The sequence below is a fragment of the Haliotis rubra genome, unplaced genomic scaffold, assembly GCF_003918875.1.
Source record: "Haliotis rubra isolate DU_JTF1 unplaced genomic scaffold, ASM391887v1 Scf8, whole genome shotgun sequence".
NCBI lineage: Eukaryota > Metazoa > Mollusca > Gastropoda > Lepetellida > Haliotidae > Haliotis > Haliotis rubra.
In genome coordinates, this window is record NW_025767523.1 from 2,781,670 (window position 1) to 2,853,758 (window position 72,089).

The 72,089-nt window shown below is 39.9% G+C and overlaps 3 protein-coding genes and 1 long non-coding RNA gene across 4 annotated transcripts; 2 read left to right on the top strand and 2 right to left on the bottom strand.

The window, feature by feature from the left end:
- The first annotated feature begins 1,105 nt into the window (after positions 1-1,105).
- On the top strand, positions 1,106-7,523 carry LOC124261446 (msx2-interacting protein-like). Its single transcript, XM_046695761.1, has 3 exons — positions 1,106-1,171; positions 1,589-1,655; positions 5,729-7,523. The coding sequence occupies exons 1-3, from the start codon at positions 1,137-1,139 to the stop codon at positions 7,502-7,504; spliced, it is 1,878 nt and encodes a 625-aa protein (XP_046551717.1). The 5' UTR covers positions 1,106-1,136; the 3' UTR covers positions 7,505-7,523.
- A 12-nt stretch (positions 7,524-7,535) lies between these two features.
- On the top strand, positions 7,536-32,668 carry LOC124261447 (DNA ligase 1-like). Its single transcript, XM_046695762.1, has 8 exons — positions 7,536-8,164; positions 8,972-9,137; positions 11,517-11,625; positions 12,012-12,090; positions 16,106-16,153; positions 17,453-17,514; positions 18,019-18,157; positions 32,550-32,668. The coding sequence occupies exons 1-8, from the start codon at positions 7,886-7,888 to the stop codon at positions 32,598-32,600; spliced, it is 933 nt and encodes a 310-aa protein (XP_046551718.1). The 5' UTR covers positions 7,536-7,885; the 3' UTR covers positions 32,601-32,668.
- LOC124261448 lies at positions 17,303-35,980 on the bottom strand. Its single transcript, XR_006894326.1, has 3 exons — positions 35,969-35,980; positions 25,875-25,880; positions 17,303-17,392 (listed from the first exon to the last, which is right to left on the bottom strand). It is a non-coding gene; the product is annotated as an uncharacterized LOC124261448 (long non-coding RNA).
- A 3,787-nt stretch (positions 35,981-39,767) lies between these two features.
- LOC124261426 lies at positions 39,768-53,243 on the bottom strand. The gene is made up of 2 exons (XM_046695747.1): positions 52,809-53,243; positions 39,768-41,811 (listed from the first exon to the last, which is right to left on the bottom strand). Exon 2 carries the CDS (start codon positions 41,757-41,759, stop codon positions 40,833-40,835), a length of 927 nt encoding a protein of 308 aa, XP_046551703.1. The 5' UTR covers positions 41,760-41,811; positions 52,809-53,243; the 3' UTR covers positions 39,768-40,832.
- Between the last annotated feature and the right edge of the window lie 18,846 nt (positions 53,244-72,089).

Sequence of the window (72,089 nt, forward strand, 5' to 3'; positions counted from 1 at the left end):
ATATTTTAATTCTGTTATAATAAATTCCATGAGGCCATTTTACTACCATGTCTTGATTTCAAGTCTGTTTAAAATAGAACAACACTGAAAATAGCTGTCCAATCAAATAACCCAGTATGGTTGGTTTCTTGGTGTTTAACGCTGCACTCAGCAATATTCCAGCTATATGGCAGCGGTCTGAATACATAAATAATCAAGTCTGGATCAGACAATACAGTGATTAACATGTCATGAGCATTGATCTAAGCAATTGGGATACGATGACATGTGTCAACCAAGTCAGTGAGCCTGACCACCTGATCCCATTAGTCGCCTTTTACAACAAGTATAGGTTACTGAAGACCAATTCTAACCCGGATCATCACTGTATGAGATATGTTCTGCCTGAGATGGTGATGGAGCTTCTGAACAAAGCAGTATTTAAGCTACAAAGTGGAGGTCTGTAAATAATCAAGTTTGGACCAGACAATCCAGTGGTGGACATCGTAAGCATCGATCTTTTACCAAGTCAGCAAGTCTGACCACCCGATCCCTCAAGTCGCCTCTTACGACACGCATGGGTTGCTGAAGACCAAGTTGAACAGCAATCTTCACAGGTATTTCAGTGTCGATCTCTTCCAGTTAAAACCAAACTGGAAACATAGATGGAGCAGCGAATGGGTCCAGTTGGATATAGGTGCTGCATTTGTCAGCAGCCCTAAACAACAAACAAAAACAAAAACAAAAACAAAGCCTCACCCCATAAAATGAAAGGCTGTTCAAGGTTTTAAAAATATCATTGCATTCTTTTCATCGAAAAATCATTCTTTAAAACTATTTAGGAAAGACTTCCGCCCGTATCCCCCCTTAAACTTCTAGTCACCTGAATATATATTCCTCATCTGATAAGGATGAGTTTTATCTGAATATATTGAAAGACATATCCAACTTCTAAAAATGCCACTGAAAGAAATTGTTCCTCATCGTTAAATTCTTACCACTATTTATTTATTGCCTTTCATGAGGAACATAAAAGACATTTGGAGACTTGAAAGCATCTTTTCGTAACTAACCCCACCCCCGAGTTCATTTGAGAGTTTGGAGTTATCTCCCTTCGACTACCGACGCGCGAAATCAAAATCCGGAAGTGGATAACGATGTCAGACAGATTTCAGTTTCCACGTCGATATGCGTACGTTATTTACATCATACACAGACACACTATTCGCCACTTATTGTTTCCAGTGTTAAATTAAAAGTCAAATCATAATACCACATATTCATAAGCAATACGTCTATCTCTGAGTGTTGTCGAGACAGAAATGTCGATACTGTAGACAGTTATGATTTGTATCGTCGGTTAATATAAAAAACAGCCCGACAAAACCCAAAATCGAAAATGACAAGTCTTGCACAATCAAAGGTTTCAGCTAATTTGGTCCTTTGCCGAAACATCTGCTGGTCAAAGGCGGACATCTCTCGGGGACCATGATAAACAACCAAACAAAATCAAATCTAGACCTATAGAACTGCAGTGTGGAAATAGTTTGATCAAGTTTACACCTTATGTATGTTTGTAATAACATCGTATTTATCATTTCTGTTTCAGAAAAAGAGAAACTGTTAAAAGACCTTTCCAGATAGTCAAGACATGGTTGACACCAAATGTGGGAGACGTACGTGTACATGTTATCTTTACAACAATGAATTTCTGTTTTAGAAACAGCAACAACCCGTCTGTACATGGATGGGATATTGTTCCTTTATGTGGATATTGATGGATACATTCATCGTACAAGTTATCTGCCTGATTTTATTGATAAAACTTTTGTTTTCATTCATTTGTTGTAGCATTGGACTTCACTTCATTTACGTTATCTTTGGGAATTTCTTCGATGGGAGACAGACAACACAAAATCGTTTTCTCAAGCCTTTTCATTGTAGGCATATACGTGTAAAATATGATTGACTTTGGCAATTTGTGAATTGCCAAGATATTACAGTCATTTTACAAATTCACACAAAAACCTGGATCAACTAAAAATTTATTATGAAGTTCCAAAGTGCATAAAACAGAAATTCATATATTATGGCTGGATTATAAACCAGATGTATAAAGATAACTTCACTCCATTTTCTTTCAGTCCTTACACTTTTAGTCACTGTTAGTGGTGGGAATTGGTTGAAATTTCATAATCGATTATCGGTTGCTATCAGATTGTCCCATCCGATCAATGATTGATTGTATAATCGGTTATACTGATTAAGAATTAAATATTTTTACAACTTCCAAGGTGCAATTCTGTTACAAAACATTTGAACTCTGTTACAATACTGCAAATGAAATACAGTCAAATCCCGATGAGTCGTGTATTTCGTATGCATAACTTCGAAGTACTTGTCGGTCCCGACCATTTTTTAATTATTCATTTGAATACCGGTTACACCTAATTGCCTCGAATACACAAAAGGAAATCCCATATCAGCAATCTTATACATAAGCCAAAGTCAGTCAATGAGTTGATTGGTGTAGCAAACTGATCCAATTAACAAAAACGTGACCTTTCCGCCATTGACGGTTGAGTTGAGGCAGATTAGTGCATCTAATCAAACTGAACCCTATTAAAACTCCTGAATAGGCAGAAGAATAACTGGATTCTTTTTTCTACCCTCATAAGTTTGAATAATTATTGTCATTTGAGGCAATCGGGATTTGATTGTACAAAATCACAAAAGAACCCAAAAACTCCTGAATATAATATTTTTCATAAGTTTTAATAATTATTGTCATTTGAGGCATTGATCAACAAAACCCAAGTGTGTACCCAAAAAAATAAAACTAAATACTGACAGGCTACCAAGATATATACTACCCATCAAAAGTTTAGACTCACATGTATATATATATATGGTTGCATCGAGGATGAATTTCTCCACTAAACTTGGGGAACCAACTGCAAATATTATGCAGATGAATTGCATGAGGATCATGCATCAAATTGCTGAAAAGCATGTGCAACTATCATGCATGTGAACAGCTGCGTTTTGGTGTAAAGTTTTGTTAAGAATTCACCAATTTTCACTGAGTTTCATCATTTATTGAACTCATGACAATAATCTTTTCAATGTTACGAATTTGTTTTACAATACATCAGTTCATGTGTAAACAGTACCTCTAAACAGTATGGAATATTTTACAAAATCTAGTTTAGAACAATTGACTGAAGTAAGTGGCTACATTTACACTAGTGAGTCTAAACCTTTGATGGGTAGTATAGAAAAGATGACTGTTCAATTCACTCTTTTATAGATTCTCCACAATCACAATAAATCCTCACAAATTTTTCAAAAATTTGACCACTTTTTACACTAATGTACTGTATATTACTGTAGATAAGCCAAATTTTGTGGACCAAAAATAGCAGTCTGTAGAAGGGGGTCGACTTATCTATGGTTTACACTTTTGTCAAACATTTGTTCAGGGGGTAAGAAAACAACATCGTATCGCTTTGCATGAACAAACAGACAAGAGAAGATGACTTTGCCAGAAAAGACGTAATTTGCAATTAAACATCACTAGACAAGATTATTTACCTTTTCAGTTCTAATTTGTTTTGCTAGGCATTGTATTGTATGCAGGGATTAAGATTACCATGTGTATTTGTCTCGTATGTAAAGCCGGAAATTAGCAATCAGCTGTGAACACGCTTCCTGGCGATCTAGTTAAAACATACCCAATAATACAGTGGAATGAATTCTGACGCAGTGAACATCTAAAACTGTTATTTTACCAAGAGAAATATATCCTAGCATTGTGTAATTTTACTTACAGGTTTTGCTCTATAAATGTAAAATATGTATAATCAATACTAAGGTTATATGGACCCTCACGAACATGGTAAAACTGAAGTTGTACGCGCATGGAATGAGGTGAAATACACATGCCAGTTTGTTGTGATCGCCAGCTGCAATAAATATGTAATTTTGCAAAACGAAATATATATGCGTATCCTTTTTCTGTCAACTACGCTTTATTTTGAGGCGTGAGTAGACACAATATAATTGTGATTTCTGTGAATAAAGCAGATAGAAGGTATGATTATTGGTAACTGCCAGTTGTCTTTTTGTCTGAGTTCGGTATTCTTGACTGTTTTCATAAGAATTATTAGCGACAATCTTTTATGAAATTTTGCAATAGATTATCGCATCGGAAAATGGTAACCGATCAATTATCGATTATGATCGATCATCGGAACACCGTTAGCCACAGTGTTATGAAAGTAAACTTCAAAATGTTTGGAGCTGTTACCATCATAAACTGGATGGACATATTTTGTAGCCAGTTTGTAAAATAACTGAAATTTCCCAATTAATCAAGACAAGCTGTGTTTGATCTTGTTGATCAATGGGAGGATATACTATCAATTGTGCTTACAGGTGACATAGTAGAGGTCGCAAACCAGTCAGGAATTATGGGATATCATCCAGGTACAAACAATAACAAAAGCAACATCGTGTCTCGGGGAATTGCTCTAGATAAGTGCCCCTTTAAGATCCCACTTATTCATTCTCTCACTCACACTTGGTTGGTATGCATATCAGTTTCTAAAAGTAGTTCAGTGTGTGCATTAACTATGTCAAGAAGTGCATTTTATGATGTAGAGAATATAAGCCCCATGACTGTCTGTATTATAGTTATTATTTACGAAGAGTACACATTATATTTTAGGCGGTGGGGTAAACTGGAGGTTAAAGCTTTCACTCGTCACACCGAAGACCCGGTTTCGATTCCCCTCCATGGGTACAATGTGTGAAGCCCATTTCTGGTGTCCCCTGTCGTGATATTGCTGGAATATTGCTAAAAGCAGCGTAAAACCAAACTCACTCACTCACTCAGTCAGTTTATGTAATAAGACAGCCTTGTCGAGTTGTCATTTGTTTCAGCCTGCCATGCCCAGGTCTAATTGCAAAGTCAATGAAGGTACTTATGCCACAGTTGAGAAATTATGCTTTTGATTTGCCTCTTGTTAAGACATTCAGGCAATTTTGGATCTTGACCTCTTTCCCCACCTCTAACCCATTTCATCAGACCCACCAATCACCTTATTTTCTGTTCTTCAAGATAATATCATACCCTTGGCATGTGCTTAACGCTACTCCATTAGTGGTTGTGAGTTACCTTATAAACCCATGAAGATCCGGGTTAGAATTGGTCTTCAGTAACCCATGCTTGTTGTAACAGGCGACTAACGGGATCGGGTGGTCAGGCTCGCTGACTTGGTTGACACATGTCATCGTATCCCAATTGTGTAGATTGATGCTCATGCTGTTGATCACTGGATTGTCTGTTCCAGACTCGATTATTTACAGACCCGGCGGCATCTTGTTATAATACTGCTGAGTGCAGCGTTAAGCCAACCAACCAACCAACCAACCAACCAACCAACCAACCAACCAAGTTAGCTTACATACCGACACAGTTTGGCTTGATGTGAAATTTTCTATGTGATATGATTTTGAATTCAGATTCAGCATCATGGTACTGTAGATCTAATCCTTAATGATAACTACAAGCAAATCATTAGTTCTCTTATTTTGTATGAATTTTTAAAGTGAGGAAACACCCACTGATACATTTGACTTATGACAATGACCTCTTGACTTTAGTCGTTAGTTTCAAACAATATCAATATCAATACCACAAAAATAGTGAATTTTCATGTCTATAGTCCCTATGCTTGTTTTGCAGTCCAACCCTGGCACATCAGATGCTGACAGTACAATACAGCATGAATTCCAGGAATCCTCCAGCCCAGATGGTGGGGACATTGAGTTCACAGCAGCTTCCAAACCAGCTGATGCCCCTGTCGACCCTACTCTTGCAGAGACAGCAGAGAGCCAGGAAGGTCAACAGAAAGACATTGAAGCTGAACCTGGACCAACTGTTGAAGAGGCAGAGCCACCCCTCATCCAGGAGCCACCACCTGGAGCCAGCCAAGTGGAGCCTCACCATGATGTTCCCCCAGAGGAAACAGAACCAGAACAAGAAGACCCTCTGCAAGTGTGCACCGAGGACCACCAGGACTCTGATCATGATGTTGAAATGCCTTGCATCCAAGATGCCCTCATGTTGGAACTCCAGTCACCTGAGGAGACTGTAGAAGCAACAAATCCCAAAAGCTGTACTGAACCAGGGTTGAAGGATGTGGAGCCTGATGATGCACTAGGCAATGTTGATCGATGGACTGTGAAGAATTGGACAGATGTTGGAAATCCTGAAACTCAGGATCAAGGCTCAGAAGAAGTACCAATATCGGAACAGGTGGTGGAAGCAACAAGGCCTCACACCATCAGTGATGTGCACCATGATGTTCCAGTCTCAGAACAGATGCCAGACATTACGGCATCGTCCTCTGAGGAAACTGCTGATCCAGCAAGCTCTAGTGTCAACGTTAGCGAGCAAGAAAAATCTGAATCTCTATCATCAGAAATTGTAAATGAAAACAGGGCTACAGAATTGTCTTCCAAAAACGGGAAGAGTACCCCAATCCAAAGTTCACCGACAAAGGAATTCTCAATTCGTCTTGACAGAATTGAAGTTGAAAAATACTTGTCGTCAAGTAATGGAAAGGGAAGTAGAGAGACCAAGACTGACAGAGGTTCAGCCTCACAAGAAACATCCAAGACATCAAAAAAGATTATTGGGTATAAAGAAGATAATGCATCAACATCTGATGATGAAGATGATGAAGACAGGATAACATCAAGTACACATGTGGAGAAAACACCGAGGGAGAAAAGCCACCTGCAGTCAAAAGCATCAGAGAAGAAAAGTGCAACAAAGTCGCGTCCAAAATCAACAACAGTATTGCCTGAGGAGGATGTTCCTGGTTCTGAAGATACCATGGATTCTGAAACAAGTTTCCAACCAGTGGATGATGTGACAACCTCACACAAAAATGTTGGAAAGGAACACACAGGAAAAGTAAGTAAATTAAGTCCATTGATAAAATCAGCATCTGTACGAAACAAGAAGAATCAAGCACGAACAGAAAGGGATACCAGTTCGCTTGAGTCAGATTCCTTCAACAAAGATGCATCCCCAGTGACGAAGAAAAGAGCTGCAGTTGAAGTCTCCAAACCTAAATCAGCCAAACAAAGGAAGAAAAGCCCCAAATCTGAATCTTCGCCACAATCAAAAGCAACAGTATTGTCTAATCAACAAAAGCTAAAGAGAAGTGCAAAAGGCCGTACTCTATCACCAGATGTTGAGTTTTCAACATCAGATTCAGGATCCGGTAAAGTGAAACCACACAGAAATACACCACTTCGTAAAACTTCGCCTAAGATGATCAAACCACATGAAGATTCAAGTTCTGAAATTAGTCAAGAGTCAGAAGTGGATGAATCATATAGACGCGCAAACTCTAGTAAAGCAAGATCAAGATTTACGGAAAGCATGCCCATATTGGAAGAGGCTGTATCAAACAGACGTTCACATAGTCAGCGTAATCAAGGATGCTAAGTTGGATACAGAAGAAGACAATGTGAAATCTAGAGGCAGGAAAAAGGTATAGCAGATCGAAATCTCTATCTCCCTCGGCTGATCTGCCAGGAAGAAGTGGAGGAAGAAACTAATGTGATATCAGGAAGTAGGGAAAAGTATGACAGATCCAAATCTCTGTCTCCATCAGTTGATCTTTCGGAAGATGAAGAGGAAGAAGACAATGTGAAATCTAAAGTTAAGCAAAAGTATGGCAGATCCAAATCTTTGTCACCATCTGGTGATCTGGAAGATGGAGAAGAAGAAGACACTGAGAAACCAATAGGGCGTGAAAGATATCACAGATCAGTCTCTAGGTCTCCTGCTGGTCAGGAGGAAGAAGAAGAGGAAGAACAACAGAGGATGAAGTCAACAGACATCGATGTCAGGACATTGCCTGGGGTTCCAGTAGCCACCTCAGGTGGTGAGGCTACAAATGATAGTGACTTTGATGCATCGTCGGTGAACACATCGCTGCAGCTGGAGATGGAGGATACGGAGGTCACGCCTCGAGGTGCCAGACATGCGTCAGTGATGACTGGGAGTCTGTGGAAAGGAAAGAAGATATCAGCACTGACAAAACGAGGAATGACGTCTCGTAAACTCGTAAAGACTACACGGTCAAGAGAAGAAGATACGCCAGTAAGATATTCAGACCTTTGATCCTTATAATATTTGTTTGAAATATTACCAATGTCCAATTTTTGGCTTTTCTAACTACTGTGTCTGTTTCCTAGTAAAATGCATCAGAAAGATTAATGCTGTCAATAGATCTCTTAGATACTCACAAGGTGCGGTGGGATAGTCCTGTGGTTAATGTGTTCTCCCATCACAGTGAAGACCAGGGTTTGATCCTCCACATGTGTGAAGCCTGTATTTAGTGTCCATTGACATGATATTGCTGGAATATTTGCTAAAAGCAGTGTAAACATTCATAATGAATGCGATTATAATATATACTGAGTGAAAAAAATAAGGGATCACATGAAAGCACAAGTGTTCCTTTATTTCTTTCCAGGTTTCTTCACAAGCTTTGTATCGCATAACTTGTGAAGAAAACCTGGAAACAAATAAAGGAATACTTGTGCTTTCATCTGATCCCATTTTGTTTTCACTCAGTATATATTGAACATTTTTGGGGGTGTCCCAGCCACTTGCCGTATATTTTAGTCAAAATACTTATAATGAACTACAGTTACATCAAACTAAAATTAGAGGTCACTTTGAGTTCATTATAACAGTAGATTACCGTACATTTCTTCGAATATAGTTATTTTTGGATGTTAAAAATATAATAGTTAATCATATTGGGATTATGGCACGGTTTCCTTGTTCATGGTGTGCCTGGTCCAGTGATCATTTATGTCCAGCCATGATTAAGCTGAGATATGGATTTTTATGATGTGTAATTACAAACTGTAAACTATGGGTTCTCTACTTCCCACCCAGGGCTTTGTTTCCACATCTCCATCACCTGCCAAGAAGAAGACTCAGACCAAAGACCAAAGAAAACCATCAACTTCACAAGCGTCTCGCAAGTCTCGCCCTGTGAAAAGGAAGAAGGCATCAAGACAGAACATGGACGATGATGACGAGGAGGAGGAAAGGTCACGAGGTCAGCAGAGAGACGTGTCCATGGTTATTGTTACCCTGATATTGTTACTCATTCTGGACTGAAGGTCAAGTGGGCTTGTTTTCTGGTGTGTTGTCTGTCCATCTGTTGTTGTGTTGTCTGTCCATCTGTTGTTGTGTTGTCTGTCCATCTGTTGTTGTGTTGTCTGTCCATCTGTATAGTGTTGTCTGTCCATTTGTTGTTGTCTGTCCATCTGTTGTTGTGTTGTCTGTCCATCTGTTGTGTTGTTGTCTGTCCATCTGTTGTTGTGTTGTCTGTCCATCTGTTGTGGTGTTGTCTGTCCATCTGTTGTTGTGTTGTCTGTCCATCTGTTGTCTGTCCATCTGTTGTTGTGTTGTCTGTCCATCTGTTGTTGTGTTGTCTGTCCATCTGTTGTGTGTTGTCTGTCCATCTGTTGTTGTGTTGTCTGTCCATCTGTTGTTGTGTTGTCTGTCCATCTGTTGTTGTGTTGTCCATCTCTGTTGTGTGTTGTCTGTCCATCTGTTGTTGTGTTGTCTTCCATCCATTGTTGTGTCCATCTGTTGTTGTGTTGTCTGTCCATCCCATGTTGTGTTGTGTTGTCTGTCCATTGTGTTGTCTGTCCATCTGTTGTTGTGTTTGTCTGTCCATCTGTTGTTGTTTGTCTGTCCATCTGTTGTTGTGTTGTCTGTCCATCTGTTGTGTCCATTTGTTGTGTTGTCTGTCCATCTGTTGTGTCTGTCCATGTTGTCTGTCCATCTGTTGTGTGTTGTCTGTCCATCTGTCCATCTGTTGTGTTGTCTGTCCATCTATCCATCTGTCCATCTGTTGTTGTCCATCTGTTGTTGTCTGTCCATCTGTTTGTGTGTTGTCTGTCCATCTGTTGTCTGTTGTCTGTCCATCTGTTGTGGTGTGTTGTCTGTCCATCTGTTGTCTGTCTGTCCATCTGTTGTGTGTTGTCTGTCCATCTGTTGTTGTGTTGTCTGTCCATCTGTTGTTGTGTTGTCTGTCCATCTGTTGTTGTGTTGTCTGTCCATCTGTTGTGTTGTCTGTCAATCTGTTGTCTGTCCATCTGTTGTTGTGTTGTCTGTCCATCTGTTGTTGTGTTGTCTGTCCATCTGTTGTTGTGTTGTCTGTCCATCTGTATCCATCTGTTGTTGTGTTGTCTGTCCATCTGTTGTTGTGTTGTCTGTCCATCTGTTGTTGTGTTGTCTGTCCATCTGTTGTCTGTCCATCTGTTGTTGTGTTGTCTGTCCATATCTGTGGTGTGTTGTCTGTCCATCTGTTGTGTGTTGTCTGTCCATCTGTTGTCTGTCCATCTGTTGTGTGTGTTGTCTGTCCATCTGTGGTGTGTTGTCTGTCCATCTCTTGTGGTGTGTTGTCTGTCCATCTGTAGTCTGTTGTCTGTCCATATCTTGTGGTCTCTTGTCTGTCCATCTGTTGTAGTCTGTCCATCTGTATAGTGTTGTCTGTCCATCTGTTGTGGTCTGTTGTCTGTCCATCTGTTGTAGTCTGTTGTCAGTCCATCTGTATTCTGTCCATCTGTATAGTGTTGTCTGTCCATCTGTTGTAGTCTGTTGTCTGTTCATCTGTTGTAGTCTGTTGTCTGTCCATCTGTTGTAGTCTGTTGTCTGTCCATCTGTTGTCTGTCCATCTGTATAGTGTTGTCTGTCCATCTGTTGTCTGTCTATCTGTTGTGGTTGTGTTGTCTGTCCATCTGTTGTCTGTCCATCTGTTGTGGTTGTGTTGTCTGTCCATCTGTTGTCTGTCCATCTGTTGTGGTTGTGTTCTGTCCATCTCTTGTTCAATCCCCAACGGTGTGATAACTAAAGACATTAAACAATGGTACTTAGTGTTGCTCAGCTTGATGCTCCAGGGTACTGATTAACTCAAAATAATGTCTGGGTATCCATCTTGTGAAAATAACTAATTACAATTATAACTTATAACTAACTTATTCCAAATATTCCAAATTGCTTCTATATGCCAATACAGTGCCAATACCACTCAACACGTGTACGACAAGGTAACAGTTTAACTGTTACACATACAGATTCCATTCACATATGTATTCCTGTATGGACCATGCATTTTTATTAAGTGTCTTCTCCGTTTAGTGCAACTTGTCATTACGCATTAAAAGTTCACAGTGATGTTAGTGCAGGGGTGGAAATAACCCATTGCCTGACGTCCCAGTCCAGTGTTTTTTTCTGTCGGGCAAGCAAATTTGTATATCACTCTGTACCGGTGTCCAGTTGACTTTCCAATGTTAATTATGTTGTTTATTTATAAAATCCGGTATAGTAGTGGAAAAATTATCAGGGCAAGTGATTTTACATGTGTCCCTGTACTAGAGTACACTAGAAATTGTAAAGTTATTTCCACTCATGAATTATGTGACAGGTCGGTCGGTGTCGGTGTGGAGCACGTATGACCTGCCACGGAAAGGGAAGGACGTCATGGATCTGGACATTGTCCTGGAGTGTGTGCGCACCACGGAGCGAGATATGTTGTGAGTTCATGCACTCAACAGACAACAGGACACATCTTTCTACCCAACACATTAGGAGACATCTTTCTGCCACACATCTACACTGTATGCCTGTTTCATCTATAACCCATAAAGGTCCAGGTTAGAGTAATCCATGCTTGTCGTAAGAGGGTTTTCAGGCTCGCTGACTTGGTTAACACATGTCATCGTATCCCAAATGCGCAGATTGATGCTCATGCTGTTGGTCACTAGATTGTCTTGCCAAGATTCAATCATTTACAGACCGCCGCCATGCTGAGTGCGGTGTAAAGCTAAACTCACTCACTCACTCACTCACTCACTGTTACATTTTTTAGCTATTTCCTTTGTTTGTCTTAGCCGTATGTGACCCCTTCGTATTTCTTCAGGGCTGATGCTGACTCCCGAACTTGTGACAAGGCCACACAGAAAGTGGCTGCTTACATCAGGAAAGAAGTCCATAAGTCAGTAAGTAGCTTCCTCAGTACCTCACTCTTTACCTCCCCTGACCTTCAAGGGGAACATACTGTCTCTCTGCGGAGTACTCGTAATGTATAACCAGTGAATTAAGCCATGGGCTGGTTCCACTGTGAGGAAATAGAGAGTGAGAGAGTTTGGTTTTGTGCTGGTTTTAGCAATATTCCAGCAATATCACAGAAGGGGACACCAGAAATAGTCTTGACACATTGTACCCATGTGGGGATACAAACCCAGGTCTCCATTGCGGGCTGAAGTAACATCATTCAAATGGCAATATTTCTCCTGCAAAATGTGCCACACCATCAGTGCAGTCTATAGTCCGTTTGGCTCAAAAGCGAACCGATGAATTGCAATCTAACTTCGAAAACTAATAAACATAAAATACTCAGTGAAACACTGATCATAATCAAAACCTCAGACCAACTCTGTGAGGTTTATGCAGAATTTATGTCTTAAAAATAAAAAAGTTGTTTAACAAACTTTCATTAAAATATCGACACAGTTCACTATTTGTTACGAGGGAGGAGTGCAGAGAAAGGGACAGCCAGGTGTGTGAGAAAGGATGGAGACGGGACAGCACAGGTTAATGAATCAATAGTGTTGTCGGCATTTGCTTCTCTAACACCTGGCAGGGGGCGATGGGGTAGCCTAATGGTTAAAGCTTTGGCTCGTCACGCCGAAGACCCAGGTTCGAATCCCCACATGGGTACAATGTGTGAAGCCCATTTCTGGTGTCCCCGCCGTGATGTTGCTGGAACATTGCTAAAAGCGGCTTAAAACCAAACTCAGTCAGTCAGTCTAACACCTGGCTGTCCCTTTCTCTGCACTCCTCCCTCGTAACAAATAGTGAACTGTGTCAAATTTTTAATGATAGTTTGTTAAACAACTTTTTTAATTTTAGAACATAAATTCTGCAAACAAATCACAGAGTTGGTCTAATGTTTTGATTATGATTAGCGTTTCATTGAGTATTTTATGTTTATTAGTTTTCGAGTTAGATTGCAATTCATCGGTCCGCTTTTGAGCCAAACGGACTATACTCTGTGTACTACGTCAATATCAGGCAGTTGTTCTCATTGTTCTCTTCTTTCGAATGTTAGCGGGTGAGCTTAGTTTTACGCCACTTTTAGCAATATTTCAGCAATATCACATCAGGGGATGCCAGAAAAGGGCTTCACACATAGTACCCATGTGGGGAATCGAACCCCAGTTTTCGGCATGACAAGCGAACGCTTAAACCACCAGGCTACTCCACCGACCCTGATAAGTGTTATGATACATTGAACTGTCCGTGTTATACAACTGCTTGCTCTATAATAGGGATAGAAATGAATAGGGCACAAGTCAGAAAAAGTTAGGTGTGCCTTTGTGAAAATAAGCGTATCCATACCTTTTGATGATCCAGTTAAACTTAAAATATCACAACAATTATGTCATTCAACTTATTGTTAATATATTTGTAAACAACATGTAACAGACCCGTGAAGCACCGGGTTAGAATTGATCTTTCAGTAACTCATGCTTGTCGTAAGAGGCGACTGACAAGATTGGGTCGTCAGGCTCTCTGACTTGTTTGACACACATCATCATATTCCAATTGGATAGATCGATGCTCATGCTGCTGATCACCGGTTTGTCTGGTCCAGACCCCATTATGTACAGATTGCCGTGATATAGCTGGAATATTGCTGAGTGCCGCATAAAACTAAACTCACACACTCACTGACTCACATGTAACACCTGTAAACTTGAGAGGTGGATTTCACGAACACTATCACAGGGCTCAATTTAGTGCTTTGTTACTTGCACTGGTGCAACCCAATATTACAAAATGCAGCCTAGTTATTTGTCTAAATTGCACCAGGTGCAAGTAAATTTTTGAGTGAGTAAACTTCTGAATAAAACATCTACATAATTCAATAGCATATTTTTGATATTGCATATTGCATTAAAAACAGTGCAACTGGAATTTGACTGGTGCAAGTGGGTTAACATCGAGCCCTGCTATCATGACTGCAAGAATAGTTAATCTTTATTTGTCCTGAACTCATTACCTAATACCAAAACTATGTTATCATCCAAAACAGGATTTCCTTGTCATGCACACAGTCATTCAATTTGTCCATAAGCTGTGAAACTGAAAGTGCCACAGATAAATAGTTTGATGGGGTGCATACATACGTTCTGAATCATTTGAATCGATCATATATATTACATTTTTCATTAAATGGATCACGGTGAGGAATATTATAAGTTGTTCACTGGTCACGAGGGGGACATGGCCTGATGTACCCTCAGGCAACATAAACAAACATAGAGGGTACATCAACCCATCGCCCCCGAGGGACCAGTGAACAATGTATTTATCTTACCAAACTCCTCAATGTTAATTTTGAACTGTTTGAAGCACGGGTATTGGATCATAATAAGGAGTACCAGAGTTAGGCAACAGCCCAAACACTACTAACACGAAGTACTAAACAAATTCCCACAGTTCGGCATTTCCAGCGGGTAACATAGAAAATATGACTTGCTTGTAAGCACGGTATATTGATTAACTTAGCCAATCATAAAATGACATTTATGTGTGAGGTAAGATAATTGTATATGGTATGTACCACTAGGGCTTCCACGGGTACTCGAGTACTCGAGGACGAGTCGGTGTAGCTGGACTCGAGTCCATTTTCAAGGACTTGAGGACTCGAAAAGGGGAGATAACTCGAATTATTGACGTTGACGGACTGTCTGCCATGTGCTAAGCATGAGCGGCCGTTAACGTCTAATATTAAGAAAAAGATATAACTTTATTATCCCGGAGGAAATTCTCATACATCCAAACTGTCTCAAAATAAATATATACACAGTTCACAAAAATATACACAATAATTACATGCTCAAAACGAATGCTATTTACAAATAAAACTGACATGATATAATACACTTAACCACATAGGTAAAGAGGCTGAATAATTCTAGTTCTAATCACATGATGGTGATTCAAAATATTTGTTGCATTCACGAATACTTGATGGTATGAAAGACTGTCGCACTCTGTTTTGAGGGAAGGTAATCTACAGCAGCGTCCAGAAGGAAGTAGTTCAAAATGGTGAGATCAAATATGTCAACTGTCAAATCTAATTTTAGCTGCTTTTTGACTATACTCGAAATACACTCCAGAAATTTTGCAAGCAGTATTAACAATTTTGAAAAGTCTGTTTTTGTTAAGATGAGACAGATCCCCATACCAACATAGAAAATTGTAGGTCAACACACTTTGAATAAAGGTTTGATAAAAAACTGTCATTACGGTTTTGTCAATACCTTGACGATAATAATGTTCAGAATCAGAAATTAGGCCATTAACAGTGGCGTCATCTGCAAATTTCACAGTAAACAAGTCATATATTGACAAGTAACAGTCATTGGTATACAAAACGAAGAGTACGGATGAAGGAACACAGCCATGTGGATCTCCAGTAGAGGTTGAGAGAAAAGAAGATTGATAGCCATTGACACTGACATACTGAGTTCTATGTACCCTGAATTCTTTAAGCCATCTGATAATGTTTTTATTAACACCTAGATTAAATAGTGTACTCCTCACACGGTGTGGCTGTATGGTATTAGTTGTTACAAGTCTGCAGATGAGAGTAAATATTATACATCGACTGAGATTTCACTTCTTAAAATGATTAGGTAACTATCTTGACAATTGATCGTTTGCTTGAAAGGTATGAATTTCGAGTACTTCGGGTCCGAGTCGAGTCTCACCCCTCGAGTACTCGAGTCCCAAAAAATGGACTCGTTGAAGCCCTATGTACCACTATACCGCCATTCAAACCAGTGAAGTTTTGACAGTGGTAGACCAGAAACTCAGAAGTAATTGGGCTATTGTCAATTATTTTGCATCCGCTAAAAATTGCATCCAGATTAGAAAGCCTTGAACCACTAAGACAAAAGTTGTGGTTCTGATGTTGAAGTTTTGTCTTTGTCTCTTCTTCAGATATCACTTGCTCAGCAGATAAAACAGAGGCAGAGGCAGAGTAAAAAGGTGAGATGTTTTGTGGGTTTATGCCACCCTCAACAATGTGAGATATGTCAAATAATCAAGTCAGGACCAGACAACACAAGGACAGGTGTCTACTAAATCAGCCAAATTATGGATCGTCACATCAACCAAGTTACCAAGTCCGGCGATGTTACCTATAACATCACCTCTTGTACAACAAGCTTGGTTACTTTGTTGTTAAACACCGCACTCAGCAATATTCCAGCTATGTGGTGGCGGTCTGTTAATGATCAAGCCTGGACCAGATAATCCAGGGATCAACATCATCAGCATTGTTCTACACAATTGGGATATGATGACATGTGTAAACCAAGTCAGCGAGCCTTACCACTTGATCCCATCAGTCGCCTCTTACAACACACATGGGTTACTGAAGGCCAGTTCTGACCCAGATCTTCATGGGTCCTAACAACAGAGCACTGGTTCCATCCATGGGTTGACAAGATTTATTAAAGAGCAATGCTTAAGGTGGAGTTATGTCCCTTAGATGTCTGAATGTCATGCAGTGGACTTGATTCCCTATGTTTATGATAATTATTGGCATGTATGCATCTCATGTCCTTGTCAAGTTCACTAAAGTGTAGGGGTGAAACGGTACGCTCTTACCATGGTATGGTACGTATAGCGGTACAAGGCCTTCGCTTCAGTCCATTTCGGTTCGGTATATGAGATATAATCATAATGCAGAAAATTGACAAGAGCCAACCCTTACATTGTTTGATAACATTGGAAACAATAACCATAATCTTTGTTATTTTGAATGAACAAATCTGTCATTTTATGACTTGATAGAAATTACGGTACATAAACCTAAAATACCGAATTTTTGGATTGCATTCGATATACCGAACCAAAGGCAAAATACCGCCGTTCTACTAATACCACGGTTTACCGTTTCACCTCTAGTAAAGTGTCAAGCATTTACATGGATCGCTCTTGGCTTTTCCCCTACATAAAGTAAAGGATAAAAGATAATGTCTTGGTTGGCTGAGAAACCCAAGGGTAACATGGATCCAGAAAGTAAACTTATGGCTTAGGCCTGAAGTTTCTAGAGCCCTGCTACAACTGAGTATGTATGTTTCATCGACTGACAAATAACAGTCAGGGTGCCGTTGTACAGAACAACCTTAGCACTAAGGTGATCATAAATCCCATACCTCGACATAGACTTACAACAGTCTTAGCGCCAAGGTTATTTTGTACAGCAGCACCCAGAAATGTCTGAATAAGCTGAGAGGTAATGTCAAGTATCATGCATATAACTCATTCTTTTTTCCGCAGGCTCAAACAAGAGTGAAGAACATGCGTGTCGACCTGCAAGAAAAACAAAAAGACAAACTCAAGTGAGTTTCTTATTGCTAATTACCATCATCATATCATTTTTAAGTGTTTCACTGAACAATTTGTACAAGTGACAGATTTTATGTTTCAAGAGTGAGACCAGTGCTTGTGTTGTTCCTTCAACAGTGTTAATACCAGGCACCAGGCAGGGTAACAACAAGTACCATCTTGTTTAGTGGCCGCAGACCAAACCAACCTTTGTTGTTCTAGGCAGATGCTCTATCTGCTAGATCATGGTGGCCCTCCTATATCGTGGTGGCGGTGAGGTAGCCTAGTGGCTAAAACGTTTGCTTGTCACGCCTAAGACCCGGCTTTGAATCCCTACATGGGTACTAAGTGTGAAACCCATTTCTGGTGTCCCACCATGATATTACAGGAATATTACTAAAAGTGGCGTAAAACCTCACGCACTCATTCACTCACTCATTTCTCTTTCTGTCTTTAAGTTTTTCTTTCCTAGGTACCTGTAGCACCAAAGGTATAAATCTTGTCACTTATCCCTGCAGACTGACCTCCAGGCTGAAGAAACTGCAAGCTGCCAGTGGAATAGATGAGGATCTGATCAACATCAACAGCTGGCTGGATGACTCGGAGAAACTCATGAGGGAATGGGACAAGTCCAAGGCTGGACAGGCTAAACCTCAGGTAGGTCGAGACTCGAGAGGGCAATAGGTCAGGGTGTTAGTTTCTTTGTTAAGAGTGAGTGAGTGAGTTTGGTTATACGCCACACAATATTCTAGCTATGTGGCGGCGGTATGCAAGTAATGGAATCCAGTGATTAACAGCATGAGCATCGATCTACAAATATGAGATGTGATGACACGTGTCAACCAAGTCAGTGAGCCTGACCATCCGATCCCATTACTCGCTTCTTGGGACAATCAAAAGGCATGGTAATGGTGTCATTCTTGGAATAATCCACAGGTTAGGCATTGGTGTCTACTACTCGATCCCGTTGGTCACCTATTACAACAAGCATGTGTTGCTGAAGACCAATTCTAACCCAGATGTTCACATGTATACACCCTATGTGTGAGAAGTCTACCAAATCCACACTATAAGCCAGTGTACACAGAGTATGTAACAGCTTTGAAACGTCCCAGGTGAAAACTGATTGATGCCTAATATGCAGTTGTAACTGAAGTCCACTTTCAGTACGTGTTTCAAATCCATTATTGCCAAAGCGTGAATAGCAGCTGTTCAGTCAAGTAGACTAATTCCCACATGATTGATTTATTGTGAATTGTCTGCTTTCATAGTTCCCTTAGGTTTAAGTGTTCAGGATATGTACCAAGAAGTGGTCATTTTTCATAGCCATTGTAGACCTGTGAAGGTCCGGGTTCGAATATTGGCCTTCAGTAACCCATGCTTGTCGTAAGAGGCGACTAACGGGATTGGGTGGTCAGGCTTGCTGACTTGGTTCACACATGCCATCGTTTCCCAATTACGCAGATCGATGCTCATGCTGTTGATCACTGGATTGTCTGGTCCATACTTGATTATTTACAGACCGCCGCCATATAACTGGAATATTGCTGAGTGTGGCATAAAACTAAACTCACTCACTCATAGCCATTGTAAGAATTTTAAGTTTTCATGAGAATGAGAAAACCACATGGCACATTCAGTTGTAGACCAAAAATGCATGTTATTTGAAATTTTAGAATTACCCTTACTAGTTATGACATAATTGGTGACAATTGGTCCCACAAAAGATATCCCAGGGTTTTACCTTGACTTACAGAAGTGAGGGTCCAGGGGACCTTCATCAATAAATTTTACGGGTCCTTCCCAGTGTAGCAGGCCATTTCTTCCCGGTCTAAACTTTCCCCAGGGAGAATCTGGCCTAGGCCAAACTTTCCCCGGGGAGGTTTTGTCCTAGGATATTCTTACCCCAGGGAAAGTTTGGGCTAGGCTAAAGTTTCCCCCCCTAGGCCAAACCTTTTCCCCTGTTGAAACTAGGATATTTTGTTCTGTTTGCTATGAAAAGTGGGGAGATTCTGGCGTAGCTAGGTCATTTCTTCTCCACCCTTGTTCTCATATCAAAAGGGCTACTTCTTCCCCACCCCACATGGAGATTCTGGCCTACCTAGGCTACTTCTTCCCCACCCTTGCTTTTATATCAAAAGGGGGAGGTTCTGGCCTACCTAGGCTACTTCTTCCCCACCATTGCTCTTATAAACCAACTGTAGGTTTGACTTTTATTTTGGTACACATTTTGCTAAATAGTCCATTTTTGCCTCTGACTTGGGTGTAGTGATTTGAATGCATACATGTTTGAATGGCATATATCTCTAAATCCATCCTGCTCCTGCCACCAATCCTATCCTATGAAGACACGTTGCATTAGTTCTTCATCTGTCCACCATAAGATGTAAACATTCAATCGCACATTTGATGGGTAAATAAGATGTAATATACACAGGTTGCTTGCTCTCTTATCATGCTGTTTATTATCTAATATTTGTTGTATTTATGTATAACTGTAATGGAACATTATTCACATAAACTTGTTTACTAATCCATGATCACTTTTGGTGAATGAAATATGATTCAGATATCCATGGGCCAAGTACACTGTATATCCCTTATGAAACCTTGTCTTTTGAATAGAGAATAAGGCAATATAGTTGAATGATAGATGATACAGCATTTCATACAGATATTGTGTTGGGTTGTTGTTGTTGTGTTGATGTTTACATCTGCTTCCAACTGTTAAGTTGATGTCGCCGACATGGATGCCATATTTAAAGCCATGAGTGAGGGAATAAAATTTCTAATGGATATGGACATCCAAGTTTAAAACTGGGTATTTAGTTAAAGTTTCAAATATAGTATTGATTTTGACATAAGCCAATTTTGAGTAAATGGGGATAAGTAAATTATTGAAATCTAAAAATAAGTAAATGATAATATAAAACAATAGTAATAATATAATATCTTTGCTTTTATGCTTGCTTTTCCTTTTAATCTCACCTTATAGAAGGGTATTGAAATAAAATGGGAACCATGTACATGTTATATATGAAAATGAAGATGACCTGTAAATTGTTAATAAAACTTGACATCAACAGGAATATTTTATCAATGTGTTCACATGAATAGCTGTCTTGTTTTCGTTTCTGACTTTTTCAAGACGAACATAAACATGAAAACAAGGTTGGGGAAGAAATAGCCCAGCTAGGCCAGAATATCCCCCTTTTAATATAAGAACAAGGATGGGAAACAAGTAGCCTTTAAAGTTGATTCAAGGGTGGGGAAAGTTTGGCCTGGGACAAACATTCCCAAAGGCTTGGGGGTGGGGTTTGGCCTAAGGTTTGGCCAGGGGGAAAGTTTGGCCTGTTACACCGGTAATATTAGGGTCCTGTATAGTATTGAAATGGTGTTGTGTAGTGTATGTTCAGATAATGACTTCAGAGCCTGGAATGAATCAGTGATCATGTGAACAGTGTACATGACTGATGGTGAAATAACACACACAGATCACCGCTGTTGATGTGCTGTAGGTATTTTTGTGCATCACTCGGGATGCGGTATTTGGAGTTTTCTCTAATTCTATAGTTTTGTGTACTGGATGCACATTTCTGCATCACGTTAAACCCTGTATCCATAGTGAAATTAATGGCATTAAAAATTATGTTAAAGATATGCAAAATCTGCATTATAATTGAAACTACAGGATATAGATTGATAGTGCATGCTTTCATTCATAACCCTTCACCTCAAGGAAAATACCCAATATGTGCAGCAATGCCTATAAGTGATGCCACTACAAGTGACTTTCTCAAAATAGTGTGTTTTTACTGACAGAGTACACAGGATTTTACTAGGGAACTGACAACTTATGAATAAATGTGTTGTGCAAGTAATCTGAAACATTCTGAAAGCCTGTATTTTGTTATTTGTTTTTGGTGTTAGCAAGAAATACTCATAAATAAGTAGTGAGTGTCTGAAAGAAGTTGATGAATGTTTCTCTAAAAATAGAAGGAAATGTGACGCATAAACAATCTGAATTTACCTTTAAAACGAGCATTTTTCTTAGCACAGCGTTTATTTTCACACCTTTTTAATTTCTCTGTATATCCCTCAGTCACTTTTCATTGGTGACAAAGACCCTTTGTCATTTGGTTGTAAAATGTGTGAGGATTTCAGGTATGTCAGGGATCCAAATAGTGCATAATTTGCATGCCATGGCACGGATGAAATATTTTCATGACAAAACTACCAAAAAAATACTCACTATGATTCATTTTAATGGCAAATGCCAATCCAAATGTTTATCGGTGACATTCTCAATCTCACAGCTTAACATGGCCATTTTGAATGCCAGTGTGGATAACAGGACATCCTGTTTTGGATGATAACATAGTTTGTGGGTTAGTTCATGGGCCCGGGACAAATCAAGATGAACTATTCTGGCAGTCTTGATAGTGTTTAGGAAATTCAGCCCTCAAGTTCACAGGTTTACATGATGTTTACTCATTAATTCAACAATAAACTGAAATGACAATTGTTGTGTTGTTAAGTTTAAATGGATCATCAAAAGGTATAGGCACACTTATTTTCACAAAGGTACACCTAAACTATCTGTCTGGTACCCTTTGGCACCCTTCAGAAACATTGCATTTCTATCCCTGGATTTATCTGTCACAACTGATTTTGAAATATATGCGATACATGTGATGTAATAGGTGTCTATAAAACATGATCTTGTAAACACAATCCAATATGGTGGAAAGTTCACTATGACGTTTGTGTTTGTATGTGTTTTCCAAGACATTTCAAACTATTCTTTGGTTATCAGCAGTGTTTCAGAATGATAACTTGTGATCTTTCAGTTCTTTTGTTTGAAATTCAATTCTGTTTCATACGTATGTTTCAAATTATACACTAAATAAAACCATGAACGGTAATTAAGTTGTGTTTGATGTACCTTATTTTCAGTAATTTTGCTTTGCCTACAATAACAGTGGATGAAATCACCCAACAGTAAATTGTGTCTGCAATGTATTTATAACTTTTATTCGACATCAAAGTGAGGGTTGTAGAGAACAGACACATATGGTACTGTGGCATCAAGAGAATTATAACAGTAGACGCATGAATCACACGTCTGAACTTGCACCACGTAAAACCCGTCTAGATGACTTCATTCCTTGATCAACTGACTGGCATGACATAGCGCAGGGGAGATGAGCCATAGTTTGTTATGGAACTAGAACTTTTTATGAATGTGAAAAATATGACTTAATTTAATGCCAAGATTTATGTTGGTTATTTGTGATATGTGTGTTGTTTTGGCAATGTTAGTATCATGAAATATTTTTTATGTTGATAAAGTTAAAGAAAGATAGTTTTATTTTCGTGTGTACTTGCCCCTAATGACACTGTTCCAATCCAATTCAACCCACCCACTCACTCACTGACTCTTATTGAGATTTGGGGCATTCGTACTGAATGGTTAATGTAAAATTATATCTGCTACATATTTATAATATTGTTCATCAAAACAAAACACTAAGCACATTTGATCAAGTTCACAGAGTGATTTCATGGTTCTTGGAATGTTGCACCACCAACCCCTTTTTTCCATTGTTACCAGCAATTCATGATTTGTTGTAATATTAATTCCTTTTCGTTGAATATGTTACTTATATGCAGTTTGGAGGATTTACCATTGAATCTATAACTAGTACCTTCACCAACTCTTAACTTACCGTACATGAATGTTGGTGTATAAGTCAACCATGAAGGTCCGGGTTAGAACTGGTCTTCAGTAACCCATGCTTGTCGTAAGAGGCGACTAATGGAATCGGGGTGGTCAGATTCGCTGACCTGGTTGACACATGTCATCGTATCCCAAATGTGTAGATCGATGCTCATGCCATTGATCACTGGATTGCCTTGTCCAGACTGGAATATTTACAGACTGCCGCCATATTGCTGGAATATTGCTGAGTGCGGTGTAAACTTAAACTCACTCACTCACTCACAAGTGTGTAAGAGCAGTCAATTTGAATGCAATGTTGTAGGGCTGGCTATCGATAGAGATCAATTATCATTAACTTAGTATCGATTGATTATCAAACATATGTTATGTGTGGGAGTACACTTTCTCAGTAAAGTACAGATTCTAGTACTTCTGTTGCATTGAGTCTAATATGGGATTCAAACCCAAACTTTCAGAGTCAAGCACCTAATCGCCAGCACACAAAGTCAGCAGCCTAACCCACTCAGCCACCGCAGATTCCACTTTCGGTTTCAGATTGACTATCGATAAATAGCAGAATGATAAATTTGAGGTAAAATACAAACAAGGCGGAAAGGAAGTGCGATATTTCATGTTACTGGCCAGTGGTGATATTTATACATGGATTACTAACAAAAACAGTATTCAGGCGCGTAGCAAGCCAATTTGTTCGTGTAAGCCCGATAGGTTGCGAAGCTTTACATTGGGATAGTACTGAGGGCTTGCCCAACCTTTTTAGCAATAATCATGTGTAAGCCCCGGGCTTTTTTTCATAATGGTAGCTAGGCCCCAGGTATTCTCAAAATAGTTTAGAAACATCTGAATTAAGATGTCAGTTTGTTTAATGTGTTTGTAAATTAAAACTATATTTTATCACCATAGTCCATGTCAGATAAAACCGATGACACAATTTTCATATCAATGATCATAGAATATTTCACACCATTAATGATATTTCTGATCATCAATCTGTTTAGCCAGCACTGCAGTGTTGAGCTCTTATTTCAGCTCATCTCATCATTTCCATGTAATACGTTTGATGTTCAAAAACTATATCACTCCCATGCCTTTATTCACTAGATTAAGTAGGAAAACCTTTGTTTTAAGTCTTAAGGGAATTTTAAGACATATCTAACATTTCCATATCCGGTGTACGCCTAGAATAATGGAACTATGTATTGATTGTTTTAACCTCCAAACAGTCCATCCATGGCTGCTTGGATCTACTTGGTGCTGCCCATGTTGTGGTGTTAATTCACTCAGCTGTCTTCGTCCTAGAAACCATTGTGACAATAGATCTGGTGTATTTTCCGAAACTCATGAAGATCCAGGTTAGAATTGATCTTCAGTTACCCATGCTTGTTGTAAGAGATGACTAACAGGATTGGGTGGTCAGGCTCGCTGACTTTGTTGACAGCTGTCATCGTATCCCAAATGCGTAAATCGATGCTCATGCTGTTGATCACTGGATTCTCTGGTCCAGACTTGATTATTTACAGACCATATAGCTGGAATATTACTGAGTGTGGCATAAAACTAAACTCACTCACTCATTGTATTTTCCGATGGATTATCTGTGCAGAGGGAATTATTGTTCCAGTTTCGGGTAAAAATAAATCCATGGCAACATGATGGTTAAACAGCTGTCCATACTTTTTTCGTGTTTCCCTTCTCCTGACTGCCTTGAATTTTCCTTCCAAGGAAAACTGATAAAAAGTTTACTTTGGTCAAGTTGGTCTGCCACTGTGGACATTTTTGCCCTTATGTCATAGAAAATACTCTTTCCCTTGCTCACTCAATAATAATCAGGTCAGCTTAGTCTTTTTTCATGTACATTTATTGAAAACATTTCAAGGTATATAGTTATACCGTCTGTCAGAAAACATTTCGTTCAACCAATAGCTTGTAAGCTATTGAAAATCTCCTTTGTCTAAACTAAAGCAGTGCTTCAGCCAGGCAAGCGCCACTGCGCCATTGACACTACAAAACATGCAGTGGCACTTTTTTTCAATGCTAGAGCGTACCCATTGGCGCAACCTTTAAGATAATCCACAGGTCTCCTATACCATGGTTACCATGAATGGCAAAAGTCTCAACTGCACACACTGGCACACATTTTAGTGGTTAAGGTGCCAAATGGCAACACTCAAAAACATCCTGGCTGAAGCACTGCTAGGGCTGCAGTGCCAATTTTGATTATGATATTTTCATAATGGTCAAGAATTACAGCAATTCAAAAATGTGAACTTAAAAAAATTTGTTCAATTTTGGATTGGTTAGATGGTTTGTCTGTAGGAGAGGTGCAGTACTGAGTTATGTTTTATCTTTTTAATCAGTTGAGAATTAATTACTTATCTTGAACATGGGAAGAAGTCCCAAATGAAATTTGTTCAACCAATAACTTAATGATCATTTAATGGATTGTTTTCAGATTTGATTGTGGCATTTTGTTTATGGGAAAGGTGCAGTGCGAAGTTGGATACAGATGTTGTATTTGTATCAAGAATCATTATTATCTGATGTACGGCTGAAGTTGGGAGTAACAGCCGTAGGTATTAGGGAGCCTTGTTCATATCTATTTGGCTTGTTTCAATTATACATTCATATGATGACACACCTCTATTGGCCACCTTGCATTAAATGAAATCATTGAAGCAAATGGTGTGAATTAGCCGGTCAGATCAGGAAAAGAATATATATATAGCTTATTAAGAATTTTTGAAACAAAGAATTGTACCAATATATTCTCTTGGGTAATATCTCCATGTAATTAAGTAATTAGCTAATTTGAAATTTCTCATCCAATTTGCTGGATCCCACTACGTGTAAGAGCTAAACCAAATGGGTATTTGGTGGTCTCATGGTATGTGAGTGAGATAAGTTAGATGATCTCAGAATCCAGGGAAGGTCACCAGGTCAGATAGAGTTGCGCTCAGATGTTTGTAGTAGTATAGGGCCTGTAAGTCTCGGGAGGTTCTACTTCCGGTACTAAGCTGCTTCCTGGCTCCCATTGCACGCCAACTTGCGATATGCGAGACGGGGTCCAGCTTATTTCCGGTGACAATCGTATATTCAAGAACTAGTCCTGGTTTGCACGACCGCCAAATATGACTTTACTTGTCCGACCAAGTGTACGTTGTTTGTCACAGAGAGTACTAAGGTTTCACAAAGTGCCATGACCTACTTATGGGCCATATTCCATGCCCAGGACCAGCTTCCCTGTGAAGGCAAAGGTTTCAAATCATGCTTATTATGGAGACAACTATCAGGCTTGTGTGAGGATTCCTCCTTGATTAGTTGATGCATGTCATTATATCTCATTTGCACAAACAGATGCTCATGATGTCGGCCGAATGTTTTGGGAGGTCCATACTCAATTATTTATAGACCAGTTTTAAACATTTCTGCAAGTCTTTTAGTCTGTGCCTAGTACAATTCAGGAAGGACAGGCGAAATTTCCTTGTGGACTACAATGTTTTTCATTAGGTTAAAGGCATCTTAAGAATGACTCAATTATTTACTGACTGCAGTCATATATCTGGAATATTGCTGAGTGCACTGTAAAACTAAACTCACTCACTCACTCACTTACTTAAAGCTTGGACATTACTGAGTAAGTTGTTACACAACAAACAGAGCAACTCTTGTTAGGTGAGCTCCAGCGCTCCACAGATCCGCCTGCTCCATATCAGTTGACGCCATCTATAGAGCTGCAGCTACAATACCGATACAACTCAAACCTAACATCACAAACGCTTTGTTTAGTTGACATTTTATTGATAACAAGTATATCCTCAAATGAAAGGCGTATGACTTGCCGGAATGGGGGAGAAATTGATTCCCCCAAACGAGGACTGCAGCCAGGCAGCTGGTGCACAATCCTCCCAAGGGTATTGGGGGAATAAGACTTGCATGAATTATAAATCGGTAAAAAGACAACTGGCATCCACCCGACACCTTGCTACGCCAATTCGTATTTGCCAGGTCCCTCGTGTAATGCAAACAACAGGCGGCCTGACGCTAACTAGATTTGTAATGATTTGATGAGAAGCACTTCAACAATGCATTACGCTAATTGTATCTTAAATCATGCCTCGCTTATGAATTTATATAGAATGTACTGGGTTGTTAATATCAATGATGCTGAGGAGTTTTAAGGAATCATAATTGGGTTGATTGATTTGTATAAAAATAGTTGATAGAAAGTTTAGAAAAAAGTACATCCATGTCAGTGTCCAAACTGAAAGGACATGATGGGCTGTTACTATGGTATTTGACTCTGGGAACACCCTCAATTAGTGTTTGGAATCGGAAACCATATCCACTATCGATTATCGGAGGACTTGTGATGAACGATTATCGATTATATAGTCAAGTAGCTTATGGGATTCCGTGAAAGTTTTTTGATGAAAGCACATGATACATTCTTTTGTGTTTATATGTTAAAGGAGTTTAATAAAATGTTTGGTTCCAATCTGAATATTAATGCAAAAGCTATTTTTAGCTAAAAATTCAAGATGGCCACCAAAATTTAACCAAGAACTGAAAAAGTTGCAAAAACCTGGAACAAAACAATGGTTTTAATATCAAATGCCATGCATATTTGGTTAAGGAATATATTTCTCATATGCTGTAAGTCACCAGATCTTTTTAGGCTGATTTTAGTCTTAAATTTACATAAAAGAGTTATTTTTAGCTCTAAAAGTCATAATGATGAATAAAACCCCCATTTCTGCACAAAGCATGTATTTTATATAGAACTAGTACAATATGAAAAAGGAATATACTTCTAACCCTGTTTATCAACTACAGAAGAGGTCTTTACATGAAACTGCGACCCAGAAATATACTCTTCAAAAAAAGAAACGCATGAGCCATTTTTAGAAGAATTTCTTGCGTTAGTTTAAGAGCAATTATTTCATGTAATCCCAGTGGTAAAAAGGTGAAAATTCAAACGTCTGAAGACAAAGCTTTACTGTTGTGTTTCTGTTTACTTGAGTCCACAAGATGGCGTCAAAATCAGTACTTTGTATGGCCACCATTGGCAGCAATTACTACTCGACACCGTCTCGGCACAGACTGGATAAGTTGACAAAGTAGCTCCATTTTGACAGCAAGGATAACCATGACACTAAACGAATACTTAATCTTATTGAAGTCCACAACTCTGAACAACTTGTGTCAGAGGCAAGCCACAGAGGTGGACACACTCTGGACTGGATAGTTACCCGTGCTTCAGATGCGTGTGTCTGTTGTGTATCTGTATAGGATCTACAACTCTCTGACCATTTCCATATCTTTGTGAGCTTTGACCTCTCAATACCCAGTCCAAATGTGAAGATTACTCGCTGTAGGAACATGCGCTCCCTGGATATGGATACTTTTAAAGACAATTTGCTAAACTCAGACCTTATACTTGAGCCACCATCTGATGCTGAGAGTCTCGTTCTGCTATACAATAGAGTTCTATCTGAGCTGCTAGACAAACATGCACCAGTGAAGGACAGAGTCATACCAGTCACTAAAACATCTGCTTGGGACTTCACACCTGAAGTTCGGCAAGTTAAAAAAGACAAGAGGGAAGCAGAATGCAGATGGATATAAATCTCTCCTGGAGATTCATCGCCAAATGTACATTTCAGCCAGAAATCACTCAACAAAGGTCAACAGACAAATCAACTACTCAGTTCTAAGATTGAAGCCAAAGAGTCAAGTCCAAAGTTGCTGTTAAAACTTGTGTTCAGTATCTTGGGTAAACACTTTGAATGGATACTTCCGATATCTCATGACAATGAAGCAATAGCACAGACATTTTCGGATTATTTCTACAAAAAGATCCAAGGCATTCATGACAAGATTTCGTCTTCTGCAGCTGTGCATGAAGCTGATTTTCCTCCAAAAATGTTTGATGGCACGCCTCTCACTTATATTGATTGTTTCACTGACACTAAAGTTACTAAACTACTGAAATCTGCAAAAAGAACAACTTGTTCACTTGATCCGATTCCAACTGACCTTCTATATGACTGTCTCGACGTACTCTTACCAACATTAGTGCTGATTATTAACTCTTCTACTTCATCTGGTTATGTCCCAAGTGTACTCAAGTCAGCTGTAGTTAGGCCACATCTGAAGAAATCAAGCCTTGATTTTGAGGATCCAAAAAAGTACAGGCCTGTTTCAAACTTAGCGTTTATATCCAAGCTCATTGAACATGCAGTCTCCAGTCGTTTCATGGGCCACCTTTCCTGGCATAACCTCTGTGAAGTGTTCCAATCAGCCTACAGAGCACAGCACAGACACAGCTTTGCTGAAGATCCTGAATGACCTACGATGTGGTATTGACACAGGACAAGTGGCCCTGCTCACATTACTTGACCTCAGCAGTGCCTTTGACACGACTGATCACCAGAGACTCCTCAAAAGGCTTGATACAGAACTTGGATTCAGCGTTATCCTGGCTGACATCTTATCTACAGGACAGGACTCAAAGCGTTGTTGCTGGTGAGGCTATGTCAACCGTATCTAGGCTTGAGTGCGGAGTCCCTCAAGTATCCGTGCTTGGTCCGATCCTCTTCACCCTCTACTCTGTTCCACTTGGCTGTGTTGTAGCAGACCACAATCTTGACCACTTCTACGCAAATGACACGCAGCTGTGAAAGTTATTTCAACCAAACACAGAGTCAGCTAGAGCGTCTCTCCATCAGACATCAGACTGTTGCCAGAAGATATTCATGGATGTCATCAAATGCCTTGAAATTAAATTAAGAGAAAAGAGTCCATTCTTCTGGGACAGGCTGGAAAACGCAAGCAGTGTGACTTTACTAGTGTGTCTGTCCGTGGAGCAACCATTCCTCTTTCTTCCACTGTCAAGGATCTGGGTGTTGTCGTCGATCAAGATCTAAGTATGACAGAACACGTCAAGTATGTTACTAAAAGTTGCTACTTCCATCTCCACAATTTCAGCAAGGCCAGACCGTTCTTACCAAAGATGCCTCCAAAATTCTCTGCCTCAGCCTAGTCACATATCGTATGGACTACTGTAACAGCCTTATGGCCGGAACTCCAATCTTGTGTCACTGACCAACTCCAACGCATACAGAATTTAGCTGCTCGCATTACCTCCCCCGATCTCATGAAAACAGCACATCACACCAACTCTAAAGGACCTTCATTGGCTGCCCGTGAAACACAGAATCTCCTTCAAACTCCTCTGTCTCGCATACCAGTGCATGACTAACATAGCTCCAGTCTGTCTGTCAGATCTTCTTCAGGCTTATGCACCATCTAGATCTCTCAGATTAGGGAATCAACACCTTTTTGTTATCCCCAAAGTCAAACAAGCTAAGTATGGACACCGTGCCTTCTCCTATGCAGCTGATAAAAAAAGATTTCTCCCCACATTTATTTGTATATATTTTTTTCAAAGTTTATAACCATTTTAGAATGATCCGATCCTATGACTTGAAAATTATTTCAAGGGATTTAATTGAGAGAGTATGAAGCAGAAAATAGTGTTTTCTCCCCATCATTTCAATATATTCTTATCTATTTTCATAGAACTCTGCTTTTAGAAGAAAAACTTCAAACATATTGATAAGAAATTGATAAATCATGATCTGACATTGACCAACTACATTTTGAAGTAAGGACTGCTCCCTTACTGACAGTCTCACCAAACAGAAATAAACATCTTTTTTGTTTCATACATAACTTTTCTTTCACTTTTATTAATAACTTGATTTACATTGGTTTGATAAAATGAAGCAATCATATACTTACAAAATGCACAAAACCTACATCTGGTAAAATTCATCTGCTAGCTGACATTTTTGAGAGAGGGAGTGTTCATTATTTTTGTTAATTTAAAAAAATATATTTGGGGTTTTCTTTTAATAAAATATTTCATGAAATAGAGAAACACACTTGGATAAAGTTAATAACCTCAAACTTTAAATATTCAACTCTCCCATTATGACCTTTCCCATTATGAAACTTCTACAGGACTTGAATGCTGTACCCATCCTACCAGACTAATAATCGAAATATGTACATTTTTAATGTAATCACCAATTTTAAGTTTTTTTCCCCAGTTTTTTTCTGATTAATGTTAATGTAATTATTCTGTTTATTTATACAACAAATATTTATCAGAATTATTTTTAATCCTTCTTTCGATCAATTTTGATTATTTTCTATCATCGGTACACACCACTACCCTCAATATTGTATCTTTAGGGTTGTCTGAGTCTGAATCTAACGCAGCTTACTTGATTAAGACTGTAGGACAGACAGAAGCGCTGGTGATTGCTGACAGATGTTGATAGTAAAGAATTAGGAACAGAATAAATTGATGCATGTTTGATGATGCACCTATTGCCCATTACATCTGAGTAAAACAGGTGTGATGGTGTAAGTTGTGTTGTGAGAAGCTGATCACAGTAGAAAATATTTGTTTGTTTTGGTTTGTTTATTGTTACATGCCTCACCCAGCTATATGTAGGCGGTCTGTAAATAATCAAGTCTGTCAGACAATCCCGTGATCAACATCATGAACATCGATCTACGCAATTGGGATACGATGACATGTGTCAACCAAGTCAGAGAAATCTGACATCCAGTCTCATTATTCGCCTTTTATGACAAGCATGGGTTACTGAAGACCAATTCTAACACAGATCTTTAGGGGTCCAGTAGAAGATACGGGAAATTATACAGGCATTATACATTGAACCCAAATAGTCAGAGCTCCAGATAAGACTTAGCTCATGTGGGTACTGTACCCACTGTATTTTTTGGGAGTGGGTATTATGAATGTTGAGTGGGTATTTCATTTTCTGTTACCCACTGCTTTCAAATATGTGCGTATTTCAGTCATTTTACTCAAGTACTATGTCATTGAGTACGTTTACTAAAGGATGTATGTTCTGCCTTATGTCATATCTTATCAAAACCAACTTAAATATAATGGAAATGATTTCATAAAAAATCACTCATCTTATACTAACAGTACAACTTGATAGCAAGCGATTTTTATAAATATATTCAGTACTCATTTGTTTTAAACTTTTTGCGTATCTAACATTTTAAATGCATAATTGGTACGCAACAATTATTTTTCAATGCGTAATTGGAAATTTTCTATGCGTATTTTACCCGGATATGCAGCTTATCTGGGCCTCTGTCAAATAGGGAATTCTCTGGGGTGAGCAAACACTTTAACCTTACTGCTAGGACTTACTGAAGGTTATAATAAGTCATTAAGAATATTGTGTTTTGTATTTTCAGAAGTACAAGTGGATCGGGGAGCTGTCGGAGGAGATGAAGAATCTGTGCTAACACAAACTTAATGTATATAACTTTGTGTAAATTATTCATGATTGACCAAATAAAACACTAATTGCTTACCAAGAATTACTTTTCAATGTAAAATACTCCTGTACTAACCACTATGGGGCGTTGGGATATCCCACTGGTTAAAGCGTTCACTCATAGCCCCGAAGACCTGGGTTCGATTCCCCACATGGGTACAATATGCGAAGTCCATTTCTGGTGTCCCCACTGTGATATTGCTGGAATGTTGCTAAAAGCTTACTATGTTTCCTTCATTACCTTCAGTGTTAAGTCACAGTAACTGTGTTTGGAGAGTTGTCCCCTTTATCATGCCAGGATCATGTGTCATGCTGAGCCAGCTGACATAGATCAATGTTCATGCTTTCCATCAAAACAGCTTCAAATGTGTGTAAACGCATGCAATCAGGAGGCGGAAAAGGTTCCATAAAATCAGATGATGAATAGTATGTACGATATTAAGACAAGGAAACCATTTAGGAATATTATTTAGTCATTAGCACACAAACTGTGAACATCAATACCAATCAGTGATGTTCAGCTCAATAATACAACACAAGACAAAAACTGTAATTATGGGGTTTAAACTAATTATGTGAAGAAACATACATGTACCACAGAAAGAAAAAAAAATTACTTGTTGGCCAATCAACTGCCAGGGAATCACTTAACCAAAGAAAGTGTTTCCTGTGTTGCTGCAGGAAAAGCAGACTATCTTTTTACCTCACATCTTAATATATTTTATTATAATTATTACCAATATGCCATCAAATTCCCTCCTGGAGACAACATTACATATTATTGAAGCGGTTCTTTCTGTATCAGGGGCGGTGGGGTAGCCTAGTGGTTAAAGTACCTGCTCGTCGGGTTCTATTCTCCACATGGATACAGTGTGTGAAGCCTATTTCTGGTGACCCTAGCCATGATGTTGCTGGAATGTTGCTAAAAGCGGCCTAAAACCATACTCACTCTTTCTATATAAACACTGACTGTTTTGTTCTTTGTTCAACTTGGACTCGGTCATTTGCTGTCTTAAGTTTCGTGCCTTTGGCATGCCAGACACCTTAGGTCATGGGTTCGAATTCCTATTTATGCTGCTTTCTCGGCACCATCCCCATGCGTGTTGGCTTTAACCAAAGCGGTATACATCTAACGGCTGCTTCACCTGGGTTTTGCCCGCATCAAGCTGCGCCCCGTGATATGACATGATACAGCTGATCTACTGTTCAACGTGGAAACAAACTTCAGTAACTTGAATTTCACATTCAGAACCGAGTTTCTTTGGGATATTAGAACCATACACGAGTAAGTATCACCGAAGTAATATATGTCTACGTTCTGCATAATTCGGTCTTTTCCCTCCCCAACCCAAAGTGTTACTCGTTCGATCACTAACCAGGAACAGTCTGGGGGTTATGTGTTCGTGGACAGTGTTTAGTCAGTCGGCAATATTACAGGTATACGACAGCGGTCTGTAAATAATCGACACAGAAACCGCCAAACCGGTGACTGACATGAGCAGCGATTGGGAAATGATGACCTTTAACAACACCAAGTCAGCCAACCTGACTACATATCCCCGTGCGTCGTTTCGGTGGGTTGCAGAAGTTCCAGAAGACATATGAATGTGTGTTGAGTTCTAGGAGTTAAATTGATTGATTTATGTTTTAGAAAGATATCCTGATATGCACTTCAAATTATTTGGTCTGTTACGCTTCAAAACCTTCGGGGCGGTGGGGTAGCCTAGTGGTTAAAGCGTTCGCTCATCACGCTGAAGACCCGGGTTCGATTCCCCCACATGGGTACAATGTGTGAAGCCAATTTCTTGTGTTCCCCGCCGTGATATTGCTGGAATATTGCTAAAAGAGGCTTAAATCTAAACTCACTCACTCCAAAACGTGCAGGTGAGCTGCAGAACCTTTCTGTTTTATATCTTCCACGATAAAAGAATAAGCTGAAACTAAATTATGCCTCTAATGATCTTTCTGAATGTCAGTTACAGAACCATATTTCAACAGATTTATCTGACCATTAAGACTGATTATTTACAGATTGAATGAATAGTCATTGGCTCACAATCTGAAAAATACCGTTAAAACGTCAGATCATGCGTCAGATGTAAGAAAGCAATACAGACAATTTTAAAACGTTGCCAGTTATAAAAAGCTTGTGCTACACAAATGTCCATGTTTGTTTTACTCTTTAAGTCAACATTTTTCTACATCGCTACACATTTTCCAAATGTTGCTGTCTTGAATATTATCTCCCCTTGTAAATATCGCAGGGATTTTACTAACGTAGCACATATGCGTCGCACGTTCTAATAGTTTGTTGTTAACGCCGTGCTCAGCAACATTCCAGCTATATAGCAGCGATCTGTAAATAATCGTGTCTGGGCCATACAATCCAGTGATCAGCATAATGACTATCGATCTACGCAGTGTAATACCATGACATGTGTCAACCAAGTCAGTGAGCCTGACCACCCGATCCCGTTAGTCGTCTCTTACGACAAGCATGGGTTACTGAAGTCCAAATTCTAACAGGATCGTCATGGGTATTCCTTCTGATAAGATGCTTATAGAGATAGTTGAAATAGTGACCAGTATATATTCTGATCAACTTCTCACATAACTTTTCAAATATCTCTGTTTTTTGTTATCTAGCTGCTCTCGACTTAACTCCAAGTGACAATAGATATATTAAATCTTTGATCGTTTATAATTAATGTGATGATACACTGGTGGACATGAACCAGATGGCACCACCTCATTGCAAAGAGAACCAGTCTTGTGCAAGAACTGACCAAAATGGATTGGGTGTTCAGGCTCTGTTACTTGGTTGAATGAACCCGGATGGAGAGGAACGATATTCATGCATTCGTAACTACTCGTGTCATTCCGGCAAGCTTTTTGAAGGTCACGGAAAGAGGCGAGTAGTTACAAATGAATGTTCATGCTTTCATTCACTAATTTGTCGGGGCAGATCATTTATAGACCACAGTCATGTGACTGGAACAGAGCTTAATGCGGCGTTAAAGAACATTCCCTTTTACTCATTCTTGTAAGAGAAACCAATGAGAATCGGTTGGTCATAATGGCTGACTGTATTTCATTGTCTGCTGGGCCAAACTCGGCGGTACACATGCGACTCTGATACAGATGTGATATCGCTGTTGGAGGCAATATTACCAAAATCTCACGAAATCTGAATTCAATTCCCAGTCTCTTTGTAAGTGTGAGGTTCAATCATTTTTCCTATGAATTATACGTGTACGAAACAGATCTGCACAATGTCTTGCACATATGGCCTTGCATATTGTCAGGTGAGGGAACTAACAGCGCAAGTCTCGGAACTCTCCATTAATCCTTTAATCAACATTCACTGATGGATATGTCTGTGAGTACTGCAGACTAATCACATTACCTTTGCTTTTGTGAATCACCTTAAACGGTGATGTGTTGGTAAGTTTCAAAAATGCTCTCGCCTTTTGTCAGACGCATTGGTTATTAATGTTACGTTAGAAATTAACTCCATGCGTCAGAATGTCTCCGAATTGAGATAGCAACTGCAAATCAAAGGGCGACGTGCAATGCCTGCAACGACTGATGCATCTAACATGCAGGCGGGAGTACCCTCCATGGTGTTTGCAACTAGAAGGGTGAGGTGTGAATTCGCATTGATTCATTGTGGCTGGAATCGGATTACATGCTTGCAGGCCATCAATAAATCATAGCTATGGTCGTCTGCTGGCCCGACCGAGCTCCTAGGCCCCCTCAACTTCACTCGGCCCTGTCATGTTTACAAGTCCTGATCTTCTGAAATCACGAACCTCTCGACCGGGTAATGATAGCTTTCAAGGAACTAACTTGAACACCATGAGATTAAAGCGGGTTAGGTTCCTAGACTGGGATTGATGTGGATCGAGCTAGGACGATTGTAACAAGTTTAAAGTAGATGACAGGTGTGGTGTTCATCTGATTTGAAGGGAAGTTGAATTTGAACTGCAGGAACTCAAAATATAATGCCAACTTTTGAGTAATGGGGGGAAGGTCGGTGAAGACGAAATTATCACGGCTATACCTGATACTGGTCTGCCTCTCAGTTAAAAAATAACAATAAAAAAGCCCAATCTAGAATGATTGGGCATGTCCACATTGCCTCCAAAAGAAATGCACTGTTTGGGGCTCCATTTATATTTTATCATTACTTTTTTAATAGATATTAATCTATAAAAAAGATACTTCTGGGGTGTTATTTTAGCATGTTGTTCCAAACAATCAAACAAAAGTTTGTCCGATGCTTTGAGGTTCCTTTGGGAACCGTCAGTGGTGAGTGAGAGAATTTGTACATGTATAATCTCATATTTAATCTTTTGCAGAGATACGACACCTCCCTGCTTCACATTGTTGAGCAACCAGATATTAGCCCTTTCGGCAAGGTTATGATACCAGGGTTTTATTTCAACCCGAAATTCCCATATCTGTCAGGCAGAGTTTGGGTAAAACTATGATATTCGTCAGTAAAGTTACGTGGGAAGACTGAAAGGTTCTCAGCTTAATAAAATTTCTGACTGACTGCGTTGATGGAGATAATACTTCTTCGACGCGATCGCCTCCAAGATCCAACCATTCTGGAGTGCCTGGCTCCCATTAGTGTAGAAAGCTTTCTCTTCGTGTTGTCAAAAGTCTCCCAAAGCAGAAATGACGTCATCGTCATGTGTTTAATGCTTGAGAGTCTGTGCTTGAAATCTGTAATGGAAATGGGACGGTGAATATGTTGAATACGGAGGATCGTCAAAGAGTCCAAAGCGCCAGTCATCTGTTGCAGCCATGGCGACAACGGCGTGTGGTTGAGGCGTTGGGGTCAACGCCGCTTTAAACATTATTCCAGTAATATCACAGTGAGTCAGCTTCATCTGGGGCAAAGCTTGAAGTGATGCAGGTGATGCATGTGCCACTTTCGTGAAACAACGAGCACGATTATGGTTCTGACAAACCCAGGTCGAACCAACTGTCTTGTATTGACGTGCCCAAGAAAGACGCAACTCTCCCTGACGACAACAGACCAGATTTGTCACCTGGGACATTGTCCTGGTGGAACGACGGACCTTTAGTGTTAAAGAAGGCAATCTAGTACCGCTTCGGAATCCCTCAGAACCGAACTCATCACCGTGCCTCCTGATGGAGCAGACTGGCCTTCTTCAGAGGAGACGTAAAATGTAGGTGAACTCACGACACATCCATATTTACAAATCGTTCAACGGAATCTGAACAACGAGATGTAGTCTCTCAAGTAATCAGAAACGTTGGGGCTCTAATCAGGAAGCTTATTGAAACTGGAAGCCCTGCTGGAACTTTCTCGTCAGTGATGACCACACTGAACGGGAGTGCTATACATACTTCGTACCTGGATCCGTGAAGATCCGGGTTATAATTGGCCTACAGCAACCCATGCTTCTCGTAAGAGGCGAATATCGGGATCGGGTGGTCAGGCTCGCTGACTTGGTTGACCATGTCATCGTATCCCATTTGAACGATGGACGATGCTCTTGCTGTTGATCAGTAGATTGTCTGGTCCAGACTCGATTATTTAAAGACCGCCTTCATATAGCTGAAATATTGGTGAGCATGGCGTTAAGCAACACCCAAACAAAACCAATTCCTTCGTCCCTGGGCTCAGGACGTTTCAGCTGCACCTTTAGTTGTCCTGTAAATACTCTTTTGTCTGGAATCGACGCTCTTGGCTGGAAATTGGAAAGATTAAAATTACGATTACTTACGAAATATATGTTCACCTTACACGATATCATGTCTGCTCTTTGAGTTTGTTACTGTATATTATGGCAGACTTAATTTTGTTAAGGGTGAAGGTCATACAAAACTATATTTTTCCCCGATCCTTGTCTAGGCGTCATCATGTTGATGTCCACACCTTTATAACTTAGTCGGTCTCACATTCCCTGAACCACATTATTTTTCTCTCTGACCAGTGCTTTCTGCAATGTAAAAGCCCTGAATGAATCAAGTCTATATTTCCTCAAGTTATGAATCTGTACATAGAGGCGTGATCCTATAATTGCAACAGTAAGACACTTACCAGTTTCCCTATCAGGCGTTGAGCAGTATAGAATGGTAGATGGGAGACTCTTGGGGGCTGTATTGTAAACAGCGGTCATATCGTTTTGTGTTGTAGTAATAACGATTAACAAACGTAATCCTCATGCCACATACACGGGGGAGGACGGGGGGACTGGGAATGTTTACTGGAAGCTGGAGGAAACCATTTTTGCATTTGAATTAAATGTAAAGTGAAATATTACATTTGGTGGCTAAAAATCGATTCAGTGTTCGCCGATGCCGGGCGCCTGGAACTGTTCATTTCACAGCTCTCGTTGAGCGATAGGTTCTTGTTAAGCGACCAAAATATCAGTCATTCATAAATATACTGAGGGGCAAAAGTAAGTGTACAGTTGGAAAGTGGACATGCGTTACCAAGACATGCGTTACCAAAACGTCAGTCGGCTGTAACATACGTGGAAACACTGCTACCATAAGGTCCAAAACACAACTGATATCCGTATTAAAATAAATCGTCACTATCAAATAACAACCATTTCTTGTATCAAAAAAGCTTGTACTTTGTAATGGTCCGGCAGTTTACACACTCACTCACTCACTCACGAACACACGCACGCACACACACACAGTGGACCAAACAATCGAGTGGTCAACATTATGATTCTAGTCCCCTCCTTAGGACAGAATATATTACTTGGGAGTAATTCTAACAAGACGTCTCCACGGGGCATGTTACCATGGATTACGGGGGATGGTTACAAACATTTGATTCAACGCGCCTTTGCCATTATTTCTGTTACTACTCGACGTAGTTCATTTTGGAGGAGAGCGCAGTGTGACGGTAAGATGGGTTGTATAACGCGTGGTGATGGACAAATCTGGGCAAAACTGCCATTCGATCTGACAATCACCGGATCCTGTCACGTGCAAGGGCCCCAACGCTCAGAGCCATAGTCCAAAGGTTCAACCGCCACATCTTAAGCGTTTAAATTTATATGCCAAGCATACGCCAAAAATTCCTCTGTTTCTCAGACATCTAAGTCTAGAACAAAGATTGGGTTATAAACAAATGATTAAAATATAAAAATGTGATTTTTATTTTTCCCATTGCAATCATAAATTGAGGTAAACACACAGTTTATTCCCCGTGAAATCGACACCGTCGATTGTCCGTGTATATGGAATATTGAATAAGTGTTAAGTAAAACGTGCTCAAAATGCTGTGGTCGTCTTTGATCAATGGCGATCGTGTTGTCCACGTTACTGACCCAGAACGCTGAACATAAATGCGGCTAGTGAGCCAATCGCTGAGGTAGAAATAGTGTGGTTAAAACGCCAGGAATTAATTGAGGCAAGTGTAAGACAAAAAACAGTCGTCATTGAAAATGCTTACGATACGAATCCTAAAACGTCATTTCCGGTTAGCGCCACGACTAAGATTCAAAACACGTTTTGATCACTTATCGTCTAACAAGACATGACGTCATAAAATGCACGAGGTAAAATTGTGAAATATTGCTCATACAAGTGAAAACCAGGAAACAGTACAGAGAAGTGTCACTTCAGACACACACCTGTGCAGAAAGGTTCTATGACCTATTATGTCCGCCTTGAAGTTCCAACTGGAAAGCTTGCAGTAAGAAGTTACCTTTCATTTTACTACAGGCTTTTTTCTTTCTTTTGTGTGTGTGTGTGTGTGTGTGTGTTTGCGTTCCGAATTGTAATAATTTTTAGTTGACATTCCTAATAATTGTCAAAACTGACGAGATATATCTCTTCTTTAGGCGGCATTTTGAAGGGGGTATGATGAAGAAGAACACTTTTTATGGATAGACAGCTCTTTATTGCAGTGGATGTGACGTTTCGGTGTAGACACCCTTATCAAGCTGTCTATCCATAACAAAGTGTTCCTCTTCAAGAAATATCTCCAGTGAATCACAAGTTTCAGTTCACATTTTGGCAAAGCGAGTTTCGTTTTCAGTGACGACGATGTCAGAAGCTTAACCGAAGTTTTGAATGTTTATATTAGAATCATCGTTTGTGGATCTCAGAATATCCAAGAAATGTGCTCAGCAGTGATGTGTAACTTATCCTGAAAATTGATAATCTTTTTATCCATTCACGCAGTAATATCCAGAGTTCATCTCTGCTCTTCGAAGTTCAACTCATTGTTCGACTCCGTTTGCACATCTCCAGGCTGTCCCGTCACCTCGACAAGGACAGCCCTACTTGCGTCCACACCCGCGTTGTCGGGCTCACTGCCCGCCACGGTGGAATACCCTGACGAATTTTCTGACACAAAACACTCATTCGAGTCACTGATGGTCTTTGAAGTCTGTGGATGCATCATGGTGTATTGTCTAGCTGTAATGTGCGTGTCCACAACGCGCTCGAAGTCCCCCTCCTCCTCACACTCCTCAAACACGTGCGCCTCTGCAACTTCCAGCGTTATTGGGCGCGACGTCGAGTGCTGCATCCACGTCATGTCCGTGGCAGCTGAGGAACAACTGGACTCTAAGAAATTCGATGCTTCCAAAGAATCTGATGAGGGCTTTCTCCAGAACCGCCTTCGTTTCTTTCTTCTGGAAAGTAGTTCATTGACTTCAGATGTTGACATGGACTGTGTGTCACTTTTGACTGAACCTACAGTCGAGGTTGATCTTCCCTGCGGAAACTGACTCGGAAGTCCGAGTTCGATTCTGAGTCTTTCCTCCTCGCGGTAAGAACAAGCAGCCGCTACCATTAGCCCTATGATGCCAGCAATCAGAACAATTGGTCCCACGATATGAAATATGTCTTTGTATGCAAAGAAGAATGAATTCTGTCCCAAACTTGAGATTGAACTGCAGAGCAGTGCAGCCGAGCTCGCGAAGATGGCAAGCAAGGAAGGCACGTATACCTTCTTCCAACACTTCAGGCGTTTGTCGCTCTCAAGCCTCTTCAGTTCTCTGCGACGATCGGCACGTCGTCTGGCGTACTCAACGTCCTTGAACACGTCCTTGTCATCTTTGTACAGTTCGAACTCCTGAACGCGACGTGATAACTGCCTCGTGAACTCTCCCGGCATGCTCGACTGAAGGACGGCGGGCGTTCAGACATAGCAGCAGAGGCGGGAAGAACTGGAAGAGAGCAGACGACAATCAGAAACTGACATTTCTAATATGTATAAATTTAGACAAATTATGCAGAAAATCGTTTGGAAAACAATTCAGTTTTCACATCTAGCCCCAAGAGAACAATTGTTTTCAAACCTAGCCTCTAATGATTCCAAATAAAAGAACTCTATGATAGTCTGGACCTAGATTTTCAAAGCTCACCTAGTGTTAGGATGGTCGTAAGCGCCATATATTAATATTAACTTACGACTACCTTAGCTCTAAGAGAGCTTCGAAAATCTAGGCCATGAACTATACCTTCACGTAAAGATCAGTAACTGTCGGATTTTACTGTCCTACACACATAATCGTCTGTAAGAAATATGTGACAATGCACTCATACATCTTATCAGAACACCATCACACCTAGGATTGCACTGCGCTGTTAACTTGATGTTGCAGTGACAAGCTCAAGGCCGGTCACGTCGTCAATGCTGCTGATCAACACGCTGACGGTGTACACTCTACCAGTTATCAAGTCAGGCTGATGTTTCACACGGTCGTGCATAAATGATGTCGAGCTGATGGACGTGAAATGCTGAAGGTGGAACGCGGTCTTCAAACGTCACAATATGATCACAAACCAGATGCGGGAGGAGAGCTGGGCAGTCATGGGTATATTTAATTGTTGGAGTGTAAATTCACTGGAGGAGAAACAGATAAGAGAATTGCCTGACTGGCACCGTATTGGACCCGCAGTACATTGTTTCACCATCATCCTGACAGCTTCACAAAGTAATGACGCGTCCCCGATTGGCCATATGCGTGGATGGTTTCGGTACAGTAGGTCACCTTCAGTGTTAGGATGACGTCGGTTTAACTAGGGGAGAGGAGTTATAATGTACGGATAGCGTTAATCTCTATACCGATGATACTACTGTTTATTTCATGACTAACACCATCGATACTATTACTACACTGCGTCTCCGTTATCACTACTACTACTTCTACTGCTACTACTTCAGCTGCTGCTACTGCTGCTGCTACTACTACTACTTCAGTTGCTGCTACTGCTGCTACTACTACTACTACTTCAGCTGCTGCTACTGCTGCTACTTCTAGTACTTCAGTTGCTGCTACTTCCCTCCTCCTCCTCCTCCTACTACTACTACTACTACGAAGAAGAAGAATAACAACAACCATTGCACTCGTAATATTACCAAACCACGACGACGACTACTACTACTACTACATCAGCTGCTGCTAGTACTACTACTACTTCAGCTGCTGCTGATACTGCAACTAATACTACTGCTACTGCTGCTGCTGCTACTACTACTTCAGCTGCTGCTGATACTGCAACTAATACTACTGCTACTGCTGCTACTACTACTACTACTACTGTGGACAATAACAACAACAACAACAATTGCACTCGTAAAATTACCAAACATCGCTACACATTTGTTTGTCCCGGGTTTCATCATCGAATGCCTCTGTTATACTGTTGTTACTGCTAATAGAGGCATTATAACAACTGTTGTTTCTGCTAATGGAGGCATTATAACAACTGTTGTTTCTGCTAATGGAGGCATTATAACAACTGTTGTTTCTGCTAATGGAGGCATTATAACAACTGTTGTTTCTGCTAATGGAGGCATTATAACAACTGTTGTTTCTGCTAATGGAGGCATTATAACAACTGTTGTTTCTGCTAATGGAGCATTATAACAACTGTTGTTTCTGCTAATGGAGGCATTATAACAACTGTTGTTTCTGCTAATGGAGGCATTATAACAACTGTTGTTTCTGCTAATAGAGGCATTATAACAACTGTTGTTTCTGCTAATGGAGGCATTATAACAACTGTTGTTTCTGCTAATAGAGGCATTATAACAACTGTTGTTTCTGCTAATGGAGGCATTATAACAACTGTTGTTTCTGCTAATGGAGGCATTATAACAACTGTTGTTTCTGCTAATGGAGGCATTATAACAACTGTTGTTTCTGCTAATGGAGGCATTATAACAACTGTTGTTTCTGCTAATGGAGGCATTATAACAACTGTTGTTTCTGCTAATGGAGGCATTACAACAACTGTTGTTTCTGCTAATGGAGGCATTACAACAACTGTTGTTTCTGCTAATAGAGGCATTATAACAACTGTTGTTTCTGCTAATGGAGGCGTTATAACAACTATTGTTTCTGCTAATGGAGGCATTACAATAACTGTTGTTACTGCTAATAGAGGCGTTATAACAACTGTTCTTTGTGCTAATGAGAGCATTACAATAACTGTTGTTTCTGCTAATAGAGGCGTTATAAAAACTGTTGTTTCTGCTAATGGAGGCATTATAACAACTGTTGTTTCTGCTAATGGAGGCATTATAACAACTGTTGTTTCTGCTAATGGAGGCATTACAACAACTGTTGTTTCTGCTAATAGAGGCGTTATAACAACTGTTGTTTCTGCTAATGGAAGCATTACAACAACTGTTGTTTCTGCTAATGTAGGCATTATAACAACTGTTGTTTCTGCTAATGGAGGCATTACAACAACTGTTGTTTCTGCTAATGGAGGCATTACAACAACTGTTGTTTCTCTGCTAATTATAAGGCATTACTGCTAATGGAGGCAACTGTTGTTTCTGCTAATGGAGGCATTATAACAACTGTTGTTTCTGCTAATGGAGGCATTACAACAACTGTTGTTTCTGCTAATGGAGGCATTATAACAACTGTTGTTTCTGCTAATGGAGGCATTACAACAACTGTTGTTTCTGCTAATGGAGGCATTACAACAACTGTTGTTTCTGCTAATGGAGGCATTACAACAACTGTTGTTTCTGCTAATGGAGGCATTACAACAACTGTTGTTTCTGCTAATGGAGGCATTATAACAACTGTTGTTTCTGCTAATAGAGGCATTACAACAACTGTTGTTTCTGCTAATGGAGGCATTACAACAACTGTTGTTTCTGCTAATGGAGGCATTACAACAACTGTTGTTTCTGCTAATGGAGGCATTACAACAACTGTTGTTTCTGCTAATGAAAACATTGCAACAACTGTTGTTTCTGCTAAGGGCAGCATTTTTGTGTGTGTGTGTGTGTGTGTGTGTGTGTGTGTGTGTGTGTGTGTGTGTGTGTGTGTGTGTGTGTGTGTGTGTGTGTGTGTGTGTGTGTGTGTGTGTGTTTCTCATCGCCCGACCGACCCTTCTAGTAGTAAAACCTAAAACAGCTACTATGTCCTTGAAACGACCTCATCTCCTACCCGAAGTCCACGATACCACAACCAAGCATAATGTAACTATTTTAAGTCAGAGATACTGACCGGGTTTAGCACCTATCTTGGCACTATATCAGCTACGTGTGGGAGGAAAGCCCGAAGCAACGCAAGTTTCGGAGGTTTACGACTTAGGAGAACCCCCCAAACATTGTGCTGACTTACAAAGAAACCTTATTCGGGAGACGCGGGGACGGTGAGGTAGCCTAGTGGGTAAAGCGTCCGCTCGTCACGCCGAAGACCCGGGTTCAATTCCCGACATGGGTACAATGTGAAGCCCATTTATGGTGTCCCCATGGATATTGCTGGAATATTGCTAAAGGCGGCGTAAAACCACACTCACTCACTCAGGGAGACGCGGAGATCTAACCCACAATTACAGAGATTCAACTCTGCACAGCGAAATGGTACCGGTGCACTTTAGAGTTCCGAGCCACCCGTTCCCAGTAACAGGATATCACGGACGATGCAACTAGATCTTAACACCTGTAAACTGCTAGTCTGGAGTCGACCGTCTCTTCTTTATGGACGAAGGGTGGTGGGGTAGCCTAATGGTTAAAGCGTTGGCTCGTCACGCCGAAGACCCGGGTTCGAATCCCCACATGGCTACAATGTGTGAAGCCCATTTCTAGTGTCCCCCGCCGTGATGTTGCTGGAATATTGCTAAAAGCGGCGTAAAACCAAACTCAGTCAGTCAGTCAGTCTTTATGGACGATCGAATGGACAAGGCTACCCCGTGTTGGTTACACTCAAAGTTTCAAATATGAAATAAGACCACTAGAATGTATCAATGCGAACGTACGTCATGGGAGAGTTGGTTTTCACGTCGTTGACGTTGCCTCCCGAAGACGGTGAAATCTACAAGCATGAGTGCGGTGAGATGAAATGGGGTTGGAAGTCGCGTGTTGTACTTATATAGCGAAGTTAATGCATGTATGCTGGAGTTCGCGTGTGCGTGTGCGTGTACGTGAGCGTCGCAGTTGAACATGAATACCCCACCCAGACACAGTAAATGCTGGCTGAAAAACTACTGAACAAAACAACTAAAAAACACACAAAAGCACTATCCCCTAAAGTATATAACTGGATGCAAATAATGAATTCAGCAAGACTCAGGTATTCCCAAGAAAGAATTAAGGTATTGTATTGTCGTTTCATTTCAATAATACATACTTTTTCACATCAACAAATGAGTGCGAGGAATTACTCACAGGCAGAGGCTAAGAGAGGTCGGAATTACATCCCTCTGGTATCAACTATATCGCCTGTTTGCTTTTCTGTACAGTGAAAAACATTGTTTATTGATAAACAGACTGAAGTGTCCGTGCATCTCTGTTGAAGTAATCTGGGGTTCATCTGCACTCTGGTCATTAAGATATATATTGCCTTGGCCATATGAATAATATATATACATAGCATCTGAAGTGTGAAATACTGGACCTGGTAGGGTAGTGCCGTGGTCTATGTGTTCGCTTCTTGTGAGGACCGGTTTGATTTCTTTATAGTAATTATACATCACCAGTGTTACAGATATGACTTTATGCAAACTTTATGAAGAAGCGACGTCAAAACAACGATTAATGTTTGAGTTTGTTGTTTATCATCACACACAGTAATTATGAACCAGACAATCCAGTGATTCATTGTGTGCAAGGAACAATCCCGTCGGGATACGATGAATTCAATCACCAAGTCTGACCACCCAATCCACCAAATCGCCTTATGACAAACAGTGGACTAAATCTAACCCCAAAAAGCCCATTGGGACACTATTAATGAAGAAACAGGTAAAATGTCAAGGGTTTTCTGCCTTTCCCCATGACGTCTCTGTGTAAGTAGTGGAAAAGAACATGCCATATGGACGCCGGAAAATACAATTACATGTATATTCTTCCGAGATTCAGAACAATTTGTCACAACATGAAGCATCTGAAGTTTTCTGAGAAAACAGTATGTGAAATATTGTACGTTGATAACATCTATGTAATTTTTGGAAGTAAAACGTTTAAACAAGATAAAGGAGCAAAAATTAGCTCTGACACGTGATATAAAGAATAAATAGAAGTTGTTATACATAAAAAACGTGTCATGTATTCATGTTCGTCCAACTTCTAAATGCCTTTCAAGAATTACAAGATATTGGAATCCCCATGAGCACCAATTGTGCTTCTCGCTTTGTGGGTGTGATTCTTTATGCATACGAGACAGAATTTCTGCAAGATAGAAAAAGAACGCTAATTTGACCATTAAGTTTATCTTGAACTTCAGGTATATTGATTAACTGCTATCGTTCAATAGCAATAAGTTAGTCAGTTCTCGCCAACTGATGTCCCCTCCTGGACAGGCCGGTTAATGTGTTTTATATTCAGATCTTTGCACACAGATTCCGAGTGACAAAAACACTTTCCACAAGTTTCTGTGACAAGAGGAATCACCAAACTTTCCAAAAGTCAACTTTCACATTATGTAGAGCAATATTCCATAGAGCTTCATATATCACTCTTGCTCTTCGATAAAGGTTACAGCATTCAAGGCCTCGGTAAAGCTTTCAAAATATGTGCACATGTGGAGGATATTTCCACATTTGTGACAAAAATGATCTCCGATGTTATTTCCTATTTTGAGACGCATGTTGCTGTTGTATTTTGTCAGGAGGACAATTGTCTAGCCTTTGAATGTATTTATGACGGATGACACCGGTGGGGCAGGATACGCTTACCTTTTCGCGCGCGCCAAGTATCATCGCTGTTTTATCTCGAATCATTAAAACATTCCCATGAAGTAGTCGGGATCTGAATTTTGACATCTTACGTGTGTTGCAAGGGATTGTCTGCTATGTTTATACAATTGCACATTTTTAAGAGCAAAATCAAAATTCCAATCCCTTTTATATGAGAGGGGCGGTGGGGTAGCCTAGTGGTTAAAGCGTTGGCTCGTCACGCCGAAGACCCGGGTTCGAATCCCCACATGGGTACAATGTGTGAAGCCCATTTCTGGTGTCCCCCGCCGTGATGTTGCTGGAATATTGCTAAAAGCGGCGTAAAACCAAACTCAGTCAGTCAGTTTTATACGAGAAGCCTTACAACTGACTATATTGTCCTCATGCATCCTCTTCCCACCCCAACTCTCCTCCCCTGAAACACCCACCGATACATTTTTCACTCTATACTGATGAGAAATTAAGGAAATCCTGATTCTTTCATATCACTCCAGTTAATCTGTCAGGAAGTTTTATGTAAGAATCAAGTGTCCCTAACTTCATAAGAGTAGTATGACTGAGTGAGTTGTCTAAGGCCGCTTTGAGTATTTCTGTGAAAATAAATCATGACAGCCTATTAAAGGAGACAAGTCCGAGATGATGAAAGTTAACTCATTTGGTGAAACCTAGGTATGCGGAAATATTGATGACAGATGTAGAAATATTACCTGGATTCGAACCCACGTTCATATGGAGTTCTTTTTTTTTAATGATTTATTGTGAATCCTAGTAGACCCAAATATCCAGGTACCGTCGACCTCTTGGAGAATCTAGGACCTTGATCCTGCCCAACACTAGTGAGTGAGTGAGTTTAGTTTTACGCTGCTTTTAGCAATATTCCAGCAATATCAGGGCGATCGAATCGGGGTCTTCGGCGTGACGAGCCAACGCTTTAACCACTGGGCTAACCCCGCCGCCCCTGCCCTAAAACTAAAACACGTGTGAGACGTGGTGTCTCCTTAGACTTTGAAATGTGCACCTCTTCATTCAGCAGTGTGACTGTGACTGTGACTGTGACTGTGACCTTTTCTAACAGGCAGCTTTGTCATGAGTCCCTGTAGCTGAGATAATGATGGTGTCACCTAATGCGAATGCACTAATACGTAGAATAGCACTACATCATCCAGAGGACCAGATAAGCTGCGTATCCGGGTAAAATACGCATAGAAAATCTCCAATTACGCATTGAAAAATAATTGTTGCGTACCAATTACGCATTGAAAATGTTAGATACGCAAAAAGTTTAAAACAAATGCGTACGGAATATATTTATAAAAATCGCTTGCGTAATGAAAAAGACATCGATTGCTATCAAGTTGTACTGTTAGTATAGGACAAGTGTTGTACTGTCAGTTTAGGATGTGTGATTTTTTATGAAATCCTTTCCATTATATTTAACTTGGTTTTGAATAGGTATGACATAAGGCAGAACATACCTGCTTAGTAAACTTACTCAATGACATAATACTTAGGTGAGTAATATGACTGAAATACGCACATATTTGAAAGCAGTGGGTAACCGAAAATGAAATACCCACTCAACATTCATAATACCCACTCCAAAAAACTACAGTGGGTACAGTACCCACATGAGCTAAATCTTATCTGGAGCTCTGATCATCATCATCATCATCATCACCATCATCATCATCGTCTTACGTTCGAAACATGCTCTGGAGACATTTCGGACTTTCGCATCACATATACCTGGGCTCTTACGTAACCGCTCGTATTATTCCGGGACAAGCCGAATATCGGTTACACAATGGGATGAGTAGTGAAGAACAAGTCACATTCATAGAGGATATTTTGTTAATGCTGTCAAATAATATGTATATTTCATCTCATGGTCTGACAAAGTTGATATGTTCCCGAGTGGCTGCGCACATTGTACCCATGTGGGGAATCGAACCGGGGTTTTATTATATTTTGATCATTGTTTATAAATGATCGAGACATCGAGTAAGTCTGCATTTTATTACGCAACCCAACTACAGTCTAGCCCTTGAGCAGAAAGTAGTTCCGGGCAAAAGTGATATTCTACTCAGTGAAATAACATACCATTTTTATTTTCACCAATATTTACAGTATTTCACCCTTAAGAATATAATAATTTATTATATTATATATGATGCGACGTTTCGGTATAGAATCGTATACCGTCAAGCTTGACAACAGTATAAGAATCTATGTACAGAAACGTCGAATCATAATATGATAAAATAGTTGCCATCCATAAATTACAATAGCTTTTTGAATATTCATCAACTTCTTAAATGACAATCCAACAGAACCGGTTAATTCTCCATCCTGCTATTCAGGGCGAAATGTGAAAGATTTCCTCCGTATTCACGTGGTTTCACTATACGGAAACCTTTCTTTTAATCAATTTGATTGAGATACAATATGCATGAAATCCCAAAGTTTAAAAGTACGGTTATTATGCCTCGAATATAGCACACACTCCAAACAAAGTCATTAACAAAATTCACAAGAATCAAACTGACTCCCATACATGGTGAACTTCCTGTAGGTTCCAATAGGTCGTGACTGAGCTTGTGGCGATGAGTATATATAGATTCTATTATCATAGAAGCCACTTGATTGAGGAAGTTATTAACACCAGATAGGTCCCTGCGTGTAAACTGTATACGTGCTCGTGCATGACACCAGAGGGGGGTCGACTCCCTGAGTGCAGTTATACTGGTACACCCCATACCAACACCGCGAAGTGCCCTCACGCTGACAAAAATATTTTCCTTTTGGTGAAGGACTTCTGAACTTTAAATGAGACCAGGAATTTGCCATTTTTCAATGTGTCCTGTGAATAAATATTTACTGAAACCTGAGGCATAATTACTGTTCCCGAAAAAATAACTTAAAGAAGTCCTAAGTCCCTAGTGATATCGTCCCTTCATACATACGCCGCTTTGTAGTCAAGGAGAAGAAGCGGGGCTTCTTGAATGTATTGATAACTATATGTAAATAACTAACGATTTTATGCGCGCGTGCGTGCGTGCGTGCGTACGTGCGTGTGTGTGTGTGTGTGTGTTGATGATTCTTGAAATAAATAATAATATATTATTTATTGAAATAAATAAGTCTGACATTTTAATTTTGTTATCTTCTACGACTGTTTTTATCTTTTACGCTGCACGCAACAGTTCTGTAATTTTATAAAACCAGTTTGTATATAATCAAGTCTAGACCAGACAATGACGAGATTGACATCATGGCCCCTACAAGAAGTTAGAAAACATTCCATCAAGGGCAACTCAGTTGCCAGCAGAATTTGAACTTTTAATAAATTGAACAAAATCTTAAACCAAATGAAGGGCAGCAAACTTTAAACCTTCACAATATTACGACACATGACTACAGTCATTTATCCTTTGAGTGCGGTAAGATGCATAATGGCAACAACCCAGCAACCCATTGTTACGAGGCCATATAACCCCGGGGCGGTGGGGTAGCCTAGTGGTTAAAGCGTTGGCTCGTCACGCCGAAGACCCGGGTTCGAATCCCACATGGCTACAATGTGTGAAGCCCATTTCTGGTGTCCCCCGCCGTGATGTTGCTGGAATATTGCTAAAAGCGGGGTAAAACCAAACTCAGTCAGTCAGCCATATAACCCCAGGGTGATATATCTCCTGTAGTGTATACACTTGCACGTGCATTACCCAGTGCTCGGTCAGTCAGACCAATCTCTCAACACGTAACACCCAGCTAGTTGACCACGTGTTATCTGACACCTCCCGCCGGATGACGCAATTATCACCGACTCCCATGGGTATGTCTGCACTCGTCTGTTATGGCGGCAACTCATTCATCAAATATTGGCAACCCCATAACGGTAATGTTGATTTAAGTGAGTCAATCCAATAGAGGATTACATGATAACACGAACAACATGTCCCCGGTATGCTATACTTGTTAGGGATGACCTTTTGAGGATTGGTTGGTTACGATGCACCCACTGTTGCAAAAACAAGGCGTTGATCGTCGCCTATAAAAAATAAACACTATACTGTGGCAATAGGTCGAACAGAAAGGCTAAGCACACGGTACCAGGGCTGGTTCCGAGTGCACGTCCCGCAACCCGTGTATGCGCCCGAAACCCACCCAGCCCTCCTCAAGCACAGGCACACGTAGACACGCACACTCACACGCGCGCGCGCGCGCACGCACACACACACACACACACACACATTTGCACGCGAGTACGTATGTCGTTAAATAAGTGCAATGATCCTAAACGCGAGTTCTTAGGTCTTAGGGTAGCCTAGTACCAAAGCTGTTGTTCGTAACGCTAAGTACTCAATTCCCTACAAGCGGAGACAATTATTAGTTCCCCTGCTCTAGCACCGTTATCGGTATTGCCCAAATAACCCCAGGCTCATACTTACGTCAACGTTTCCCAATAGAGACACAGACCATAAATCGGGTAACTCACCTGCAATGGTTTGAAAGAAGCTTCTTTACAGAACAGGTACACAGGCAATGGCCATTTTTCATAGACTCAGAACATGAAGACCAATCCTTGGAACGTGTACATAGTTCAAAAGCATGAGTTCGTCTTCAGTACAAGACATTCTTCTTTGCATCTGGATCTTTGAGTTACTCACATCTCAAAAAGAAGCAGTTGTTCTTACTTCAACTGATGTGTCCCTAACTCTGTGTAATTGTTGTTATTGTCCTTGAACCTATTGCTGAGGTTAAAGACACGTTAATCAGCGGTCATACTGGAGATTTACGGTAGATCTGACAGATTAATCTACCTTTGTTAAATAATACAAACAGCCTACTCGTAATAACTGGACGTGCATGGGGCGGGTCAGGAGGTATAGGTACGTGGAGACCAAGGCAAGCAGTTAATACCGTTTGGTGTTACATATACTCTTTCAAATGTAAATATATTCACCAGTGACATGGCTAATGTTCGTCTGAGTTGGCACTGTTATAAAGACCGTATACTTACATCGTAGAGGTCTGGGATCCTGGACTTCAAGAAGTATTTAACGCTGTCTTGATAAATATCCTTTGGATATCCACGGGTATGCTAATATCAACACACACACCGCGCAGTTTCACCGTTTCCATCTCTTCTGCGTCGTCAGACGACATTTAGTTTTGACGTCTGCTTGTTCCCGCCTTTTTCCGTGACTCGGAATGGCCTTCCTTCCCCCTCTTCTCCCCATCCCGTTGAATGGTGTAGCTGCCCAACACGAGAGGAGGTATGTTCACGCACGCATCGAGTCACGGCAGTCTGATCGCTGGGCTGACATACATGCATTGGGTAATCAGATTTTTTTCACCAGCTGAAGTGAAGTGTGGACGATTGGACGTTGTATATTAAAGACAAGTTTGGACGATTGCCCACTAGCTCTGTTTGTCCTGTATCAATGAAGCGTTCCTCGAGCACACAGCTTTTATTCTCTACCAGGGCTCAATGTCCCCGAGTTATGAGAGACGTGCATTGGGTAAATAGTGCAAGGGGAATTAAAGCGTAATGGACGACCCTGAAATTAGCAGAGTTGGACCGGGGTGCCTTTATGTACTGCATAAGTGCCACGATACAAAGAGCTTATTTTCTGTTTTTATCTACCTTCAATACCCTGATTTGTTAGATGGCACGGGTGTCACTTCTCGCGGACAGAAGACAGGACAAACAGCAATGTTGTTCTGTCAACTGTAATGGCACAGACCACACCTCGGAGTCTTTGTCCATGCCCTACCTGTTTACACAGATACTACATATACCTGTGTACCTATCATGCGGCGTGATCATTCATACACTGGATCTGTTTGTCCGAGGTTGGTAATTATGGCGACAACATCAGCCTGTCGGTCTTCTTAGTGCCGGAGACGTGAGACACACCTCCGATATCTTGACTTCAGATTGATTTGTGTGGTCATTTAAAACGGTTTTTAGATCAAGAACTAGAAGGTGAACTGGTGTCACTTTAGTCACCAGTTAGCACTTGTTTGTAATTTGAGGTTTGTAAACATCAAACCTGTTTTAGATAATGATCTTACTCGTAAGACAACCCAGTTCCCTTTCTCAAACATAAAGGTATGATTTGGGTAACACACCACCACCCCCATTTGTCCTGACTGTTTATTAAATGACCATTGACCTTAACTCGTGAAAACGGGTGAAAACGAACTGTGCACCCTCCTTTCTCAAAAGCTGTATCCGCCCCTGGGTCAGATGGGGTTTAATATAACGACGTATCTAAACTATATAGACTCTGATGCCAAGTGCCGGCCAACTGAAATAACATGTCTCTGCTTTACCTGGTTAACACGGTTCGATCCCCGACCGCGTCATACCAAAAGACGTTAAAATATGGTACTTGTTGGTCCCTGCCTGGCGCTCGGCATTAATGGGTACATCAAGGACTGGGCGGCTCGGAGTCAGTATTATGTGTCTGAGTGGGTATTCATGCTTCACTGTGGCATGATATCTCAGTGGGCTAGCACTATAAAACCAGCTTCAGTCTGGGCTAGTACAAGCAGCGCACATACACATACACACGCATGCACGTCGTCATATGAGCGAAATATTCTCAAGTACGACGTTAAACCCAATTTCACCTCACCTCACCTGGATACACATTTTGCCTGGTGTAATGGATTATACAGGGCCAATCCTTGTTCTACCCTCTTAATGCCGACCGCCAGGCGGTAACAACAAATCCCATCTTATAGCGCCTTTTAGGGATTCAGTCAACATCCTCCTGGTCTTTGGACAGACGCTCCATACACTTCCCCACAGAGGCGAAGTCTTATTGTTTCATTGTGCGCTATCATGAGTGAGTTAAAGATGTGGATATTACGCTGCTTTTGGCAATATTCCAGCAATACCAAACCGGGGAACACCAGAAATAGTCTTCACACAATGTAACCATGTGAGGAATCGAACCCGGGTCTTCAGCGCGACGAGCAAACGCTTTAACCACTAGGCTATCTCGCCACACTACTTCAAGCGGATGTCAAGTTAACCTTTGAAGAGATTTGGTGTTTGGTAATAAGTAGCAGTATTCCTGTAGTGTCACGGTGGGGACTGTATCAATGGGTTTACAACAGTGTGACCGTGTGGGTGTATGAACAGGCTCCTTAGCGTGACGTGACAACTCTTCTCCGACCGCCATGTTAACCTTTGAATCGACGGGGGACAGGTGTGAGTCATGCACAATTCAACATGAGGCTTTGATGATTTCATTTCTCAGTTCACTGATAATGGACCCATTGTGATGAAGGTCAGCTCACGGCATCCCGGAACAAGCAACAGCAACACTAGCGAAGTGCCTGTGTGTATACGAGCTGGGTTTAATTTCGCTTTGAACAATATTTCTTTCATATCAGGGTTCGTCAGTTTAATGTGGGAAGTAAGATCGAAAGGAGTGAGTGAGTGAGTATGGTTTTACGCCGCTTTTAGCAATATTCCAGCAATCTCACGGCGGGGAACACCAGAAATGGGTTTCACATATTGTACCCATGTGGGGAATCGAACCCGGGTCTTTAGCGTGACGAGCCAACGCTTTAACGACTAGTCTACCCCACTGCCCAAGATCGAAAGGAAGCAGAACTCAGGCATTTATCTCGTTGGTGATACCACGAGCACGGTTTTGGCGTTGACAAACCTAGAATATAATCGGCGTGAAACGGCATTTAACCCAGCGATAACAGGTTCATGCATGACCAAGGGGCACAACTCTGCACTGCACAGCCTTAGATGACACGACCGGACTCGATAAAGAGAATACAAACATCTTTGAACTTATAGTCGAATTCAAAATATAGTCGAAGGTTCATTCAAAATTCTTGTTCTCGCTTGTTGAAGCATTCTAAACAGATGTACATTTGGTACACTCCGCCTTATAGGTGGAATACTGCTGAGTGCGGCGTTAAACAACAAAACAAAACATTTGGTAACTTAAGCATCAACGTTGGTAAACACTACTATAATTTGAAGATACATTTTCAACAAATATACAAAGCTACCTGTGACTGCCTGGAATATTTGTATGAGGATGGATTTTTTCTGTCTCTGCATTTGGACATGCTACCTTTATCTACGATAGAGGAACCAAACATTCATTTTGACTCACCATCCAGCGTGCCAACCCCCAAACAACCCCACCCAAACCAACAACTCCACCTAAAACTCCACCACAATACCCTTAACAAGCTCCTAACAACATAGTACCCGTGAAGGTCCGGGTAAGAATGTGCCTTCAGTAACCCATGCTTGTCGTAAGAGGCGAGAACGGGATCGGGTGGTCAGGCTCGCTGAATGGTTGACACATGTCATCGGTTCCCATTTGCGCAGATCGATGCTCATGCTGTTGATCACTGGATTGTCTGGTCCAGACTCGATTATTTACAGACCGCCGCCATATAGCTCATGCTGATGATCACTGGATTGTCTGGTCCAGACTCGAATATTTACAGACCGCCGCCATATAGCTGGAATATTGCTGAGTACGGCGTAAAACTAAACTCACTCACTCACTCACCCAACAACATGGGGCATACAGTGCCATAATTGCAAGTCTGCACCTTACAACGTACAATCTGTTCATCAATTGCGGAAACCCTCCACTGAGCTACAGAACATTTGTAATTTCACGTGCAAACCCCCTCTGTACCTGTTATCCATTTGTTACACACATTACTGCATCATGGCAAAAATTAGTCTCCGACGGACAAGGAACACAGTTGTCCTACGAGAGAACACTACCCGCAATTAGATCCAGCGTTAATGATATTAGCTCCACATTCGTGATAGGAACATACGGAATACGTTACAACTTGGTAGTTCTTTAACAAATTACATCGCCAGCCAATATGCTAATGACTCTTTGTGGATAAGGAGGGCAAGGTATTCTGTTTCAACGTTTAAATGTACCTAGATTCCAGATGTCGCGCTCTGAAGCCTTCATCATTAAGTCATAGATAGACGCACGGTGTTCATTTGATCAGTAGGAACTTAAAGGGCGTTATGATGATCGTCTGGAGCATGCGCAGAAGCGGGCGACGGTCCTGTCCCTTTGATGGTATTTGTGTTACATAGCGGCTTATTAGCTGAATGTGTGATACAAAGAGTAGGAACACCTAGTATCATTACTTATTGACAGCTATTCATAAACATATGCTCATGGTGTAGCTGGAATCCTAAAACGGACTGAGATTTCTTGGAATTATTGAAATGATTCTGTCGCTTATACTATAAAGACTAGCCCTATTTGTCTGTATGTTTCTCATCTTTAACCTCAACCAGAAAGAGATCGGGCGAGTGAAATCATTAAATAACCCACACAAAAAAACTAAAAAACCCGTGTTTCTCTAATTAGGTGACAATTTTAGAGATGTTTAAAAAAGATTTTGCAACAGCATTTAAATTAAACAAAATAGTAATAATAGTTCATGAAGCAAGATCAACGTGACCTGGGATTGACCTTGGGTAAGACTAAGAGTATTCTTTTATCAGATTAGTGCATACATTTCACAGTGGTTAGGAAAATTGAGAAAAGTAAACTTTTTTTAGTTACACAATGCCATTTAGAAAGTATAAAGTGAAGTCGCGGTGGCTGAGCGGGTTAGGCGGCTGACTTTGTGTGCTGGCGATTAGGTGCCTGACTCTGAGGGTGTGGGTTCGAATCCCTGATGGGACTCAACCCAACAAAAGTACAAGAATCTGTACTTTACTAAGAAAGTGTAATCCCAAATATAACATATGTTAAGCTATTTTTCACTCCTTTGGTCACGTTTACGATAACTTCTCTGTCAACGTGCAAGTGTGATAAAAGAAATAACTATCGCTAGCCATAGGTTATTATATTAGTGGTTTGAAGCAATGTTTTACTCTGGGATGAGGACCAGAGCCATATATTTATTGTTTTAACGACACGTTATTTTCAGAACGGCCGGCATGCCTAGCGCACAACTTAAAACACTAAATCAAACGGCGGACCCACAGTTATCTCTGGCCCTTCAAGGTGGCCATTACACCGCTGAAACAGAGGAAACAGTACTGTCTGTACAGTAAATGTCATTCGTGCACGTCAGTATGCCTGTCTTTTCTCCATTGTATCCGGTGTAAATTAAATAATGGATTGGTTTCACGTGTAAAAACTATTTTCCTATCGATTACAAGGAAAGAGAAAGGGGGAAGGAAGAGACCTTCCTGACAACGATGCCGAATATCTGTCTGTTCATCACTACATCAAAGTGATAGCTGTCTGGTAACGTTTAGGTCTTTGAATGGCATTTAGAGTGAGTGAGTGAGTGAGTGAGTTGGGTTTTACGCCGCTTTTAGCAATATTCCAGCAATATCACGGCGGGGGACACCAGAAATGGGCTTCGCACATTAAACCCTTGTGGGGAATCGAACCCGGGACTTCGGCGTGAGGAGCGAACGCTTTAACCACTAGGCTACCCCACCACCCCCGAATGACATTTAGAAGTGATACACATAAGGAAGAGAGTTTTATCGGTGTCAACTTTTGCATTTTACAATGTCGGTAAACATTTTAAACATTCAAATTCGATGTCCGAATTGTTTGACCCTTGAAATATTTAAATTTCCTAGCATCAAATGCTCAATAACAAATCTAAAATCATTTTGTTATCACCTACACCTTGTTACCTTGGTAACGGCAGAGGTGTAGATGGTTCGATGCAACATTCAATGCTGTAAAACTCGACAGTTAAACAGCTGTGAGATCGCCCGACGTGGCCAGGCGAAACTCTATGGTATTATTACAAGAACATATTTAAACATGTTTGAGTTTAAAATTCCCATGGGCTGTAAGCGGTGTCCAACTCAGGCGATGTGGGATGCATTTTTAATAAATTTGACTGAAAGTTCCAGATTTACCAGGCCGCGTGATGTAACGAGATAAGATCTTACTAAAACAGTGGCTTCGGATAACAATAGCCTGTTAATCTTGTATACACTATTATATATTAATTCAAGCGATGATTTGGATCTACCCCAGTTCAACAGGCCTTGAGTGTATACACGGTACTGGGCGAGTCGATAGGAAATGTTTTCTTAAAGGGGATGTTCGAGCTGTCATAAAACACTTCCAGCGTTTCATTTCGGTTGATGATATTGTCTGTAGGTACTATTTGGAGACTATTACTGTACTATCGAGGCAATAGGTATTCTTGTTTTTACAACAGTATATATGTCAAATTAACAGAGGTACAGAAGCTCACCTTTATCAAGTGGCGTCAAACTTGAGAGGTTGCCGGATGTCCAAAGCCACTTAGACTGCCCAAAGCAATACTATAAATAATTTGATAAAACACATTTTTTACTGGCAATTGAGTTCTTTTTGGATAATGTTTAGTACGAGAGAACTCAGCAATATCATACATTTTCAGTAGAAAGATTTACCCCTTTTAACTCTTTTGCTTTTGCTATAAAACACATTTTTTCATAATGATAAAAAAGTGACAACACCATGTCCATATTCTGCTAAAATCAGATTGTGGATTAGCTTGTGTTTGTAACTCGTTATCAAATAATGACGACACCGGGTGTTCACGAAAAGGTGGTCGCATCCTGCCGCCCCGTTGGTACAAGCCACAAAAGTCAAAGCTTTAAATAACGGATAGATGTAGAATCAAAGTCTTGAGTGATTGCACCTGAACGATGTTATTTCCACACTGAACGTAAATGGTGCCAGCAGTTTCACGGATGCCACAGGGAAAATTTAAAGCAGTAACATGTTTATTACTTGCTGCCTTCAGTTATTAAAAAACACAAGAAGTTTGAGTTTCACATAATAGCTTTAAAAATGAAATAATCTTGCCATACTTTCTATTGAATAAGTTTGTTCACTGTTCAAACCCTATGTTTGATGATTGCCTTTTCTGAATTCTGCAGGCCAAAGACCCTGATTTTAAAATCTGAAGAAGATAATATGCCTGAGAGGTTATGCATGGCTAGTTTAGTAATATTTAATTAAAATCATGCTGTTTTGGTCAGCTATGTCTCCGTAATATTCTTATTTTTAAAAAACTACACATGACACATGGAACCATTTTACATACATTGCACAAATGCTAAACAAAGACATCTATTAGTAAATTGTTTTTTTAGACATCTTCCTTCGATGCCAGCTTGGAAGGAACTATGTCGTGAATATTCTGCAGAGTTTCAAAGAGAAGTGTGAAATGGTTTCGTTGCAGAAGCGGGTAACGCGAAGTATGCATACGTATTTCTCAATAACACAACTTGTATCAGCAGCAATTTTGAGAGAGAAGGAAAAAGTATGCTTCATTGAGCAAAGGTCATGTACAACATGTTTAAGGAAAATTTCAAGGTAATCTGTGGCCAATATATTTAAAATGCCTGTAATTCACTATTAGGTCAAATGTCTCAGAAAATGCCTCAACTGTTTTAGAGAGTGATTTTGGTTTTACGCCGCTTTTAGCAATATTCCAGCAATATAACGGCGGGGTACACAAGAAATGGGATTCACACTATATACCCATGTGTGGAATCGAACCCGAGTCTTCGGGGAGACGAGCAAACGCTTTGACCACTAGGCAACCATACCGCCCCAAATGTTTTAGAAGAAGCATTACAAATGTGGGGTCATTTGTTGACATGACATAACATTCAAAAAAGGTAATTTCATAACTCGCCAAACCTTTCGGTTATTGTCGACAGCCCTTAGAACAAATGACCAACGCCGGTACACGGACAGCAGTTGTTGCACCCACTGAACAGAATTCTTGTCAATGCTGGAGAGTGTAATATGCTTTCAAAGCATGTGTAAGTTAATAACCTTCTACACAATAAATCAATTTGTTCCACATGTGTAAGTCTGTATAAACGTAGTTATGAAGTCCTTATTGAATGTCTGTACTCGAGGAAGTTCGCTGCGGTTGCCGTATATTCATAGTTTACCGTACGTCGTTTCCAATGATTCTGTGTGACTGCCGATGATCCTACCAAACATCTACACATGTGCTCTGCAGAATTTAGAATGCATTTCTATATCTTCGATATTCTACAAACCATAAACTATTTAAAATTCAAAACTTATTTACTTACCTCTTCCTTTATAACCTATAAAAGCACGTATTTAGTATTTCATTAAACGTGAACTGAACAAGGAATCGAAAACAAAATCCGGGGCCGCAACCTGGTTTTCCATATGGAATCCGCCTTTAAAGTTTAACTTTATGCTATAAAACCTTCTTATTTGAAGGTAACTGATGGTAACTCAAGAGAATGGTAAGTTTTTACGAAAACGTGTATAATTTGTAGTGAGCGAGTGAGTTGGGTTTTACGCCGCTTTTACCGATATTCCAGCAATGTCACGGCGGGAAACACCAGAATTTGTACCCATTTTGGGAATCGAAACCAAGTCTTGGCATGACGAATGACGCTTTAACCACTATCTACCCCGCCTACAAGTATAATTTGTAAGATCTGAAGCTAATCGGAGATCATGCAGAGTACATTTCTTGCGTTACGATACGTAGTCCCCTGTAGTGATGTACAGACAAGCTGATGTTCAACAATGTACGGTCAGATGAGGAAACACGGTCACCACAGCTGACTATGAAAAACATATGCATAAATGGTACGTACATACATCATAGATGCAGAAAGTTTACCACTGCCCGTGTGAATAATCCAATACGCTTGGGCATTTTTTAGAGTATATACACCCCTCAGACGACGGTGTATCTGTCTAATTAAAGCGACACCGTCCCACCTGTTCCAGTGCGCCACGCCGTCAGCCCTCGTAGGTTCAACTGCCCATGGCGTCGGTTTTCGTTGTAATTTCCCAGGACGGACGCCACACGCTCGCTCAGCTGCAGCAGGCCGAGATATTCAGTCAGAGATGACTAGCTAATTAATGACATAAAACCGTCCTTCGTGACTCGAACCTACAGCATGACTCATTGATGTGAATCTATGTGATAATACGGTGTTCTGACATGGTAGTGGATGGTAGGAAGAGGCAGATCAGAACCGCCATCAGTAGCTGGTAGTATGTTATGGTACATAGTCCTAGGCCAAATGTTAGAAAAGTCCCTATCTTTTAGGATCTCTCAGCAGCAGTAAAAGCGTTATCCAGTAATTGGTATGACAACTCCCACCCTCCAGAGATTCTTGTCAATGTGGAACTAGACACAGAATGTATCAGGTTGCTGAAAACAAACAAGGATTACCCCGCTGTTGAAACAGTGTCCACATGTTCATAGACCAACTGCATGAGTATTAACTGCATGGTTTAATGGACGATGACAAGCAGTGGTGTTCAACATGATCAGGATATGCAGTATGGGTGATAAGGCCTGGTGTATCATATTACCTGATAATGATGTTATCTCTACATTTGGCCTAGGAGTATACATATCTCGAGTTCAGTGATTTTTTATTCATTCGTCAATAATGAAGATGCTTCAGATTGTTTTTGATAAGAGATGCCTAGATTTATGTCAGGTCACGGAATGTCAAAGACATGCAAGGAGTCCAGCTACATCAGCTGACACCATGTGTTAAAGCTGCAATACTAAAGGGTCCTAATACTGTGCGATTTGGTTTGTTGTTTTACTCCGGACTCAGCAATATTCCAGCTATTTGGTGGCGCTTATTTATGGTTGGTTGGTTGTTGGTTGGTGTGGTGTTAAAGGCAGCACTCAGCAATATTCCAGCTATATGGCTGCTGTCCGTAAATAATCAAGCCTGGACCAGACAATCCAGTGATCAACATCATCAGCATCAATCTATGCAATTGGTATACAATGACATGTGTCAACCAAGTCAGCCTGTAAATAACCGAGTCTGGATCAGACAATCCAGTGATCAACATCATCAGCATCAATCTATGCAATTGGTATACAATGACATGTGTCAACCAAGTCAGCCTGTAAATAACCGAGTCTGGATCAGACAATCAAGTGATCAACATCATCAGCATCAATCTATGCAATTGGTATACAATGACATGTGTCAACCAAGTCAGCCTGTAAACAACCGAGTCTGGATCAGACAATCAAGTGATCAACATCATCAGCATCAATCTATGCAATTGGTATACAATGACATGTGTCAACCAAGTCAGCCTGTAAACAACCGAGTCTGGATCAGACAATCCAGTGATCAACAACATGAGCATCAATCGACACAATTGGGATATGATGAAGTGTCAACCGAAACCTGACCAACGATGCTTCTTACAACAAACATGGGTTACTGAACACCAATTCTAACCCGGATCTTCAGGGGTTCCTAAAATGACCTCACTCAAGAAGTTGTATAGGAATTAACAGAACAAAATGAGGCTGATAATGGCTTCTTGCTGTCTTTGGTTTCCTAGTCTACTCTGGCTTCCAGAAGTTTGGTATGCACCATTTTGTGTCCTTTAGACTATCAGATCATAAGTTGTCTGTGGACTTTCTACAGTCACCTAACAGGCTAGAAAGTATCTTGTGTCTTTCTGTGTGGTCACCTAGCTGGTTGTGAAGTATTGTTTGTTTGTCTGTTGTCACCTTAAGGGTTATAACCTCTTGTGTCTTTTGGGGTGGTGGAGTAGCCTAGTGGTTAAAGTGTTCGCTCATCACGCTGAAGGCCTGGGTTCAATTCCCCACATGGGTACAATGTGTGAAGCCCATTTCTGGGGTCCCCTGCCCTGATATTGCTGGAATATTGCTAAAAGCGGCGTAAAACCAAACTCACTCACTCACTCTGGTGTCTTTATAGTGTCACCGAACAGGTAGTTTCATTAATTATGTTGTTTGGTATGCAATGCCACCTCACCACATATTCATAGCGCCTGTACCAACTGAGTCTGGACCAAACAATCAAGCGAGTGATATTATGAGCAATAGCCCACAACATTGGGTACAAAGACACACTATCAACCAGTCACCAGTCTGACAAGTCCATTATTTGTTAAAGTTACCTCTAACCACAAGCATAGGCTCCTTGCTTGTTATTAGAGGCAACAAATGGAAGTGGGTGGTCAGGCTCGCTGACTTGGTCCTTTAATGTCATCATATCACAATTTCATAGATCAATGCTTATGATGTCAAGTTTCGTCCAGACCCGATTATTTACAGACTGCGAACATATACCGGTAGTTGTAATATTGTTTGGAGCAGTTCTAAACATAAACGTACATGCATGCTTGGTGATATACTAGTGCATTAATCACGAGCATTTAACCCCATTTCACCTCACCTCATCTCACCATACACATTCAACACAATGTAAATAACACTGTGAGGATAGTTCCCTGTCACAAAAGCAACATATTATACCTGTTAGGGTTGGCAGACATCATTTTATTCCAGAAATCTATTCTGGATGTGGCTCAAGGAGTGAGTTACGTTTTACGCTGCACTCAGCAATATTCCAACTATATGGTGGCGGCCTGTAAATAATCGAGTCTGGACCAGACAATCCAGTGATCAACATTATCAGCATAAATCTACACAACTGGGATATGATGACTGTCAACCAAGTCATCCAACCGGACCAACCAATCGCTTCTTACAACAATCCCGATCCCGTTAGTCGTCTCTTATGACAAGCAAGGGCTACTGAAGACCTATTCTAACCGGATCTTCACAGGTACATTTGCTAATACTAGTTCTGCTTCTCTGTTGCTGAAGGAAACGCTTGTACACCTCGACAAATAAATCACATGATTTGATCTTTTTTTCCTGTTTTTATTTGCAGAAAAAGGTTTGTGAACAATGCCTTTTGAACAAGACCACCAGCCCTGCTGTTAGATGCCTGTATTGAGGACACGGTGAGAACATTCAATACAGCAGTGAAACATTCATTCAGAAAGTTAACACATGCTTCCAACTCAAAACGGTCGACAATTTACAATTGGTCAAATGTGCATTTATTAATGCAATATTGACAGCATCTAGCACTTTTAACAAATTGGTAACAATAGCATGCCTTTTCCCACAGAGCAGGAGTTGACTTCAGTAGGTTGACAGAACAGTAAGAGGGCAGGAGTGGACTCTGAAAATTCTGGTCTCACCATTTTGTTCTTTGTGGGTGAAGTGAAGCAGTCCTGAGATTATTATCACTAACATGAAACCCACAAGCAATTATGGTGATGACTGCCACAGATCATTAACAACTGGGACTCAAACGCTCAGTGGATCCTGGCATGATTAGGGGCTACAACTCTGCACAGCAGCTCCTGATGCCACTGGTGTGTTCTTGTACATTAACAACAGGACAGTATTAGTACTATACTTGCAATGTAACTGCAACAGGCACTACTCCACAGCAACATTTGTGACCCTATCTGTCTGTGCTATTAACACTCCATAAATTTCAAGTCAGTTTCCTATGGAAGTGAGAAATAAAATTATAGTTTTTGAAGCCATATCTGGTTTCAAAATCGAAATCTTCATAGATACAGCAAAATGTAATCAACATACCACAATTTTATTTCCTGGATTTACAGATGTGTAGAATTGAAATATAATCAGTGAAATAAACCAATTAACAAATTTATCTTAGTTGATAACATGACATGTTGCATATACATGTCTTTTTACATGTATGTATGTCTATTTACACATCGTGCAAGTTTCATATACACTGTAACCAGAGACCTCTTATCTGTATTTGGTCTCTGCTGAAACACTTTGAAAAAATGTATGTTCAGATTTTTGCATTATTTGGCAAAATGGCCACAAAAATGAAATTAATTTGTTCCATGGACCTATTTAGGCATGAGGTGATCAAACACAACAATGTGGTCGTGTGGGTCTGAATCTCATTCGATGTGTTTCGACATGAACTTGAGCACAAAAACACATCACGTCTGATGCTTACAAAATGATCATGCATTTTCAGTAGGTCAGTAAAATTGTTTCAGAATATTCTGAATAAATATATATTCATTTAAAATAGGTGTTCAGCAGTACTTTGAACATGGTGTTGACTTTTCAAGACTTGGATTATTCATGAACAAAGAAATGAACAAAATGTTTGGCCTGAATTGTGTAAAGAATCCACGATTCAGTCACAACCTTTAAATGTTTAATACGATTTACAAATGTACTTGCACGTCAGTTTAATACAAGTATGATTTAAGTATCTGGTATAGTGCACTGAATATGCAATTTAAGGCATTATACCACAATCCCAAAACATATTTACTGAGAAATGCTCATCAGTAAATGACTGGTATATATAATTCTTCTTCCGATGTATACCATGTTATATATTTAAAATAATTGACAAAATTTGCCATTGTTTCAGTCAACAAAAGTAAAGGTGAAACTATCTCTGTAAATTTACTTAACCGAAACCAAACATACTATGAGACTCTAAAACCAAAACTGGCAAAAGCTGAACTTCTGCTACAAAGTTATTTTGAAAAAAAAATAAAATAAAATTAAAGGTATTGAGGAGAAAAACAATCACTTACATTTTTATATGTTGTGAACAGATAAGAGTGTAAAGGTGAAAAATCTTTAATGGACTGGACGGATATAAGGCAAGGAAACTGGCGTTCAAATATTCAGTGCTTGACAAGGTGTTGGGCCACAAGACCCTTTACTTTGAATTGAGCTTGACATGTTTCACAACCTAAACCGAGGTATACTATTCCTAACTAACAACAATATTAAATACACTTAACAGCTTTAGAACATGTCATTAATATCAGTGTTGCTTTTAGAGTCTCATGGCATTTCGATTAGCTGTAAAAATCTATTATTGTTGTGAATGTTTTAGAAGTAGTCAATATAGAGGAAGGGAGACAACTCTTGCAGGCTTACTAAAACCTCTTCCCACCATATGGTCATCTTGCTTCAGACATTTTACTTACATGTATACAAAATCTTTTCAACATAAAACTACCAAACTACAGAATTGAATTCAGGATTACGGAATGAAAATGTTAAAGTATTACTTTAATTAAAGCAGGCATTTTGTGTCCTCATAATTAACATTTTTTTGTGTTTGTGCTGAATAAAAATGTAGTGCACAGATGAAACAAACTCAACATGCCTTGTAACAACAAAAATAACTACAAGAATCCCAAGCTCCCACAGCTCATGCAAATAACTTCAAGTCAAAGAGATCATTGTTGGTTAAGAACAACCTATTAAGGCAAAAAACGTACTCCAGAGAATACAAGCCTCAAGATTAAACAAATATATGGCCCAATCATTCCATATTATATTTGGAATATATTCCCTATCAAACAATAAACACCACACTTGGGTTAATCATATCCTGATTGTGTAAGTATCACGGCTTTGATACAATATACGTTCATGTCAAATGACAACATGAACTGTAAGTTTATTAGACCTGTCATTCCTTAGGAAGTGAAAACATTACAGCATCACACTATATATTTTTGATACCATTGGCAAAACATTATTATAAGAATGATGAAAAATACTTAATGTAACACAGTAATATTATTCAAATAGTCAATATTACTATTTATTTATATCACACATATATAAAAACATCTAAATAACACCACAGCCAGACCTGTGTCATATAAGCTTTAGATACCCTGACTGAGATACTCTGTTCTACAAAATTCTTGAATAGAGAGTTGTAATTTTAATATGCTGTTGTGGCTAAACTGTCGCATGTCAATCAGCTAACATTTAATTATGATTCCGTCCATTTATTTAATAAGCAACTATATATAAAAAAACATACACAATATTAAACTTAAAGAGGAATAATTTTTATGGATAGACAACTTCATTACTGCAATTGATGCGAAGTTTCAGTGTAGATGCTAACACCGTTATCAAGCAAGTGTTCGCATCTACACTGGAACGTCGCATCTATAGCAATAAAGAGACCGGTGAAGGTACTGGGTTAGAATACTGATCTTCAGTAACCCATGCTTTTTGTAAGAGGCGACTAATGGGATCGGGTGGTCAGGCTCGCTGACTTGGTTGACACATGTCATCAGTTCCCAATTGCGCAGATCGATGCTCATGTTGATCACTGGATTGTCTGGTCCAGACTCGATTATTTTACAGACCGCCGCCATATAGCTCCAAATATTGCTGAGTGTGGCGTAAAAATAAACTCACTCACTCACTCACTATAGCAATAAAGAAGTTGTCTATCCATAAAACTTGTTCCCCATCATACCAGTTTCTAAAACAATTCTAGAATTATTGTTCTAAATTTTCTATCAATTTCTATCTGTGAGAATACAAATATACCTGGTTATTGATATTCAAGCAGTAAATACATAAAACCCTATCTTAATATACTTACATATTAATGTTGTATGTTAACAAGTAAAATGTTCCGGTTTATGGTAACAAATTTCTGTTTATCTATGTGTATATAAATATTTACACCTGGTATATCAAAAACATATATGAATGCTAATATAATTTATAAATGTACATGAATAATTAATAAATTCAAGTCTTTGTAAGACAGATTGTAAAATTCAACCTAAATATTTCCTTGATTCAGAGGGATGCCGGCAAAGGGATCAGTGTTTATAAAACATTGTCAACAAATCAAAATTGAACAGAAAGTACAGTACTGAACACAAGTTACCACTGTGAAAGACAAAATACTATAAATAAATATACCAGCCAACGTAAATTGTCAACATGGTCAAAATTTCTTACAGGCCCACAACCCTGTTTTATGTACAAACATTCGAGGCTTATTCTACACAAGAAGTACATGCTGATCTCAAGGAAAAGGATTCTCTAAGATTAGATTAAGATATCAGCAATAGAAATGTGTTAGCCAGCTTAAGCCTTATATTTCTTGTTAGACGGTTTACAAAGACTGACTCACTTAAAATAAAACATTTGAAAATATGATTTGGTTTAGATTTACACCGCTTTTAGCAATATTCCAGCAATATCACGGTGGGACAAAAAGAAGAACTATTGTTTATAAATTATGGCGTATCAGGTTTGTAAAAATCATTAATTAAAAACAATTCTCTTTTGGCATAGTTTTTCAATTGTAAAACTATGATGGTATGACCTAGGATCTTGCTTTTTATACACTAGTCACTAATGCCAAATTTTGAAAATAATACATAATTGACCACCTACATTGAATTTTAGGCCAATTTTTGTGTAAACCAATTAATAAAAAATATCAGGCATTGTTATTAGTGAGTGGCATATATTTCATATTACTTACATCCTCTTAGGCTGCAGCAGTACCAAATCCACTTGGAACCAAACACAGCATTTCACATAATTGGCTTCAAACCTGGTCTTGTATGTTACAAGAATATTCACTTACCTATCCCACCACCATAGTCTCTGTGAGTTGAAGCAAGGGCCCAGCACAATGTGACTTTAAGAAAACTGTCCAGGGCTGTGTTAAAGAATGAGAGTTAAGACAGTCATAGTGTTAGTATGCATTGTGAAGCAGAACCCAGAACCGTCCTGCACAATGTCATCTTAGAGCTGTCACAATGCTATGTTAAAGAATGAATGTTAAGACAGTCAAAGTGCTAAGGCTGCACTGTGAAACGGAACCGAGAACCTTCCTCCAGAAGGTTGTGAGTGTGTGGTAAAGTATGGCAGCAACAATGTGCAAATGAGCTTGGTATGAATTTGGAATGGGGTTTGAAAGCTGCTGAAAATCACCGAAACATGTCAAAATACATTCAACAGTGGGTGTACATCTGGGCCCACTTGCACAAAATGATTACAATACTAAGACCTCTGTTACTCCTTTACTTAACATGGGCTTATGATAGTTGTATTACTGAGGACGCTTTGTGCAAGTGGGCCTGCTTTATAAGATGCTATCATCTGTAACTTGTACGATGTGAAGATGAGGCAATATTGTTCATATCCTGACATACGTAAGTTCCTTGTACACTCTCATCCCGCATACACAAAATGGTCAAAACATGCAAAATGGCATTAAAGAAATAGAAGCTATTTGTGTTGAAATAACAACCTATTGGTGGCTAACCAATTTCCATTGTTCTACAGTACCATAACTCCTCTTATTCTATCTTCATTCAATCAGTATCATTTTCATTCCTCCAAGTCTGCAAAGATGAAGTATTGTGTCCAAGACCTTATTTGGTCTATTGACAAATCCAGATTCACCTCATTTTTACAAAAAGTCAAAAGAATTTGGAAAAACATTGGCTTGGATACATGTGCAGTAACTCATCGTTTACGAGATGTACACATTAACATAATCACCAAAATAATATTCTGAACAAGAGTGCTAGTTTTATACTAACTAGATACTAGCAGCATTATCAAGTAAGTAATGTACAGAAAAGTGAAGTAGATGGCGAAATTTTGAGTCTTTCTATTGCGTAGAGATTTTATGTTCCCTAATTCTCACTGGGAGAGGATTTGATGTTTCTCCAACATAAGAGTCCTCTCCAAAACACTATATCTCTATAACATATGTGCTTCCACAGTGCAGTGACTGAGCGGGTTAGGCTGCGGACTTTGTGTGCTAGCGACTAGGTGCCTGACTGAGGGTGTGGGGTCGAATCCCGGATGGGACTCAACCTAAAAGGGTACTAGAATCTGTACTTTATTGAGAAAGTGTAATTCCAAATATAACATATGTTACATTTGACCACTTTCTAAATGGCATTATGTATTCACATTATACACGTAGAGAAACAAATAAAGGAACACAGGAAAATTCAAGCCTTCCTTTATTATTTTCCAGTTTTCATCACCTCAGCGCTATTCAAAGCTGGTGATGAAAACTAGAAAATATTAAAGGAACACTTGACTTTTCCTGTGTTCCTTTATTTGTTTCTTACGTATATATCTCTGACCAAATCCAGACCACAACAGTACTTAACAGAAATAATTTCCACTACAAAATCAAGAAACTCCTCATAAGAAATGTCAATGAAAGATTCCAACCAGCCATCAACAAAGAACTAGGTTACTACATCGAGGGCCTAACAATCATCATTGTCCATTTTATGCATATCTTTCCTTCTCACTATAATACTGGTTCCAATCAACTTGTCCAATATCAGTGTTGTTCCACACATAATGCCTTGTAAATCCTATTTATTCTTACAGCATCAATCAGGATTTATACTTGAACCTTATCTGTTGTGTAAACATCAATCCATCATTGTTCAACCTTGTGAACAATCAATAATCCATTTATACATTATTTCTTCACATTTCTGTACAGGACTTGCTTGATAATGGTGTTGGTATCTACACCGAAACTTCACATGCATTGTAAGATAGAAGTGGTATATCATGGAACTATCTCCCTTGTTCATCTCACGCATTTCCTTTAATAAGTTTAACAGTGTACTGTTTCTATGCATGTAATGAAAAGCTTGTGTCTGATGAATCAACATCCATCTTGAATCAGCACCTAGTCAATCACCCAACAGTTACACTCAAAGTTCAACACACTCATTATGCAACAACACAAATAAACAACTCAGAAAATCTACCAAAAGCACAGGTTATATCACAGTCACAATAGTAACTATTCCAGTGATAAAGTGATGTCCGTAACCATGACAACACCATTCCAAAGTGATATGTATAGTCTCAGATTTCCGAGACTAAGTAAATACTCCACTCTACTTCACTTGATATCAGTATCTGACTACATCTCACACAAAATCCAGCAATATGTGACCCAATGCAGTATGTGATATCAGACACAATTCATCATGTGACATCTGGCCAATGAATTATGTGATATCAGACACAATGCATCATGTGACATCTGACACAATGCATCATGTGATATCAGACACAATGCATCATGTGACATCTGACACAATGCATCATGTGATATCAGACACAATGCATCATGTGATATCAGACACAATGCATCCCACGACATCCAAAACAATGCACCATGTGACACAATGAATCATGTGACACCTGACATGAAATGAATCAAGACATCCAAGACGATCATATAATGTCAGATATCGAAAGGCTACAAAATATACATGATGCATTATGTCAAATATGAAATTATGCAGTATGTAATTTAAACCATGATGTTACTGTGTTATAAACATAATATACCATCATGCAATATTCAATGTGGCAAATTATGTTAGACAACTATGTGCACCATCAGGGATATACATACTCTCCAGAAAAAGTCTGCTACACGCATGATAATTTAAATTCTGATACAAGATACGCTGCTGCACCCAAACAGAACAACCCAATGAGTTGGAACAAGAAAATGAGAAAAAGCTCCAAAACATAGCCACCAGACTGATGTTATCTGGAA

Coding starts and splice junctions, on each gene's coding strand:
- LOC124261446 (XM_046695761.1), top strand. CDS start 1,137: ATGTCAGACAGATTTCAGTTTCCACGTCGATATGC. Junction 1,172..1,588: donor CAGTTTCCACGTCGATATGC/GTACGTTATTTA, acceptor TTTCTGTTTCAG/AAAAAGAGAAACTGTTAAAA. Junction 1,656..5,728: donor TGACACCAAATGTGGGAGAC/GTACGTGTACAT, acceptor CTTGTTTTGCAG/TCCAACCCTGGCACATCAGA.
- LOC124261447 (XM_046695762.1), top strand. CDS start 7,886: ATGAAGTCAACAGACATCGATGTCAGGACATTGCCTGGGGTTCCAGTA. Junction 8,165..8,971: donor CAAGAGAAGAAGATACGCCA/GTAAGATATTCA, acceptor CTTCCCACCCAG/GGCTTTGTTTCCACATCTCC. Junction 9,138..11,516: donor GGAGGAGGAAAGGTCACGAG/GTCAGCAGAGAG, acceptor ATTATGTGACAG/GTCGGTCGGTGTCGGTGTGG.
- LOC124261426 (XM_046695747.1), bottom strand. CDS start 41,759: ATGCCGGGAGAGTTCACGAGGCAGTTATCACGTCGCGTTCAGGAGTTC.